The sequence below is a fragment of the Oxyura jamaicensis genome, chromosome 1 (genome assembly GCF_011077185.1).
Source record: "Oxyura jamaicensis isolate SHBP4307 breed ruddy duck chromosome 1, BPBGC_Ojam_1.0, whole genome shotgun sequence".
Lineage (NCBI taxonomy): Eukaryota > Metazoa > Chordata > Aves > Anseriformes > Anatidae > Oxyura > Oxyura jamaicensis.
The window spans coordinates 10,715,618-10,787,706 of record NC_048893.1 but is presented as its reverse complement, the minus strand read 5'-3'; the positions used below and the strand labels follow the sequence as shown (position 1 = coordinate 10,787,706).

Here is a 72,089-nt window from a genome sequence, read left to right as displayed (position 1 = left end):
AAAAAAAAAAGTGCCTGTATCCTGTTGTCCTTTGTGTAGCTGCCTGGGAGACAAAGCTATTTGAGGGGGCTTGGACCTCCACTTGCCCTCTTTGAGCATAGTGCTGTAACACATAGTGCTGATGTGCAAGCGCTGTTTGCAGCAGTCTCTGTCTGTCACAAGAAGCTAACAAGGGTCAAAACAATAATTACTGAGTTGAAGGGAAATGTGTGGGGAGTTCAGGTACCTATCTTGTACTAAACTTGCATGTGTCCAAATTGGAATCACAATAGGGCTCTCTAGGTAACAGCTGTCTTCCACAAACCATTTCCTGTGCAATTTGGGATAAGCAGGGGAGCATCTAATAAGCTCAGTTGCATACAGCAAGAAATGATTGTCATGCAGCCTGGAGTTGAGAGTTGAGATCTATCACAGCATATTTCTTTGCCATTCATGAATACCACATGATATGAAAGACCTATTAATCCACATGATATGAGATATGAAAGACCTATTAATATCCTTAATATCCTTTTTTTTTTTTTTTTTTTTTTTTTTAACCTAAAATAAACTTTCCAATTGTGATCAAAGAACCCCCACTCTTGCATAAATATCCATCCAAACGGAATATGCATCTCAAGGGAATTGAGCTGATTCCCCAGATACCTGTAGGTTCCTACAGCAACTACTGTTTAGTTGTGCTTGTCATAAACAATCCATTCAATGATGCCTGAAACAGCTATTAATAAGAATTATAACATTTTCTGTTACGTTAATTTAAATCTTAACTCTTTCTGACTAAGGCTAGGATCACATTAGGTGGACTATTACCAGACTGTTGCCTTGCTCAGGTGCATTTAAAAGACCATATCTGTTTGTAGCAAGAACGATGACAGCTCTCTCTAATAGGATTTGGCAATTTATAATTGCTATGTTCTGTTTGAAGACCTTCTGTCACATTCATATAATGTCTATTAGAGATCTCCAAACAAATCATAAAAAACAATAATTAATTGGAGGAAAGCCAGAGATCTAAAACAAACACTACCATTAAGCATCTCCAGCAAGCCCAAAATAGTCTCCAGAGATGCCAGTGTCACAATGAAAAAGCTTTCAAAACAGTATGAAGATGTATTCTACATGTAAATAGAATGATTCTGCACAGTCTAAGACCTTGAGATCTATATTTAGATTTTTTTTTTTTTTTTTAAACTAAGCTGACTACTTTATCCCTGATATCTGTTTAAAAGCTGTCTCTAATTTAAGGACCAGGTCATGTAACATCTTGTTTGTCCAAAGTGCAAAGTGAACCCAAAATGTCATCTTTCCCACCTGAGAGCTCCATCCTAAGAGGTCAACATGAAGGAAGGAGACTTCACTTGACCACCGTTTGCCGTCATCTCTATGTATGTGGGAAGTGTGAAGAGCATGAAAATTCAGTACCCAATGTAGCAGCTAATTTGGGTGTGCAAGCCTTAGGGTAGACTGTAAAACCTACAATCAACCCTACCATATTTTCTTTTGTCTGAATTCTGGGAAAGGGCGTGTGCTTCAGATAAATACATAAACATGTTACTAGAATTAATTCAGAAAAAAAAAGTATTAGATCAACCAACAGAATATTTCATAGGAAAAAACAACAACACAGTTAAACAGCACAGAGAAACGACACAGAGGGTGCCATACAAAGCTTCTTTAATTGAATTAATCATGCTTCATTGGTGACTTTTCCAATTAAAAATTATACAGAAAAATACATACTTCTAATATAATGGCCTGATTTTTTACTTCATCAGCAAAAACCGTAAGCAGTAAGTTATGGTTTACTGGTTCTTTGCCCAACATTGGCTTGCGAGCTGGTTACAGCACCCTAGATATTGCTCTTAAGTGCATCTGCTGGCCAGAGTCCCTACTGAAAAACTTAGAGCTGTGGGTTAGCAAAGTGCACATAACCACATTTTTTCTCTGCTCTTCCTTGTGCCTGACAATGACCCTTCCATTAACTGAGAGAGAAGGAGAGGGTAAAAATTAGCTTAATAAGTTAAATTAATATAATATCGGCTTACTTGTAAGCTCTTTAGGTTAGGACACTTTTGGTCTTTTTTTATAGCATATTTAATTGATTTGGATACATTAATGATTTTGTAATAGAAATAATGAGAAAACTGATTCTGTGGGTAAGAAGGAAAGAAAGCTTTATGTGCCTTTACCTCTATTATAAAGTAGATACCAACCATACTGTTCAGTGCCAGCAGCCAGTGAACTAGAGTATTTAGGTTTATCTCCTCAGTTTTGGAGGCCTGCAGTGTACCTGACTGAAGGCTAGCATTGACACTTATTTTTACACTTTCTGTCAATTCAGGGAGTCCTTCAGCTCTGAGTTTTGGAAGGCTGAGAGGCCTCTGGATGCATGTGCTCTGCTCAAGGTCATATGAGGTTCTGTGTTTTTATCAAAAATGTACTTTATGCAGGTTTTGTAAAGAGGTGCTTTCATGTCTTTTTTATTTTTCTTTTTCTTTCTTCTTTTCTGAAAACATTAACAATATTGGATATATTGAATAAAGGGAGATGAAAAGAGAAAAAAGCTTCATTTGGAGGGTGCATACTGCTTGATGGAAATCTGAATTAATTGGATACATTCTGCTCAGTAAGATTGAACCTGAAATTCTTCCCAAACTCTAAATATGCCTAAAGGAATTTAAGATACATTTAAGCTACTGACAGAAAATATATAATGTCTGTAAGGTTTTCTTATACACATACACACACAAAACAAAACAAAACAAAACTTCAAACCAACTTCAAAAACTTCAACTTCTGCGGTAGATCTGCATAAAGGTATGTAACTTCATACAGCATGACAGAGAAAAAAAAATGCATATAATTTAGGGGCTGAAGGGAAAAGATGGGAGATTATGGGAAAACTGTGAAGTGAAACATCCTGTCCTCATTGAATTAAAAATCTACAAGTCTTTGTTGACCTATAGATGTGAACATTTCTCTTGAATGCAAGTGGAAGCCCTTGCAGCAATCAAGGGTAATCCTACAGGAGATTGAGGAGAAATGCCTATTATTACCATTGTTAGGAAATGTAATGAAGCACTACCCCTTCTCATTAAAATGGCATGCTAGCTTGAAATGTAAGCATGTTAACCATCAAGAAGTCAGATTAGCTAGAAGGATGAATTTGTGGATGAGTCATGCTGATTAGCAGGCTTATAAACAAAGGTTCTTTTAAAGGTCTATTTTGCCTCTCTGCTACCATCAAGTTCTCATGCAGAAATAAAAGGAATTGAGTGAAAATCAAAGGGGATTTAAAAATATCTAAAATGAGTGTTTCATCTACTTCTGTGCAGCTTTCAAGATAAATTGGTTTGATAATGTAGGTAACAAAAGCAACACAACTTACTTCAATCAGCTACTCCAAGGGAAGAGCTACTGATTCTGCATTCACTTTCTCTGCATGTACTAATTCACCTCCTCATGCTCAGCTTCCTTGTTTTCCCTTAGTCACTTCTTCCTATCAGTTCTCTTGATTGTACCTGCATGCAATAACACTAACCCCCTTCAGAAAAGCAGTTGCTTCCCTTTCAAGCACAATGAGTATGAATAATTCACATACTGTGACCCAACCCTTTCTAATCCAAAAGAAAAAGACTTCAGGGTACATAGGTGGACAACATTCCTTCAGCAGCCTGACGAGCTAACCTTGATGAACTTGACGATTTCTATCAAAGTTTGCTGGCCCCATCTGTCCTGGTCTCTAGCTTCTTCAAAGGAATCCTACTACATCCTCCTCATTTGGTGGGAGCAAAAAACACAAGGAGAAGACTGATTTCTCACGTTCATTCTTAGCCATTGATGTGCTTGCTTCTTTTTAGTAAATGAAAAGTTGATAAAATCACTGCTTGTTTCTATAAGTGCTTAACTTTTACGTTTCAAAAATTAGAAGGAAATATATCTAATTTATCTGCTGCATTTTTTCTGGATAATACTGCCTTTTGTACTTCGATCTCCTTTGGAAATCACAGAATTAGTAATAATGCTGTGTCTAGTGCTGAGTCTAGTGCTGTGTCTCTAATGCATTGCCATTGGAGCTGCCTTCCAATAAACACCAGAGCTGGGAGATGATTATGTGAAACTTCTTTCATTTTTAGGAAAATTTGGATGCTTCTTTATATCTCAACACTCAAAGAGGTCTCTGAGAGGGAACTGAGAATGAGTATCTTTCTGTCCATGGAGTGCACAATATTGCTGAGAAATGCAGTGGAATGTGGAGGTGTCTATGAATTGAGTATTATTTTCCACTAGCACCAAAAATGAACCATCTGTGATGTATATTATAGTGCTCTTTGACATCTTCATTTACTTGTTTTGCTTTGGAAGGAACCTTCTGAATGGCTGCCTTGTGGCTGCACTGATACCTCTTGCAACAGTGAAAGACCCTCTTGTGTCTGAAAAGATTTACCTTTTCCAGTGAGAAATTGTGCTGAAATGGAAATGTTACAAGATATCTGCTGATCTCATCTTGCTTTGCTCCAGATGATTTTGTTTAGGCGATGCAAATATTTAGACTGTGACCTTTCCCCTCTCTAGTATTTGTTGATGTTTTTGATTTTAATCTGCTAAGAACAAAAAGTCCCAATAAGTTTGTAAGGATAAGGGAATTAAGATACAGTTCAAACTTTTATTTTGCCAATAGAAATAAAAGACAGTGAGAATCATTCTCATCTCTAGTTGGCCACTTTGCATTTTGCCTGGAGCAAAATGAAATAATCAGAATCTTATGGCATCTTATTCCCAAGGTGAAACAGATAAAGAATGATAAAGCATCTCCTGCCCTGAGAGAGGAACTTAGGCACTTCAGATGGCCTTTTACTGCTTTGGTTTACCTTATTCCTAATAGCTCATATACCACAGCTTGAAATTCTGGAAGAGACTGAAGACTACGTATTCATGAACCTTTGATAAGAATTCTCACACAGGTCCTGCAATTGATATGTCAAAGAGTTAAAATGACATACCAGGAACTATTTAATCAAAGTAACTCTTCAATGATTAGGAGAAAATGTTAAATACATTGTGTAAAAACACATCTGGAAGGAAGATAACAGTAAGTCAGATTCATGAAAGCCTTTTTTCAATCAAAGAATATAATATAGATTAGGATTCTAAGTGAATGTCACTAGAACTATGGTCTCTGTCCCCTGTGGCACCATTCATGTCATTGCAGATACCTGAGTGAAGTGTGTGCTTCATTTTTCCTTTCTTTTCATCTACAAAGGGGAAAAAAGCACTAACTAAAAAGCTCAGTTCCATCAATGTGAATTAAAGCATGCAAGCCCTTATACTCTGATATCCAAATGTATCAGATAGCAAAGCGAATTCACCTTTGGAAATCCAATTAAAATTTAAATTGAGGTCATGTGTTATCATTTTATTATGCAAGATTATGCATTGTTTTCAATCAGCATCTACTAATTACTCTGTGAAGAGTTTAAACAGGAGTTTCCAAATAAAACTGTCTACAAAAGAGAGAAAGCTTTTCTGCAGTGGTGCGTACCAAGAGTAATTGCCAGCAGAAACCACTTTGGAATTTAGCTGTATATCCAGCTGTAAATCCAGCTTATCTGTATATATATGTAGTCTTTCTTAGATTTTAGATTTTTGCTACAGTATTTTGGATGTCATAGAAAATATGAATATGAAAAAATTCCATTATAATGTACTTTACAATCAAGTCAAAAGAGATAAGAGCACTGGATTCTGGGAAATATACTATGAAAGAAAGCAAACTCTATAACACTATGGTTTACCTTATAAAACTACAGAAAGCAAATGAATGTGTATGAAAATATATTTTCCGTCTTCTCAGACAAAGTAATCAGTGATTAATGTATACATATTTATACATATGAAAAAGTTTAATGTGCACATAATTATGTAAAAGGTCATGAAAATGTGATGGTCATAGCCATCTGGACAAACATGGTAGGTATTATCTTGCATTAGGCTTTGCTCCTACTGTGTTTTGACTTGCTGTTAGTTCAACTCCACTGCCAGGAACATCGTGTCTCCTATCAGTAAGAAGGGGAATAGCATGACCTGAACAGCATCAACTTTAATCAGTTGAGGTTTCACTAGCACTAGTGAAACTAGTTCACTAGTGTAAGAACCTCAGGGATGGAATTTTTTAGAACCTGAGGCCAAAGCCTCATTCATTGATTTTTGGCCTATAGAAAAGAAAGTGGAGCTACTGATTCCTGTGGGGTACCTGGTTTATAGAGTGTTGAACTTAACTGGACTCTTTCCATTAACTCTACCGGGCTTCAAATTGGAAATAGAATGTCTATTCTGCATCAGGCCAGGCCCTATCTAAACAAGAAACCTCTCTCCAATATTGTGAATTTAATCTTGAGATAAGCTCAAAACACTTCTACAGAGGCTTTCTTCCAAATTTTCATATCTGGAGATGGAGTTCTCCCTTAACGAAGGAGATCAGCAATAGCAAATTTGAGCTCTGGAAGCTGTGTTCATTTGCTGATGAGTTCATTTGCTTAATTAGCCATGCAAAGGAGAATTTTATCAGCTGAGGAATTAAGTATATTTTCACAGTCCAGAATACAGATTACCCACTTCTACCTTTCACCTGCTCCACCAAAGCACAGGGATGTTTGCTGTGTGACTTTAGATCTCTGAAACACTCTGTATGTCTTCACATCTTTTGCATCATTTCAGCATTCCACCTTTTATTTTCAAGTAATTCCTTGCTAGCTTTGAGGGTGTTCCTGAGTACTGAATGTTTTTCACTTCTTCTGATAAGACAGGTGGAGCAGAAGTTTTTGCTTTGCCAGAGGTGACCTGTACTTTTCTGGATGACTGTGTTTTCACTTATACTTCGGAGGTCACAGAAAAGACGAATGTGGAAAAAAAAAAAATCCATTATGATATACTTTCTTTTATTCATCATGTTCCTTAGGTAGCCAATATCCCTTTCTTTACACACAAGTTATTTTGGAAAAAAATAGTTTCCAAGAATTCTGACAGAATTACAGCACTTTTGTGTGCTAAGGATAACAACAATCACCTAACAGAGGGTTTATTTTTTAAGTGTACTGAACTAAAGTAAGGCTAGAGTATTTATTGTTGTTGTTTTATTTTGTTTCCTTTGTTATTTTTCATTCTCAAGTTTCAAATAGATTTAAACAAAACAAACTAAAAATTCCTTCACCCACAAAAAGCTTTCAAATTTATTGAGAAAAGTAGGGAATCATTTACAGAAAGCCCTTGATGCCTACAAAAACATACAGGCCTTTGGGACTTCAGATGACTGAAACTGTGATAGCTGAAATGGAAAGACAGAGGTCAGACCTTGAGATTTGCAGAAGCTTGGAAGGAATTTGGTTGCTAGGAAGCAGTATATTTTTTAAATTTAATTTATAAAAATGTTTTTAAAAGGTTTAAAAGAACTTGATATAAAATATTTTTTTAATTTGCACAGTTATTTTTATCATATGCCCTGCTTTTATTGATTTGAAATGATAGCATGTAGCATCAGCTGCTTTCTATCTTGAAAATGCAAAGTTATGCAGTTTAACCTCTGTGTTACTATGGTGCAAACACATAAGACATTATTCCTGCAAATGCCTATTCATTCAACTTTGTATGTGTGGGACATCCCATTAAAATCAATTAGAAAATTCCTGAATATATGAAGCTTGCCACCTGCCTGAATTTTCTTCCAAAATCTACTTGCTTTGCTATTTTTTATGCCAGAGGCCATGGAGAACACCCTGACATCAGGAAATTCAGTGTTGATCCAAAACATATCTCCTAAATGCACTGGAATCATCTGGGATTTACACCATGGTGTACAGGCAGTTTACTGATGCCTGGGGCTGGAGCAACCCACAACCTACGAAGAGCACTGGAAAATTAGGAACCAGTGGGACAGCTGGCTGGGGTCTGGTCTATGCCCACAGCACAATGCTGGGGCCAGTCAGGGTGAGAAAAGGCAGCAGGCTGTGCACGCAATATCTTCCACTTAAGGAAAATACAGCAACAGCAAAATCCCTATTAAAGTGTATAAAAATAAAATTACAAATAGCTTGAAATATTCTGATGCAAGATTGATTTCACATTTTTCTTTCTGCAGTCTGGCTGTAAAATGACATCAGTAATCAACTCAGACTTTGTAGCTGTATATTTGTCACCATGCCCAGAATACTCTTCCAATGCATTATACAAACAACATCCTCAAGGTATGAGGGATGGTTATCCATCCACCTTCCCAAGGCTCCTTGTCAGTGATTCATATCATATGGTTATGTTCTTGTGGCTGAGCAGAGGAAAAACAGTATCACATCCTAAAAACTTGTGCCCTGAGAAAGAGTCCAGCAACCCTGCCAAAGTAACAGAAAGAAAAATTTGCAGTGACCTAATATTCTTATTATGTTATGATTATCTGCAGAGCTCTGGCTCTGCAGTCTTTCTCTTTCTCTTGCTTTAATCTATGTAGGCATTTCTATTATACCTGTCACCATAGCATCTGAATGTCTTCCAAGCAAGAGGAAATACTACCTCGTTTTTTCCTCCATCAGCAAAATATGGACTTTATCTTAGCTAGGATGGAGTCTCCTAAAAATGTCAGTAAGCCAAGAAGGAGAGCATGGAGATTTATTATAGACACATCACCTTATTCTCCAGCCTGTTTTCTGTTCTGTTTGTGTATTGTATTGGGTCTCTTTGTGACAAGGTGATGACTGTGGTATTAATAGGGTGTTTGTATAATGAATATTTCTTTAAGTACAGTGACAAGTTTAAGTATGATACAGCAACTCAAGAAGTACTTTTGATAAACTGGGTAGCTCCTCCCAGAAGATCATCCATCATCTGCTTCATTTACATTACAAGGGTACTTAAATGTAAGATACTATTTGCACTACTGGTCTGTCTTCTACGTGGTTTTGTCATACACAGTCTCTGTAGAGAGACAGAGACCTTCTATAAGTCATAAAATAATCGCAAGTCACTTTGTGATAGATGCTTTAGTCATGGTTTACATGATTTAAATCTCATGAAAAGGTGTTCTCATTGTAAGTTATGCTGTCTTGACAGGACTTTAATTAAAGTTTCAAATCAGTCAGCTCCTGTTCCACTGCTGACCAGGGAAGCAGACTAGAGTCCTCTCACCTCCATTCATGTTGCAAAATGAATGAACCTACTGACAATGCTTTGTTTGCATTTTCACTGAATAGGGGGAGAGACAGAGAGGTAATATGTAAAGGTCCTTAGAATTTTAAGAATATTTATTTTACCTTCATTCTTCAAATTAGTAATTCAAACTGTCATACAGTATACTTCTAGAATGAAAAAAGAAGCTTGTTCGCTTTTCTTTTTTTTTTTTTTCTTTTTCCTTTTCTTGTTCCTTTCAGAACAGTCCTTTGAAACCTTACTTGCATTGAAAACACTTATTGAAAAGCAGAGTCTCATGTCAGGGTTTCTGTTCTACTCAGAGGATGTAATTTTGCTTTGTAAATTGGTCTCTCATCTTGAATGAACAAATAAGCATCCTGGTGGATGCCAATTAGATGAACTTTTGTATCCCAAGTAGAACCACTGAGAACAATTTTAATAGACTGATTTTGCATTTGAATATGCTTTCAACTGGATCTAAAATACATTTTAAAATCAGATTGACCTCTCCAGAGTTTTTCCAAAGAAAAACATTCCAGTTACGTTTAGACATTTTATTTGGACAGTTTCAGAGCAAGACATTTTGACTCTAGTTCCTGTCTTTTTTTTTTTTTTTTTTTTTTTCTCAACACTTAAACATAATATCTTAAAAAGTGAATGTGAAAGTATTTCAATTTTGCTAAAAGTAAACATTGAGAATAACTACATCTTTGTTGTTTGTCTGCTTTTGAGACATCTTCAAGGAAAAATCTGGAACACTGATTCCTACCAGAATCAAGTCAACTATTGTAAGCCTGACATTCTTTTGAAATGTAACTTCTGTTCTCGCAGCTCATCTGCAGAAAGAAATGCATTGGTTGCTTAAAATGTCTCCAGCTGCAATAGTCTAAATCAGGAATTTGAAAACATTTTTGATAGACACTGCCTTTGGTAATGGCAGTTCTGGGTATAATCAGCAACAGGAATAGCACTGATTACTGGTATCAGTCAAAAGCACTTCCATCTCAGACTGTCTGTCTATCATTTACAGCCAGCTTCCATACCCTTAATGGTATATGTGGTACCTCAAGAACTGCTGGGATTTGTACCAGGGTTTCCAATGTACTATACTGTGTACTAACCTAGTCTTTCACTGCTTCCTCATATCTGAGACTGTTTTTAATAGAATTCTGAGTATGTTCAAAGAAAATGATTTTTGAGAGGTGTCAGTCACCACTAGCATGCAGGATAAACCAGTCTTTTGCTGCAATAATATGGTTTTCAGCTCCACAGAGCTACAGACTGATGCTATTGATGTTCGGCTGCAATTCTTGTTCACCTGTATTCACACACATAATACCAATTCTTTTTGGAGTCAGCTGGCAAGGAGTATGAAAGGTGCTGAACTTCCTATAAAACCACTCATGAATTATGAATTCTGGTTGGACTTGGTGGTGGGCACTGCAACACAAGGGCAGGAACTACCGGTGCTCTGTGACACAGGATCATCTCAAATGGCTGCGCAGAGGTTATGAGATTACCCAAGAAATCACTCTCATCTAGTTCCTGAAGTCCAAACTAAAATCCTATATCAGTGAGAGGCATTGGCTTCAGTGCTGTGGTTTAAAATCACTAAAGCAAAGTCAGCTCAGTGAACTTTTAGACAGTCTCCTATTCTTTAAAGTAGTAATGGTAAATGTACTGTGCTTCCCTGAAATGGTGAGAGAGTGAGCAGCAGACACTGCTTTACCTTCTTTTATCTGCACGTTACTCTACATCAAGGACATTTTTCTAAGGATTTCCCAGCATGGCTCAGCTTATCAAACTAGAAATGATGGGAGCCTTGATGAAGACATTTGGCAGCTCCTGTTTTATATAAACCTGATCAGAACAAATATAACTAAATGAGTTATTTAAAGTTAGCAGCAAATGGCCAGCTGAAGGAGCCATCCTCACCCTTGGGGAGAACGAGGGAAGACATCTCCTATGGCCACCTGTACGGAGCAGATGACATAAGGCTTTGCAACCCAGTCTCCTGAGGATGATGCCCTTCTCAGATGGCCTCCATGATTCACATAGGCTTCTTTCCCAGCCACAGCATGTGTTCCCTGATGGAGTCCATTCTCTTTGTCCTTTCTCTTTAAGGGAGCTATTTTTTCATCACCATCTCTACAATTGTCCCCATGCTTCTGTGTGGTGCGCCTTTTCTCTGTAGCTGAAAGGAATTTACCAGATGATGTCACCAAGTCTATGTTGTGATGAATGTTTTTGTGGACATTCAATGTAAGAAAGATAATAACAGGGAACTGGAAATGAAGAAGGAGGGAGAACTGTGTCATCTTGATGTCTCAAATGGCTACTGGTTTCCCAGACTAAAGATAGTACCTATCCTTTCTACACCCTCCCAGCCATTAGATCTTATCTCCCACAGGCTGCTGGGCTGCAGTACTCTGTGCAAAACAACCCCCCATTTTTAGCACTCTCTATACAAATATCTGATGCAGACAAATCCAAGCCCATGTTTGTAATGGCAGCTAGACAAACTCATAAACAATGCATCTCATAATAACCCAAGTTCATATGAAATCCTAGTCTTTAGGGAGCTGTTCTTCAAAAATGCTGAAGACCAGAGCCTTAAATAGAAAGTTCTGAAGCAAATGATGGCTTTGACTCTTCTACTGCCTGCCCCACAATTTGGGGGCATGGCATTTGACTCTCTATTATAGGTTACTAGAAGCACAAGAAACACTTAGCTAAAGTTACGAAAACCTTCAAATCATTATGAGTTTCAGGTTTTTCATGTTGCTGAGTTAGCTCCCTAACTGTTCTCTAATTTCTGTAGCTGCAGAAGATGGTATGTTGCAGTTCAGAACTGTTTAGGAGAAAATATCTATTGCATACAGATGGAGGGGTTGGGACTATTTAACTCCAGGAGGCCTCTGTCAAATGGAAAATATCAAAAGCAACCCATAAACCTTTCATATTTTCAAATAAAGATGCTTGCGTGTATGCACACATGCACATTTTGGCACACCACTTCATTCTGACTTATGTCAGGTGGCTGTGCTCTTCTCTTGGGCCAAGTTTGCTTTAGCCATTTTTCTTCCTGACAGAGCTGGCCAAATATCTTCACCTCCCTTCTATTCAGATAGTCTTCAGAGAGGTCAAAGTTAGCAGCATAGTTTCCAGAGACTTTCTGCGCAATCAATGCCAAGGTTTAATCACCTTCAGCAAGATTATCCAGGTCATCTTGACTCTAGGAAATTCGGAAAATGGCAAAAGAAATAATAATCCTTTCCAGAAGGTTCAAAAGCATTTGAATTGCCTGTCACAAGGTGTGGAAATAAAAATTAAAAATAATAATAATAAAAAAATAATAATAATAATAAAAAACACAAACAAACCACAACCACCACCAACAAAGAAACCAACCAGCCTAATGCTCTTTTTGAGCTTCTTTGTGTTGGTGGGCAGCTGGTTTTGCTTACCTAGACCCCTCCTCAGGTGACATAAAGGGTTACCTGATCAGTGCTTGTCTAGTGCTTTGAAAACAAGAAATGGAGATTCAAACCAGTCCCACTGAAGGTGGCAAGCCTGTCCAGGAGAAATTGAAGGCAAGATCTTCCCTCATTACATTGCATTCTTTTCCCTTTATCAAAAGGCAGAATATTTCACTGGAAATTACTTTATTCAGAAGAAGAAAGTGAAGCTAATTAACCTGGGAAAGGAAAACTCAGTGTTAGCAATACAGCATCTTTCCTATTCATGAGAAATCCTCTGTTTCAGTCTGCCAGATTGAACAGTCATTATTAATCTAATTTCACAGCACCGATTATATTAACGCTATTCTTTTGTATTGTACGACATTATCACTGAAACCTTGAGGAGACAGAAGCTAAACAGTGAGGTTAAGAAGAAAAATCAACTGCTGCATAAGCTTAATAAATAAATAAATTAAAAAATAAAAAAATAAAGATGACCTGTGTGGCTGCTGCAGCTTGAGCAGGAAAGATCCACTTCCTAATAAACTATTCAGAGAGAGGCAGAAAGACAGAGAGAACAGGCTGAACCTTTCACAAGATGCTAAGTGCAAGCTTTTTCTTGGCTAACACTTTCTGTCATGACAGCTCTCAGTCAATTCCAGATGAAAGCAGCTGCTTTCCTAGAATGGGCCACAGCTTTCCTGACTTCTCTGTCTTGGTCTCACTTCTGTCAGAATTTGATATACAACGTTTTACTAAAAAGCATATGTAAGCCCTTATTTATTTAATTATGTTGGTTATGGAAATATTCTTTCTATGATCTCTAAAACAACCACTTGTTCCATCACTTCAGAAACACATTCCATATAATACCTACTCGATATTCTCTACTTGGGGTGCAGATTTTTGACTTATTTTGATTGTATATGTAAATTATGTGACACACTGCTGTTCTCTATCGTTAGGTGGATGTTATTTGATTTTGGCATTCAGTTACTACTAAGAAAATGGAAACACTGAGGCACATTCAAATTTTTGGCACTTTTGATGATTTTCACAAATCCTAAATCTTTTACACTGCTCTTTTTGCAGAGCCCATTTACAAAGTAAATTACATTTGAGGGCCAGTTCTGTCAAATGCTGATCACTTCTAGCGAAGTGCTTAAGTCCATCTTCATAACGGGACATAGGCAGCAAGATCAGGCTTTTGGATCTTAGAACTTCCTTCGGAAAGGTATGTGGATTCTCACTTATGTCTAGAAAAGACAATATCTCTAAAATCTCTCTAGCGAAACCTTCTCTACAGCATTTCCTATGGACTACACTGGGCACCTTCTATAACATATTGGCTCTTGTAATCTCACACTGATTTGCTGAAGTCTTCCCTCTTACTTTCTAGGGACTCTCACTGCTCTACTTAGGGGAGTGAACTGTATCTAAATATCTGTTTGCCCTGTGGTGGAGCAAAAGCTTTTCCCAGCACCAGGTCTGGATGTCAGTGTGAGCTACCTGACTATGCTGCAATGAGAGCAACCACCTAATTTTTGGTGCTTAACACAAAATTTTGGTGTTAAATTTAGGTGCCACCACCTAATTTTGGGTGCTGAGAAATCTAAAATTGGAGGCAATCTTTGAATACGTCATACTTTAAAAGCAGTGAGTCTGTTTGCATTTTGCTTTCTGCCTCCTACTCCTTCACAATCCATCTGCTGGATCTGTACCAGCAGCCAGAACCACATGACTCGCACTACAGGATTAAATGACTTTAAATGGCAACGTGGCTCTAGCACAGCATTAACATCTCAGCAGCAGACAGGGTGAGATTAATGTCACAGTTAGCAAGTGGATGTTTGATATCTTAAGCTCAAGGATTCATTGCACTTGTAAATCTGTGGGGGCTCAGTTGGGTGCTCTGTTGTTACAGATCACAGAGATAATGTAAACAGGCATTTGCTGAGGCCTGGTGGAACCAGGAGGTTTCTGTTTGCATAAACAGTCTTTTTAAAAGGTGTAAATCTTGCTATAATGTAAACACAAAGGTATATGTATATAAACACTGTTTTATGGAAGAAAAATCAAATAAACCTAAATTCAGTAAACAAAAGTTAAAAGCAACTCTACATTAAATATTGAAATGGGAAAGCAGCGTCTCCTTCCTACTTGTGAACTCAAGGATGATAATTCAAAGCAAATATTGTGAGCTGAATTCCTCAGTGTTCCTGGCAACCTAGAGAAAAACATAACTGAAGACAGCAAAATATCGAGCACTATTGCCTGTGCAGATCCTGAGATGTGAGGGCTAGGATGAAGCACGCAGACCTGATCTTGAAGCGCTTTCTGGATGCCACTTGTGAGTCAGGGTGCCCTGCAGGCCCCATCATGTACCAAAACTGAACAAAAACTGAGATTTTGCAGGGTATAACCCTTGATTGATGGGGGTACTACTGCTCTCTGCTGGTACAAAGTCACAGTCGGTAAAACATTTCTGAATGTCTCCTACTGATGCAAACCAACTCAGAGAATACTTATACTCTTTATTTAACTATTTTTTTTTCTTTTTTCCTCCAATGGAAGAAACTCAATTTTTTTCCTTTCTTTCTTACTGTTCCCTATTCTGAACACTGAGTTGAAGCCCAGTACATTAAACAACTAAGCACATTATTTAATGGGATCATTACTGATTCCATGTAAATAAACATAGGCATTGACACACACATATACTAAAAATTCAATGGAAGCTCTCAAAGAGCCAGCATACACACTAACTCCTAATTACTGTTCTATTACTAATACAATAGTGAATATCAGTTTTAAGCAGAACTAAATGCAGTTTGTATTGGCTTTCCAATAATAGCACAATAAGGGAGAAGAAAATTATCAGATCAGACTAAGCATGAGGAAAAAATTCCCCCATAGCATGTCACGTTACTGATGTCAAACGGAACAATTCACTAACTTTAAATTCGTAGTGAGCTCTAGCATTAAGGATTTCTCTTTACAAGTCTCTTCTTATAATAGGAACGAACATGGTTTCCCCTTAGGCTGCAGCTCTTTAGCACAGCTACAACACATGCAAACTGTAAAAGTATTCTCAGCTCTACTATGTTCTTTCCATGTGCAACCCAAGTAGGATATCAGTTCCCCTCTTTCCTTTTCAACAACACATCCTGCTACCATGAAACCAGCCACTGAACAGTTTTGCTAGGTAGCAAATTGTTGTTTTGTATCTTTTGAGTAAAATCCCCTAAGAATGCTTCTCCTGGCTAGATAATCTCATTTTATAGATTTTTGCTCCTGTATGAAAGAATTTGCACCCCTGAGAAAACCTAGGTAGAGGTTTTGCTCATTGCATGTCCAGTATGTAAGCACCCTTGGGTCTTTGGTCTCAGATGATCATCCTATGTGCTTCTTCAGAATTTATGATTTGTTTTTAATGGACTGTACCAAGGCTAAGAAGCTTTCACAGTGCTCATAATCAATCTCACTATCCTATGATTTATATGCCATTCCTATGCTTTTAAAATGTTATAGAAAGGGGATGTATTTATGGCACTTTTTCTACAATGTTTTAGAAGTGGTTTCAGGACATGTAATGTACGTTATAGATTATACATTATATGGATGGTATATTATCTTCTCTGAGAGTCTTCCAACCTCCATTGACACTAATAAGATTTACATGTCCTAGTGGACTAAAAAATGGACTGCAAAGTCTTTAATTCAATTTATTAGAATGAGTGGCTGACTCAGAGTTGAGAAGGATCATAACCTTTTGACATCGATCATTTGCTCCTAAGGCCAACACAGAAAAACCCCTTGTAATCCCCAGGGAGAAGAATATTCTTTGAGTATTTCTTGAGTGGCCTCTTTGGCCATTTTGGCCCCAGTACTGCAGCTCTACAGCACAACAGTTTCATTTGCTTAAGTGGTTCTTTAGATATTCTTAGTGACTGATGATTTTGCTGAATCAGGGCCCTAGGAAGTGTTTCATCTTCAAAGATAAAGCAGTGCAAAAGTAAGTACACCACAGGGTGATTTGTTTCCTTCTCTAAGACTGTGTCTATTGACAGTTCTCAAGGGAAGAAATGAGATTATTTTTTTCCTCTCTGATGATAACAGGGGCCACTTTTCGTTTCTTCATCTCTCTGGATGTTTCCTGGGATTAGATGGAGGAAATCAGAAGATGTAGTTAAAGAGAAAAGAAAAAAGGCTGATGGAAACCTAGGCAAAGGAAATCAAGAATACATGTTGCTATTTCTTGTCACTGAAGAAGTCCAGGTCACAGCTGAGACATCGTAAAATGGTCCTTACAGACTCGTGATTTCTGTATTTCAGAAAAGGTTTAAGTAGTCAAGATCTAACCTATTTCTTGAAATTGTAGGGCCAATAATTATTACTTAATCAGAGATAAAAAATAAAACCCTTGCCAATATAGAAGAACTCCAAGCAGTTTTTAAGGCTGATGCCTAATGCTTTATACCCCTTATGTAACAGAGGGACACAATGTCAGTGCAAGTTGACAAAAATCATGAACAAAATGATCTCACATAGTCCTTTGAGCTGGATTTGTAATTCTGCAGAAAGCAAAGCTGTCCTTTGTATATATTTCCTGATACAAAAGATTGTGAGGTTTTGGATGCCAGTTTCAAATTAAAGTGTATCACTCAAAAAATAGTTATGGATTATCAAGGCCAAATGTACACTATTGTAATAATAGTACCCCAACTGAAAACAATGTAATAGCAATGCACTGAAGTCCATGAGATTTGGAGCGTTCCTTCAGTATGTTATGTTGTCCATTAAGAAGTCTTGCAAAGTAAGCACAAGCTATAAATGTTCTTTGCAATAAATCCTTTCTTTTCCCTTTTATCACCTGGAAGAATCCACATCCACAACAGATGTTGAAGAAACTTAGGAACTTGAATTACACAGAATCAGAACTGTGGTTCCTGAAATAAGAAATTCATTGAAAGTTATGAAGAGGTGTGATATCAAATGCAATGAATTTCTTGTAATTTGATTCAGTTGGAAGGTATACATTGCTAGACATCATCTAAAATACATGGGTAGGGGTGACATAACCAGTCATACCACTGCTATCCGAGAGTATTTGTGCATGCCACATACATGGTGCTTAAAATATTGTTATGGGCAAAGAGAAGACAACACCTTACACCTGAGATCAAGATTTTATTGTTAATCTCATACAAAGATTTGACTATATAATCTAAATACAGAAAACAGTTAATGTTATTAGTCTAAATAAAGTTAAAAATTTACAGGTAAAAATATATATCTCATCAACAGCACCAAAGTTAGAAGTTATACTACTAATAATAATCATAATAAAAACTTCCTGGTATCTAGTGCTTGTTCTTTGGTGCTACATTTACCTCTTCACTACTTGATTTGCTAGGTTTACCTCCCCGTCTACTAATGTTGATGGATTTTGCCTGGGGTAAGAGGTGTGAAAGAAAGTTGTCAACCTAAGATGCTTGTTGGGAGGAGTATGATTTTCATGTTAGGGGATTTTTCCTCTTCTTTGCTAGTAAAAACATGATGTTGGTGCTGATAGCTGCTTCCTCCTCACTTGTAGAGGCCACCTGAGTACATTTTTATTTTTATTTGTATTTATCATATCTACACCCTGATTTTTCTTCTTTGGTTTGCAATTCTTATGTTACATCTAACTTTACCATATGTGATGGAGTTTATACATGAGACACTTGTCTTTTCTCTTATCCCTTAAACTGTTGTTGCCCAGCTCCTAGGTTTGCAGTACCTTTGATGGTGATTTGATGGTGATGATGATACCCTAGGGCCCCTGGTATCATCCTATGTCAAAACCTTTACAGCCACTTTTATCACTTTGCAGCTTTACTTCCTTATGCTTCATCGTTAATCTAGGGTCATAAATCATTTTACACAGCATAATTACTTGCTATTCCTATTTATATAAAAACTTTTAGCAACAGGTATTACACCAATTATATAAAACTAAGCACAATGAAAACAGATAAGGGATGAGACACCTGGTCATTAGACAATTGTTGTTAGAGATAAACACGCTGAAACAAAGCACCAAGCTAGCTGAGACTAGTACAGGCAAAACCTGACAAGCCCTCAGGACTGTTTTAAAATAATACAAAGCCCATGGCTTGTTATCAGCAACAGCGACATTGTATTTACAGTTACATGGGGCTACACAGGGCCCAATAAGATGGAGAAGAGATTCCAAAGGATCCAGTTCTCCAGTTTGATTTATATATATATATATATATAATTAGGTAATGATAGTAATGATAGCATCTTTTCATCTCTGAAATGTACAGTACTGAAGATAAGATAGTAGATGTACAGCAGTGAAGACAGGATTAGACTTTGGACATGAAAAATTTTGAGAAATCTAAATTCTCAATGTATCAATAACTCAGGAAAATTAAAAGAGGTTAACGCAGTTCAAAGTGCTGTTTTACCTTTTGTCATTCACATCTCAAAGACTGGACCTGATTTCTAGCAAGGATAGTTAAAACTAGGAATAGGGCTAGAATTTGGAAAAGTACAGACTGAGGATCCCAGTTTCCTACTATGTCTTGGAGGTCCCTTGGAGCAGGGAAGAGGATTTGTGTCATTTTTTATCAAAACTGTTTTTCTCAACACTTTGTTGGTTCCTGTCTCATGCCCACCTTTACATTTTGAAATGATGTAGAACCAAGACCAGAGTTTCATCTAGGGTTTTGGAAAGTATGGGCTCATGAACCCAAGTTCTATCTAAGCGAAGAACTGAAGTTAGGGTTGGGGCTTGGGAACATTGTTTTCTATTTAGTGTCTTTTCTATGGAAAGAGAAAACTCACAGGAAGGATCTTCTGGATCCCCTTGTCTATATTTTTTTTTTCCCATGGAAGCCATGTTTTGTGATTCTATCTGGTCCCCAAAATTTATTCTCTTATACATAATAACTATTTTGAACAAAAATGGGTGAGTAATTCCTCTCTGTCATACCCCATAGCCCTGTAATAAGGTCAGTTTGCACAGTTTTTGTTTGCTTGTTTATTTTTCTTTTGGGGTGTGGTTGTAGATTAAAACATCTTTCATCTAGGAAGAGCCTAGAAATGGGGGTGCCACCGTGTGAATAATCAGAATGCTAATCTGCTAAAATGCAAAAAACATATGGTAGGTAGCAGTATTTCCTCTTCCTCCTCCGCTCAAAATACAGCTTGTTTATTGTAGCCCTCACTTATTGGTCTGCCCTGGGTTCAGAGTTCAGGTCCCCCATGGGCTGACAGCCATGTTAGGCATCAGTGCTAAATGTTTTTCATGGCAGATCTGGCCCTGCTAACCACAAGTCGGTGCCTGAATTTAGATGCTCAGTGACTCCAAGGTAAATTTGGAGATAGTTAATGGACTCAGGCACTTAGGGGATGAGCCAGCCTTGACCAGTGAGAAACACAGCTCTGCTGGAATGACCCAGCCCCAGAGGACACCAGTGAACTGGCCTGCACCCCACTGAGAACTGTGACTCTCAAACACGCCATGCTCCCTTCCTCACCCACACCTCTGGGGCGGCTTTTAGTTAACAAGCCTTCCCATAAAAATGAAAATAAACACGAACACTTTGTCAGCAGCACACAGAGCTCCCGCTCTCTGCCCTTTCCCTGACTGCCTGAGCCACGAGAGCTCTGTCTGCATTTGGAGGAAGAGAGAAAAAGCGGTGCTGGGCGAGCTACAAACACCACGTGGGCCGGCCCGGGCCTTCTCGGCCTGCCAGGCACCAGCCCTTGAGCAGCGGTACTATGGCTCCCCCTGGCGGCTCCCTCTGGAGCCGCTCACGGCTGAAGGAGCCCCCAGGCCCCGCGCTTCCTCCCCCGGCCCCGGCCTCTCCCCGCTTGCTCAGCTCATATAATCGCTAATATCCACCTTTAACTCCTTTTTCGTTTGTTTGTTTGTTTGTTTGTTTGTTTTGTCTAAATTCGCCTATGAGCAGATGCAGGCATCCTGATGAGCTTGTGTAGACTGGGTGACACTCAGCGTTCCCCAAGTGTCAGTTGCAATCGCCTCTTGGGCGAAGTGCAAATCAGTATGTCACAGCATAAATTATGCCCCTTAAAAGTGAGACAGAAGTAATTATTGGGGATTTAGCCACCTCTTTTGATAGGCCTGACCCCAGCATGCGGAGCATGATACTTGCTCCCAGCCACCAGTGCTCCCCAGCTATGCCACGTATGGGAATGCTGGTTTCACTGGGAGACCCGTGGGCCTGTGGCTGGTTGGGCTTAAAATCAGCCTATTGAAATCTGGGCTGTCTGGGCTTAAAATCAGCCTCAGGTAACATATACACAATCATGAACTTGCATGGGAGGCAGGGCAAGGTGGGACATGTTTGTTCCTTTTTCACTCGAAGAACTCTGTTGCTCTGTGGCTAAGCGTACAAGGATTTGTGGGAAAGAACACCTTTTCACTGCAGGGAGACTTGTGGTCCTGCCACCAGCTGGGACCTTGGTTGTGGTAGTGTAGGCTCTGCCTCTCCCACCATCCACAGACTTCAGATTCCAGGTTCTTCTCAGCATTTTTGCTATCGGATTTTTTGCATGATGGCATTTGAACAGCCACTGCATTTCTCTGCAGAACAGGGCACTCAAGTCATAGGGCACTCACTGTGTGCCCTATGCTGTCCTCCAGCCTTTTCAGCACAGGAATTGTAGTGACACTACCCACAGTCAGTTTTCTTGGAGGGTCACAAAGTGTAGTGCTCATCTGTCACTTACTTGCTAGAAACTCAATAAATAAATAATAATAATAATAATAAAAATACAGTTCACACCAGTGTGTCTAAGTATTTTATTTCTACCAGTGGTCAGCCTATTGTGATGTAGGATACCTAATCTAATACAGTTTTACATATATTAACTTTCAAGCTACAGTATAAAGTCTATCTGAATTCTAAGGCATTTACTTGAAAAAAAATGTTTCAGAGATGTGTTTGTTTATGGATTTGTTTCTTGAAGATCTTGCACTTTACTAAGCCATAAAGACATCCAGAAATTAATGTTGATGCCACCACAGTTCAAATTATTCATTTTAAATGAGATTTATTCCTGGAAATGAATACAGACACTTATCACTGGAAATCCATTATATTCAATACAAACCAGGAATTAATCAAGTGAGGCATTACAGATCAGGCAGTAATAGAAATCCAGCTAGTACAAATAGTGTTTTAGCCAACTTGTTGGTTCAGGACAGCTCTCTGCACAACTCTAGCTAAAGTTTTGTGTACACACTTTTCAAAATCAAGTGGTCAGAGACAGTCCTTTAGTCTGGCAAGTGTTATTCAAGGTGCTACTCCATGAATCAGGGCCTAATAATGCCTTCTGTTACTTTTGTCTTATTTAAACTCTATTTTTTTCACATTTTCTTTACTTACATATCTGCATATAGTTCACATACAATTTTATAAATAGCAACATAAATTGCTTTTGCCTATGCTCAACTGCTAAATATGTTCCTGGCAGAATGCAGTAAACTTTTCCACCATTAGCTGTTTAGTTGGGATTCAGTTAAGACTACATCTCCCAGTCCCTGGTATTCACCTGGGGACTTCCATGACTTCACACCATCAAAATTATTCTCATTACTGTCAAGACTGAATCAAAAGTGTTTGTTTTTTAAACAGCAGATTTCCAGATGGACAGTGACAGGAAGACTAGTCACACTGGGAGTCTGTTCACGGAAGGAGGTAGTAGTAACGGTTTTTGAGTCTTAAAATTCAGTGAGGCACTGGTCTACAATTTCCAATGTTGTTGTCATTACATGATTTCACAGTGGGGCTTTACCTCCAGATTTGTGCTGTTTGTAGCATTTAGCACAAAGTTCAAGTTGTGCTTGGAGACCTGGACAGACTGATAGCCTTGATTAAGTTGAGTGCTTGCAGGATTCTGTTGTTCAGTGCCCAAGTTGCCTGTCCGAGTGTTTTTTATAATTAGATTAACCAGAGTATAACAAGATTATGATGAAAATGAGATCAAAATATATTTAATGAAAACTAAACTAAGAAAAAAAAAAAAAAGCAAAATTAATTTATCAGATTTCAAAAGTGAGTGTTTATGAAAGACCAAATTTTAAAATTCAGTTTAATATATTTAGAACTCCCATTTTGTTTACCATAGCTAAATGTTTTCTGTTGTTGTAGTCACAGTAAATCAGGTGGAGCTAGATGGGAGCAGTTCTTCATTAGCAAATTATATGTATAGAGAATGGTTTTCTTCACAAAACTCCCAAGAACATGCTTTTGCCTCAAGGACAGGGGGGTCACATATGCTCTGCACTGGTGGAGATGACTACTGCAATCACAGGGTACTAAAGAAGGTGATCAGCAGTAGGATAATTAATAATCATAAAAAGTCAAGTATTTAATTGTTAAAAATATTTCACCTTACCATAGTAGCATATGCAAAAACTGACAGTTACTGTAATATTTTTTTGTCCCTCGGGGATTACAAAAACTTACCTACCATCTGCCTCCATCCTACTGTTGTGGGATTTTTAACTGTTGTTGTTATTTGTTTGTTTATTTTTGTTTTCTCTAAATTGGTTAGCAGTATTTATGAATTTTGTGTATGTGCAGTTTTTATATGTGTGTTCCTCAGCTCTCCTATCAAAACAGTGTAATTAGACATTCAGATTTGCACTGCTCTTTGTCATATGACAGCAAAGTCTGTGTGTTTGCTTCTGTTAAATTTACGGAATGACATTTTTTATTGTCAATGTAACATGAAAACACAACAGTAATGAATGGAAATTATCTACTGATAACTGCTTTTTTTTTGGTGTTATAGCTTTTTTAAGGCTTTAGATATGTCAGTTATCTCATCTGTTTTGTATTATCATTTTAACATCCCTACAGGGAAGGGTTATAAGATACTGAGGTACCCCCAGTTTTCTGAGAAGTGCTGATTACTTTCATGTCATATTGAGTAAAATAGGATTTTCCCTTTGATTCCAGTAGGATTTGTCAGTGGCTACTGTCTCTCTGAAGAAGGTATGTTTTTTGGTCTTCTTATGATACACAGAAAGTCAGTATTGTTTTGCAGTGCTCATGCTATACCCAAGGCTTCAATAGACAGCTAACAAAACACTGAAGGATATTGTTTCTTCCCTACTGATTTTTATCTCTATCAGCAAGCAAGATGTACAGAAATGAAACCAGGCTACAAGTCAGGAAATGAATGGCTAAAAAAGCCCACAGTCTTTCAGATTTTCTTTGATTATTATGTCTGTGACCGCATCAAAAACAAACTTGACATTCTGGGTGTCTGTGGCGCATGTCAAGTGAGAATATATCTCCTTGTCTTCTTTCCTTATGTTCAAGTCTAGGAATTGTTGCTTGATGTAATTTCCAGCATCTTCAAATGTATTTAGTCCTAGTGGAGAAGATGACAGTAAGAGGCAAAAAGACACGTAACAACTTGTACTCTTGTACTTCCTCACAGCTGCTAAGAAACTACTTCTTTTTCTTGCTTGTTTTTCTTTCTTCTTTTTTTTTTGGGGGGGGGGGGGCACAGAAGGAGGGGATTATTTTCAGGCATTAGGTGTGAAAAGTTTGTATCTAATCTGTCCATTCAAATTCAAATTTCTATTCCTAACCAAAAGTCCTAATTTCTGAAGAGAAATGCTCACAAGTGGGTAAGACACTGTGAAACTGTTAAGGCCCTTAGAAAGAGAGCAGAAAATGAGTGAAATGGGATTAAAAAAAAGGAGGGACCATAAATTCTGAGGGAATAGCTACAAAATAGACAAAATTGGTGGGAATTACAGAAATGAAGAGATAAAGAAATGAAGAAGGAAGAAGGGCAAAAATCAGATGCTTATATGTTCATTTATAATTTCTTTACACAGTTTCTCTGCCTTTTGATAGTATTTTGATAGAGCAACAGTGTTAGAGTAAGCCCTGGTACTGGCACTCAGAGTAGTCCAGAGAACAATGGGACATCTGCCAGGCTGCTGCTTAGAGGCCCTTCTGGTTCCCATATGTCTCTGAAGGTAAAGTCGCATTGCTCCACAGAGTCTAGCACATAACATTTGATTATCCCAGTGAAGCTCAGAACAATATTGGGTCCCTGTCTTGATGTGTTCTCCAAAAAGGAGTGAATGAGCTGGTTGTCAGGAAGTACACAAAACCTATCTTCTAATAATGAAACTTCTTAAAGTATGTTTAATTTCAGATACTTGCTATAAAAAATACATGTGCTTAGTCCTAAAATACAGGTAGCTTTTGTTTTTTATCTGGCATATTCTGGCATATCTTCATATATTTTCTTGTATCAGCTTGGAACAGCTGTCATTCTCTATTTTCAGTAGATACCTCTATGACATATAAAAAGAGACAGACTTTCTTTATGGTAATAGTTTTTGAAATGGGAGCAAAAAGACCGGGATTAAGTTATGGTGTATATGAGTGAGTACTACTCTACTGAAATGTGGCACGTTTTATCACACCAGACTTCATCCATCTAAAATTTCTAGTCTCAAATTCATCTACTTACAGCAGAAAGAAATAAGCATCTCCAGAGAGAGCGGACCCCAACTTACAAGCTGTAAATAGGTGAGATGAATCAAATTCTGGCAATGTCTGCCCCTTTCTGTTCTTTTGAGAGAAAGGCTAGATGTTTAAACATGATGCTTGGTATTTAAATGGTTACATATATGTGACCTGAAAAAAAATCTTGATCTTTAATATATGGCCTACTCTAATCATTTGGATGTATTTTCTTCTGGGAAAAAAAAAAAAAAAAAAAAGAGAAACAACAAACAAACAAACAAATAAATAAAAGCCTTACCATTGTACTCAGGAAAGCAGATATTCAGATGAACTTTTGTTATTTTCTCTTTAAAGAGGTCTTTTTTGTTTAGAAACAGCACAATGGAAGTGGTTGCAAAGCACTTGTGGTTGCAGATGCTGTTGAAGAGCTGAAGGCTTTCATGCATTCTGTTCTGTTTTGATGCAAAAGGTGAACATAAGAGACTGACATATATCATGCCCCATATGTCATTTTTACTGTAATATTCTCCACTGCCAGGAACCCATAGAGCATAATAGCCTTTAAATGGTTATCAGGGAACAGGGATAGTTCTGATATGCCATCAGAGAGTACATTCAACTATAGCAGCAAAAAGTATTGTTTGTTTCTTCTGACTCACCACTTCTTTATCTTCCACCAGAACCATGTCATAGGCACTGAGTGCAGCACAGAATATGATGCAAGTAACTCCCTCAAAGCAATGAATCCACTTTTTTCTCTCTGATCGCTGTCCACCCACATCAAACATCCTTTGCAGAAAAAGATAACATATGTACAATGTAAAGTACTAACTAATAAGGATGTAGTCATGCTGTTAATGTGCAGACTGCAACTAGAGAGGAATGACAACCAAACATGCAGCTTTTCCAATTATTGGTCTATTTCCTTGACCCATCAGGTCAAGGAGAACTATATATTACTTAAAGCTTTATAGTGAACATAGAATGAAATGTAAAGGCTTAAATATCTGCATAAAGGAGATATTTTCCGTGTTTTCAGGTGGCACTTCCTTTTGAGCAAGCTCTTCACAAGACCTGAGGGCAAGACTTAGTCCTGCAGGTGATCTTTTGGAAGACAGAATTCATATATGAAACATTGAAAAAAGCTCCTCACAACCATAATTATGTGTTACTTTATAGTATTGCTTGTGGTGAAATGATGCATTCATCAATAAGGCATATGTTTGGAAGCCAGTCCAATTTGATCTATTCTATTTGATCCACCACTTGTGTTTGACTGGCTGGTGTCATATTTAGTATATATTCACTGTAGTATTTAGTAATCTATTGATTGTTGTTGTATGATCATTTAACTAGCTATATAACTAGCAACTTGTGTTTGTGTGGGGGGTTCTCTGCCCTATCTGTCTAATTTAGTTGCTGTTTAAGCAGTAATTCCTGGGGGACGTAAATCTATTCATTTGTAGAGAGGAAAATGCAGGGCTATCATTCTCTACATTATTTTCTTTCAGCTTGTGGCAGAAATTACTGCCTTTAGGTAGAGACATAAGAACTTTTTATGGACTTTTTATAAGGGGTCCAAAGCCAACTGAGCATAACTCATTTGGACCTTCAATACAATACAGTTTAGTGCCTAATACAGATGGACCTTTTGTCAAAATTACTATTGTTCTGAGGACTAGGTTTTAAAATTCCCAATTATACTTGCAGTTTTACAACAATAATGGACAGGTCTTTCTTTTCCCTATTTTTCTGATATAAAATGTACAAAATATTGCAGCATCTGAAAATTAAGCACAATTCTTTTTATTTTTTATTTTTTATTTTTTAATAATGAAAATATTGAGAGTCAATTATGATAAAATCAAGTCAGTAGTAAACTGAGCGAAATTTATTACTGAAACATCATTTTTGCAATATATAGATCCGATGTTCTTCATCACCAGCAGTGAGGTTGGTTGAAACAATTTATTGTTTAACATTTTTCATCCTGCTTAGAAGAAATGAAACCTTTTCTAATGCTTGTGGTGAACCAATTCATTTGCTGAGGCACAATAAGAGAAAATGATATTTTTACATTTCATCTCTTTGTCTGATCTTTGGGTGCCTATAAATATGAACTATTAGGAAACCAAGAAGCTGTTGTGAAATAAGATTTTCTTAACAGTAATGGTATTATTCCAAGAATATCTTCCTTGGGTTCAGTAGGCTTACTGAAGAGAGAGGTCAGTATCAACAAACCATTTTGACTTTTGGCTGTGGTTAGTGCCCCAAAGTCACCTGACACTACGTGTCTTCTTTGATTTGCAGTATATAGCTCCAAAATCAGACATGAGAAAAAAGAAAGCTTCAGAATGTAGTCTGTATTTCACAAACATACATAATCATATAAACCTGTATTAATTTCCTGCACTTTTTAACATATGGCCCTGTGAATATTCATGAGAAGGAGGTTAAAATAGGACAAGATCAAGGCCAGCAATGCTTATGGGCAGTTTTTGTTGTACTAAGCTTGTCTCGCTTAGCTCTTCTCTTGTCAGCCCAGAACTTAACATCTGTGTATGCAAAGCTGAAGTCATGCTGTGATTAATGTGTTTCAGATGTTATCTTTTTCTTTTACAAAGAGAGGAAAAGTTAGTCTTCAAATATGTATTTTCCCAGAATTACTCTTGGAAAATCTAGCCACGAGTAGGGGGAAAGTTTTGTATTCATTTGTCCTAATGATACATATAGTGAGACCTGAAGGCTGAAATGAAGCTTGCCTGATTTCAGTCAGGCTCTTCCTAGCTCTTCAGTGCAGGAGAGGATCAAAGGATTGGACCTCTTTTTTAAAAAATATATTCCAGTATGTTCTTATTTTTGGAAATCAAAATCAATTAGTGAAATAAACTGAAGAGCACAAGAAAGTTAGTTTATGTCAAAACAGCAAAGTCAGGACTAAGAAGATAGCAAATGACAACACTTGTTGCCCATGGAACTGCAGTTAATTTCCCTGGAGCAGTACTGAAATATTCAGACTTTTACTTCACAGATACAAAATGTTTTTTTTTTTTTTTGCCTCATTCAGTTCAGAAGAGGGAGAAGTGTTTAGTGAATGAAGCATCTGTTCACGATTTCTTTTTATCTGCATTTGGTTTGTGACCCCAAGCCTCACTTAAGCATATGAACCAAAACTCACTCTGAATGTGGAAGCATTCCTCTCTTTATAGATGTTTCTATGGCTCTTATCAAACTAAATGCAGAGTCATCAGCATTCCCCAGCTGTTCTGCATTGCTCTGGCAATGCAAAGTGCTGTAACTGGCTGGTTAAGATGGATTTATTGCTGCTTTGCATCCCTATAACAGTTCAAAACTCTCAGACTGTTTTGTAGTGACTTTACCTCATATTACTTAAGTGCCTAAAACCACTAATAAATTTACTCACATAACAAACACTACCGTGATGCATAGTAGAGAGGCTAAACACAGTCTTTTTGTGTGTCTTTTCTATGTCATTAGGATCCTCTCTCTTGCTTACAGACACTCTGATAGGTAACTTTATTTTCAGTTAGGCTGTGTTTCATTCAGACCTACACACAACTCTAATATTTTAATATTACAACTGGTACCATTCATACTTAAGAGGGTTTGCACTGTGATAATTTTCTTCTCCATCCTGTCTTAGTTTTTATATCTTTCATAAACTATGGTTGTAATTGTAAAGGTGCTCAGATTTCCAGTGTACAAAGCTATCTGAAATATGTTAATCAGAGAAAAAGAACAGTATGTGTATGGCATTGCACTATAGCATTTGTGGATATGTGCTGAATTAGGAAAAGGTTCTTCACTGAGAGGGTGGTCAGGCACTAGAACAGGGAAGTGGTAATGGCACCAAGCCTGGCAGAGTTCAAGAAGCATATGGACTGCGCTGTCAGACATAGGGTTTGACTTTTGGATAGTTCTGTATGGAGCCAGGAGTTGAACTCGATGATCCTTGTGGGTCCCTTCCAACTGGGAATATTCTATGGTTCTATCACTCTAATTTTCAGGAGTGATCAGGATATTTGTAGGTGATAATATCTTTGTTGGGCATCTATTTCAGAATCTTATTTGTATATATAATCTCAGTTGCATTAGAACATCTGTGTGGTAAAATGTGTAATATATAAAAATATATTTGTGTGGTATAAAAATATATCTGTGTAGTAATATGTGTAATATATAAAAATGTTTATATTGTAATCCTAATGCTTCCTAAATCGATCTCTATGTTTTTTTTTCGTGTTTTTGTTTTTTTTGTCCAGACTACATTCCTCAATATGAACTGCAGCCTTAAATTAAAATTTAAATGGAATTCAATCAATAGAGAAAAATGGTGTTATAGAACACTGAAATGATCATAATTAATTCAAATAAATTTTAATGCAGAATTACGATTCCAGTTTGTTCACCAAGCATAACCAAATTTCGAGTATATGAAAGCATCAATTATTTTCAGTCAAATTTCTTAGGGACATTATTTTCAAGACTTTTTTTCTGAACATTTTGCTTTTCATCTTAAATGAGCATGAAGGCATGCATGTTAATACTCTATTTTCCCATGGGACACATTTTTTTTTTCAACAGTAACAAATTCCAATGTTAACAGCAGTTATTTCTGTTCCCAAAGGAAGAGAGTTAAAGGTTGAGAGTGCATACAAATTAGTAGTCATCAAATGTTTTGCATGTTGTTAAGAACATTTAGGTAGGCAAATTTCAGAAATGTCACAAACAATTATTCAAATAGCAGCATACAAATAGTGCTTTTTAGACACTTACATATGTAAAACATCCTTTTAGAACCTGATATTCTGAGATCTCTTTATAACAGTTCATTATATACTTACAGTTGGAGCACTGATACTAAAATGTCTTGCTTTTTGACTCTTATGAATTATTAAATCAGAATGGATTCAATAATATCACAATGGGATTAGCAATATTATAATAGATCGATGCCTTTGAAAATAAAATACTTTAAAAAGCTGAAACTACACAAATCTGTCAAATACATCTTTCTTACCTGAAGTTCAAATCCTTGAAGGAAAACTGAGTCTCAATAATCCCAGTTGTTTTCACTCGGGAGTGCAAAACATCTTGCTCACTGGGTACGTAGTCAGGCATTGCTAACCTATCCAAATCATTCAGGTAACTACAGAGAATAAAAAGAAATGCTGACTGATGAATTCAAAAGGTGAGCTGAACCTGATGTAGTCACTAATCCATTACTATTGAGCCACTTTCAAATATTCTCTGTAAATTGCACACTTAAAATTGGGTTTTATATAATCTAGATCCAAAATCTAGATCATTTCCTTCCTTCCTTCCTTCCTTCCTTCCTTCCTTCCTTCCTTCCTTCCTTCCTTCCTTGCCTCCTTCCTTCCTTCCTGTCCTCACTCCCCCCCATTTCTCTTGTATATGGAAATGTAATTAATTTAGTTATATATTGTAAACATCTTTCTCGGAATTGAGTTCAGGAAAATCCATATTTTCCTCATAGAGGTTAAGAAACAACAATATCAGTAACTGTTTTTGTCAGTAACTGCTTTGACTTCAGTAAATGGAAATTATCACCACAAGGGAAGAACCCCTGAATCTTCAAAACAGATTGAGTAGAAATTATTGCAGCATATCAGACTATTCTGCTGTAAAGATATCTTGTTTTCCACGTGAAAGAGAGGGCATGAGGTTTTGGGGGATTTCACATTCAAGGCTGTTTTCCATTCAAATTTATAAGTTTACAAGAGGATGGTACATGATATTAAAAAAAAATAATGCATATTTTGTAATAAAAAACAGAAGCTTCAACCTAGCTGAGGACCCACTAAGCTATTATTCTCACAACCCTGGAAAAGAGTGGGTTACCTGGTTTTGTGTCCAGCATACAGAGACAAAATCTCCATGAAATGAGAATCTGAACCAGATCTTTGAAGATGGTCCTTGGCCTACCACCAACCTTTCTCCTTTCTCTTACAGGGGCAAGAAGCTTTCTAGAAATGATGGAGCAGAACCCTATGAACCCTGGAAGCAATGTAAATTGGTTCTAATTTGACAAATGGAAAAGAAGAGGTGATGTGTGAGCAACTTTCTGTTGTTTAACTGCTGATATTCAAATAATAAACTAAATTAAAGGCAAGAAACCACATATAATAGCTGAAGCATCCTTTTTGGTGTCTTAGTCGGTACCTTTTCATTTGTAGTATGTCTCTTGTCTCTGACACAGAAAACACAGACTCCAATGCTCCAATGTTTAATAGGCTTCTTTTTTTTTTTTAAAAAAAAAACAAAAAAAAAAAAAAAACACTATTTTTTCCTTCTCCAACACAAACTGCCCAGCATGAAGTTTTGCAGTTCAGTTTAATCAGGAAACTATCAAAACAGACCTCACAGCTCATCATCCTTGTCTGCAATATTTAAAATATCTGTAAGTAAAAAAACAACCAACCAACCAAAAAACCACCTAAAATACCTAAACCTATATAAAATTCTGGTGGTGCATGGTCACAAAGACCTACATTCAATTCAACTGATCCAAGTGTAACTGCATAAAAATTAGACCAAGTTAATTACCTAGCTAATGGATCAAGAGAGACGTCTTCAGATTCTTCCCATGGCTGTAGACAGCCCCAGTGGGACACTCTGAGACAGCTCTCCATTGGCAAGAGAGAACACAACCTAGTAGATTAGTCTAAATGCCTGACCTTTTCTTGTCTTAAATTAGGTGACATGAATCCTATCCTGAGAGGCAAGTGCCTGAGAAAGCAAAAACCACCATGTAGTTTTTCAATGACATCTAAGGTCATGATTTATGGTTCCGATTTTGCCCCCATCATTCCTTCTTAAAACAAGATCAATTCCATATAAGTCTATAGAAGAATCTCCAGCCAAATTTGATATAAAGGTGATTTTCTGTTATTCAGAAGCTCTCTCTCCCTCTCTCTCTCTCTTTCCAATTAAAACACACAGAAAAGACAGTGATCAAACTTCATCAACATAAATTAATAATGAAAGGACTCAGAGAAGATAACCTCATAAAGTCAGAGTTTACACGGTACTAATCAATATTCTGTGTAGGTACTGATTTACAAGGGCTGAGAAACAGGCTTTTTTTAAAAAAAAAAAAAAACAAATTAAAATGTAGTCTTAGATGGTTGATTAAATTGATCATTAGAAGCCTAACATCAAGGACTAAACTTAAATTGATTTTAATAGTTCAGAGCCAAAGGCTGGATTTTCAAAAACATATCTGAAGGTTTTAGGTACCTTTAGGTACCTAAAAAATGAAGATAAAGGAGCTGAAGGATTTTCAGAAGTGTCCAAGCAGAGGCAAAACATATCACTTTGTTGTTTTTAAAGTAACTCTATCAATAAATAATTACTGGCACCTTTACAATATATACTGGGTCCCTTAAAGCTCATGTCTCTCACAGGTTAAAAGCAATACAATCAACTGCACTGTTAGGGAATTTCTTTAGACTACCCTATCTTATTTTTAGGCAACACAACCTAATTACCAGACACAGTGCACACACTACAAGAATAGTAAACAGAGAATAAGTTTCCTTTTCTGTATTTGTTTATTTCTTTCATATTATTATTATTATTATTTCAAGAATTGTTTTTCCTTTTACTGACTTGGTATGGACTTTTAGTGCTGTCAATTGCAGTGCGACCTATCAGAAGAATATGAAAAGAAACAGAATATTGTTCTGTACTTCCATCAGTTATTCCAATCAAAATAAAATGCTGCTATAAAATGGTGACAAATCAGGCACAAACCACAGACAATATTTTCTGTGTTTAGGTATCTTGCTGAAAGTGTCTGAAGACATGACGAGCTGAAAAAAAAAATCATGGTATGTCCCTTCTACTATCTAAAATTGGTAAGTTAGTATTAAGTTCAGTTTGCCTAGCTCCTGGCCCTTCATCACGCTTTTATCTGCTGGATGGCAATGGCACCGTACAGCTTGTGCGGCTTCCTTGTGCATGTAACCTTAACCAGTAGGAGGAGCTGCAGCAGCAGCAAAGGCTCAAACTGCAGCTCTTGGAAGAGGGCGATCTTCCAAGGTAAATGGACATGAGCTGGAAAAACCCTCTTCCCCAGGTTCTGGGTCAGACTTGTGGACTCCAGGAAAACTCAGACCCAGATGACACTTCACTTCTGGGTCTTGTTTGTCCTTAGGGGGAAAATGGCATAACAGGACCACTCAGGGCCTGTGGTGGCCTGCAAGAACATCTGTAGAAACTATGAAAACAGAGACTGTAGAAAAATCTAAGCCAACTGACTACATCTAAAGTGTAATCATCTGACTACATAAGGGATTACTGACTCCATCCTCATCAGGATCCTGGCCCTTCGTGAAGTCAGAATTGAGCAGCACTAGTCTCCTCTTATGTGTCAGCCACCTCTCAGGCCATAGAAAAAGAACTGGGGCCATCAGGCTGGAGAGCATCTGCAGTACCACTGACTAAGATGGATGCTGAGATGGTAACGGCCATCTAACACGAATGCATGCAGCCTGGTAAGTTTAGAGGAAACTTTTTATAGTTTTCACTTGAAACTAGATTTTAGCAACTTGAAATCTACACATTCAAAGTACAACTTTAGGTAAAACCCAGTTGTTTCGATTCACTTTCCCCCCTCATTTTGCCAATTTTAGAATTACCTAGAGGTGATAGTTTTTTTTTTTTAAAAAAAAAAAAATAAATTGTTATTTGTTTTTGTTTGATTTCCTCCATTAAGTATTTCTGATATATTATTAACAGATTAACAAAAGGTCTTGTCCATTTTCAGGCTGATGAGCAATTTTCATAGATTGCTCTACATGTGAGGAAGAGTTCTTGTTACCAGGCTTCCTATGCTGTCTGTTACTAGCCATCAGTTCTATACCATCAGTTTATATCACTTACTAGGCTGCCGAGTCATTGAGCTGGTACTCTGATGCTCTTGCAAAACATGCCTGGATCCCACCGTCATTCCACAGTTGTTTGATGAGTTCTACCAGTTCAGAAGTCATGTCACCATCCTCCAGATTTGTTGCCATGGCACATAGTTTCTTTTCATCTTCCTAAAGAGAAATTTCAGTAAATGCGAAGCAGACACACTGTACCCCAGCTTGAAGATGTTCTTGGTTTACAATGAATTGCAATACCAGAGAAGTTTCTTATTTTCACAATATTTTCCATGTAGATGTACTCACCTGTGCATGTAAGCATCCTTTTACATGCTCACTTTAAGTTAGTTAGTGCCAACGTTAGTCTTAAATTGGACATGGACGTTCTTCTGTCTTTTATTTTTTCCACTTGTTCATACAAGGGCTCATTCAGTTTCATCTTACCTTAGGTATTCACACAAATTCCTGCTCTGAAGGAAGACTTGTATTGTAAGAGAAAGAATAGCAAATTACAAAAACCTAAATTAACAAGAATAAACAAATTATGACTAAATTAATGTAGAAATACATAGCTAAATAAGACTGAATATTTTGGAAGAAGAATTTTCTAGCTCTAGAGCACAGTGAGCAAAGTGAATATAAGCAGTGCATGTATTTCTTGTCTTTTTTTTCTTTCCCATAGGTAAGAAGAAATGTGTAGTTAAAAAAAAATCTCAAATATTTTTTATGTATTATTTTCTAATTTATTCATTTTTTTCAAAAGACTTCAAGTAATTTATTTCATTAAAAATATTTGTTTTCAGTGGTTAATGGCTTAGGAATGCACTGTAAATAAAGTGCATGTTTAAAATAGGGTCATTTGATACACTGTCACGGCAGTGGGTAATTATAGAGTATAATTCCTTCCTAACCATATAAGTAGACTTGGAGTCAATAGTTACAAAAGAAGAAATTAATTCTAACAGACCCTGTTTGGCAGGGAATATGTTTTATTCAAAAGTATAAGACATCTTCACAATATTTTGTAACAAATTATTTTAGAAATGTTGTATATCTTTATGTTTCATTAGAAATTGCAGTTTCTGGAAAATTTGTGCAAGTCAGAGACTGATCAAAAGTAAAACACTGCAGGTTTTCTAAAATATTTGTGGAATTAAGTTAGAGTGAAGAGAAAAATGCGGAAAAATAGAGGCTTACATTTGTTTAAAGGAGAACAGAGAGCAGTGCAATTGTCTTTGTACATTAAAACCAATCAACCAACCAACCAACAAAAAACCAATATATGTATGGCACTGCTGTGTTCAGCAGACCTGACTCACAATTTTTCGTGTATGCCCATCATTAGACTCCAGGGCACACATTTGTTCAGCTTCAAGATAAGGGTTAGAAAGTACTCTCCTTGACAATATCACATATCATTTAATGATTATAGCTGTTCTTCTACAGTGCTGTATTCGTTGGTTGAGTAGTGTATAATGAGAAGCCTTAAACTCAGAGCCTCCCAGTAAATGTTTGTTGGTAATTATGGGCTATTATGCAAAAGGTGCAACTGTAGATATTGTTCCTTATGTAAAAATGGATGATAGCAGAGTTTATCATAGCGCTGGTTTAGATAAAGTTTTGTTTGTCTCTGATATTTAGACATTATGATTTTCATGCTAAAAACAGATTGCAATGGCATGTTGAGGAAAACAAAACAAAACAAACAAAAACAGAAACAATGAAACCTCTCTCCTCATATCAGGTGCTGTTCAAAACTGCATGCTTAGGCACTTTTAGAATCACTGAGTGGTACTTATAAACAATCATGGAACATGGATAAGCTCTCTGATTTCAAGGACCAAGATAAGCCCAGTCAATGCCTAATTGACTTTAGGCAGCTAATTCTGGACAAGAACTCAGCAAAAGCAAAGTCCAGATGACGTCAAGCTTCATATCAAAGCAACTCAAACTTATGTATGGCTCATGATTTTACAGAAAATGTAAACTAACTTTGTTTTTGGAAGAAGGTGCAATGTTTAGCAAATGCAATTGAAATTAGCAGATTCTTTAAAACGCACATCCAGGTTGCTCTTCTGTGATCACTGGGGGGGAAAGAAGGTAGGCACTACAAATATTTTATACAGGTGTGGTTGATTGTATTCCTAGAGGCCTATTCTTCCAATGTCAGTGAGAGTAAGTGTGGTCTTCCTGTGCTATCTGTATTAAACTTAACATACCTGCAGTTTTCTGCATTTGATTGTATATGATGCTAAGAAATAGAAAGTGCTACTTAACAAAAGATTTCAATTCCTGGTTCCCCAAGCTGTGAAATTACTTGAACAAAATTTCTATGAAACTGGCATAGATTTTTGGAAGAAGTTTTATAACCTGCTTGCAGTGTTCCTTCTTTTCTTTTTTTTTTTTTTTATTTTAATTTTGTTAAAGTAAATGCATGTAAAGGAGAAAAGTAAAATATATCACTTTTTCATGTTGGTAATCCACACATGGATATTTATCAAACTAGCAACTATGATTTTTTTTTTTTTTTCTTATGGGCTTCCAATCATGCTGTAGTTTTCTTGTTGAAAATTTAATCTTCATATTAATTTAATTTTCAACAGCAATCTTCATAATGTTGCTTACAATGTGGATTACAGCAGTCATCCTTTAGGAGTGGTCAATATTTGGTATACGTTATTTCTGAGAAGCTGCTTCATGGTCTACTCCTGAAACAATGGCCTCTCCATGCAAGAACAGGAAATTCCATGGAGTTCTCAGCTTGGACGCTGGATAAGAAGTTTTATCGGTTAATAATAAATAGCTAATATTAATCTCTGTAACTATTTATTTGTTCTGAGTTAAAAAAAAAAAAAAAAAAAAAGAAAAGAAAATGGTAAAAAGAGGTTGAAGAAAGACCTGGATGACTCTAAGGACTCTGATCAAGCACTTATCTCATATGAAACCAAAGAAGTTCTCTTTCTTTTACTGTCATGAGCCAAATATCATTTTAGACACAGTGGTTCGAAACAGCTAGCGTGGATTTACCAAGGGCAAATTTCACACAACTATCTTGATTGCCTTCTACAGTGAGATTTAGTTTGTGAAAAAGAGGGGAAATAGAGGATGGTATATATCTTGGCTTTAGCAAGGCCTTTGACATCTTTGCCCACAATACTTTTATAAGCACATTGGACTGAATAAGTGGGCAATAACATTGGTGGAAAATTCATTAGATCTTGGGGCTCAAAGGATGGTTATCAGCAGTACTGAGTCCAACTTGTAGCAGTTTAGTAGTGGCATGCCTCAGGAGCTGATACTTGGGCCCTTCCTTTGTTTAGGACCTGGATGGTGAGTTGGAATTCACTCTCAGAAAATTTGTGGAAAATACAAAATTGGAGGCAGTGGACATACAGGAGAGGGAAGCAGGCAGGCAGGAAATATGAACACAGAGGAACCTTATGAAATTCAGTGAAGCATTTCAAACACTGGAGCAGGGGCCCAGAGAGTCTGTCATGTGAAGAAATCTTCATCCTTTGAGATATTGAAATTTGACTGGAACAACCCTGAATAACATCTATTTGGTCCTGATTTTATCAGGAGGATGGAGCAGAGTGACTTCAGGAGATCCCTTCCAAACTATTTTTCAAAGATTTTATGATGCCTGTGGCTAAATAAATTAAGTTGCTATGCTTGTATTCCCTACTTTTGTATTTTGTGAGTCTACCCCTTGGAAGAATGATGAGTGAATATATTTAAACTTAGAAAGTTTGGTAAAGCTGGGAAAATAAGCTGAACTACTGGGACATGGGCAGAACATATCTCAAGTATAAGTGGAAAAGAGAGTCTGGACCTGGCAGTAGATACTGAAGGGTGAGCCAGAACTAGCTGGCTAAGTTCTGCAAGGTTCAGCTGTCTTAGGCTGTGCAGAATGGGGCATGGATCCTTATGCAGTATGTGTGCCTACTGCAACTGAGATGGCCAAGCTGCAGCATATTCATATGGGCCTGTTTTTTGTGTAGTGTTTTTGGGCACTTTTACATTTGTTTGCATGATTAGTGGACATGGACTCTTAAAAGAATGCAGGAAGAAACATTTAGTTTTTATTTCATCAGCTGACTGTGTGTCCTTTAGTAACCTCTGAAGCATTTGTTTATTGTTTTTTAGATCAAAGTATTGCATATCAATGTAATGAGATATAGTCTTCTGTAAGAAGGAGATCTGATTCCCTCTAAGCTATAATTCCCTCTAAGATGAACCCCTAGGGAATATGGAGAATTTGCCAAAACTGGAACCAATTGATATTCTAATGGGCCTTTGAGAATTTCTCAGCAAGATCTGAATTACAAGCAAATCATCACACTGAGAAGAAAGGTATGTGTTTTCCCTTTAATTATTTCCCTGAAAATTCTGCATGATTACCAGAAGATTGCAGGTCTTCTTACTGTAAATGAGCAGGCACTGTCAGTTTACCTGTCGAATGAAGCCAAAAGTTTCCTGATTTGGAACATATATACTGAAAAGTATGGCATCCCTCAAATGTGCCTTTGCTCTTGAGCACAAAAGAAGGACTGAGTTTCCTCAATTATTTGGTCTTCCTGATTAAACTTCTGATAAAAAACTACTCTCTGATGACTGCATTAATCTTATTTCATGGAATCATAAAATCATGGGATAATCTGAGTTGGAAGGGAGCCTCAAGAATCATAGAGTACAACTCCTGGCTCCACATAGCATCACCCCAAAATCAGACCATGTGTCTGACTGCAGTGTCCAAACACTCCATGAACTATGGCAGGCTCAGTGCTGTTACTAATGCCCTGGGGAGCCTGTTCCAGTGCCCAACCACCTCTTGATGCAGAACCTTTCCCTGTTACCCAGCCTGATCCTCCCCTGTTCCAGTTCCATGCTGTTCCCTCGGGTCCCTTTGCTGTCCCCAAGAGCAGAGCTCAGCACCTGCCCTGCCGCTCCCCTCATGAGGAAGCTGTAGGCTGCCATGCGGCCTCCCCTCAGCCTCCTCTTCTCTTCTCTAGCCTCTTGGTAAAGTCTGCAAGGTGCTGGAATCAGTGTTATGAGCTGCTTAAAGAAGTTGTAGAAAGAGAAGTGCTGCTCTTCACGCTTGTGTATAGGACAGTTAACTATGCCAGGAAGGTCAAACTTTACTTCTCTGCGGTACTCCTTCTGTACAATGAGATCTCTCCCCCAGGAGCACTGAAATATACTGAACACATCTATATGACCCTTCCTTACATGGCTGAGCCCCAATTTTATTCTTAAAAGGGAAATTTTTATCACATTTCTAATACCATTGAATAAATGACTAAGCAGCCAAGATGTTTTTTTTTTCATTTCATTTTTTTGACATAAGATTTGAACATTTCTTTTGTAGTAGTGTAAATGACAGCTTATGCAAAGTTGAGACCTCAGGCATCAATCTTCAGAAAATGAAAATAAGGATATCTTATCACATCTTTAACCCAAACAGTACTTTGTTTTTACTATCATAAAGCAAATACTGAACTTTCTTACTTGTTCTATTAGTCTCTGCTACTACATATATATATATGAATATATATATATGTATATATAATTGCCTATTTCAAGAGAAAGAACATCATACTCACAATTCTAGCTGGGTTTTCATAACTGATCCCTAACTTAGTCATTGCTTTCACGATAGACAGGATAGACTGCACTGCGTTACTGTAAATGACAGGTCTGAACTCCATGCGTTCCTGGTATGTGAAGCCATCTTTATGGATGATCCTGGTGCAAAAACAGAAAAATAAAAGAAATTGTTTGGGATGCATTAAGAAGAGAAATAATAAAAGTTAAACCAGATACTTTTGTGCTCTGCATGAAAAAGAATTGAATCTGTCTGGCCCTTGGAAAAGCATTTATCAATACTTGATCTGCCTGTTCTGGTGGAATGGGATACAAGCAGTTTCTGTGACAATAAAAAGCTACTTGGGGACAATTTTTCTGCAAGGGGAGAAGTCAGTCTTGTCAGAAAATAGTTCACTTGCACACACACAAGCTAGATCATAAATGAATGCTCAAGAATCATAACGTCTGACTTATGGATAACACAGAATTCAAAAGTTCTGTACTTGCATCTGTAGCATTGTAAGAGAAAACAGTTCCCTTAGGTGTTTTCATAACCATTTTTTGAAAAGGCAAATCTATAAACTCCATTTCAAAGATTTTTTTTTTTTTTTTTTTTTTTTATACTGATTTCAGCACTAATCTGCAAGATTCAAAGGAATCCTGCTAAACTTGTAAGAAAAATAAAGAGAAGCTGTGTTATGCAGGCTGGCATACTGGTGGACATTTTTCTACCTGCACCTGAGGTATCTGTGTATCCTTATGTCAACATGGTGATTTAAATGAAATAGTAAGACTTATTGAGAGGAGAGATGTATTTACTCGGATCACCTAGAGCACATTGCACAGGATGGCGTCCAGGCAGGTTTTGAATATCTCCAGAGAAGGAGAGTCCACAACCTCTCTGGGCAACCTGTTCCAGTGCTCGGTCACCCTCACTGCACAGAACAGCCCTTTCATATTCAGCCAGAACTTCTTGTATAGCAAACCATGAGAAGATGTGATGTACTTGAATAGAAGGACAGTATGGTTACCCCATGAAGAACATGAGCTTTGTTTGACTACTTTGAGTGTCTTACAGCAGTGTCCAAAACAGGATATGTGGAGAAGATAGGTTTTTTGCCTGTGGCTGGAAAATCTGGGATAAGGGTAAAGATAAAGCCTTAATGTAGTCCCCAGATGACTATTGTATATGTTGTTTTCACGTTTTCCCTTTGACGAACAAAGAGAGGAAGAACGTATAAGATCCTGAAATAAAACTAGATTCTGTAATTACAGAACAAAACTCGGTTTTGCTTAAGGCCTTTTTGCACACACACAAGCAACCTTTTAAATATATGTATATATTTACATCTTCTGGCAGAAGAGATGCTAGCCAGCCTGTTAAATCAGTAGTGAATTTTGCTACATTTATTAAACATTGGTCATTCTTAAGAAAGGATTGTAAAACACGCTAACATCTTGAGTGGTTAGAAGGAGCTTTCTATCAAATGGAAAATTTAGTTCTCTAACACTCCTTGGAAAACAAAACAAACAAACAAACAAATCCAACCTGTAAATAAATGGAGGATGCTAAAGCTGTGAGTTGTTTTACCAGTCATAATATCTAGAATATATTTTTATTTGAGGAAACAGTTCAGGCAGGAAGCTTTAATTTAGTCTCAACTGGCTTGATGAGTTACCAAATATTTAGTTTCCTGCTTTTTATTTCCCGAACTTCTACAATTCTGAGTGTTATAAGGTAGGTTTATACTTCTAATTCAAGGCATAGACGAGAAATACTCAGCTTGGATTTAAACAAGTTAGCTCACACATTGGAAATGAGATAGAAGCACAGAGCTCCAGAAACTTTTTTTTTTTTTTTTTTTTTTTTTTTGTTTTTTAATTGTCCCTCTTAAACATCCTTGCCTTTTCTTTTTAGGCCTTGCACCATATCTATATTTGGAGCATCACAAGACATTGTGCAAAGCTAAGTGGAAGGATTTAACTTTGATTGAAATCTTCAGTTTGGAAAGAATGAGATTTATGAATTAGAAAATTATAGCAATAGGAATAAAATAACCCTGATTTTAGTGTGAATTTGTATTTTCAGCAAAATGACTTATTTTGTTAGTAATTATCAGTCTTCTCTAGAAAATGTTATACTTCACTGAAAAAAATATATTTCTTTTTTACTGTATAATTTCCCTTTTTAGAAAAAAATGGTTATGACATAAAGTTGACATATTGTATGAAAAGTGATAATTTTCATCAACATTTTCCTGGGAAAATAATTCACATTTGTGCTCAGGTTGACAGCTCATGTATACACATGGCTTTAAAGATAACTCAGCTTTGCCACTTTCTGCTCCCTCCTTGAAGTTGTTTAGGGTTATCAGCTTTCTTAAAGTGTTTAATTCAGAGGAACATCTCTAATCTGCTCATACTTGTTGAAGCTTTCAGCAAAATACATTTCAATGGTTTACTGCATAGTGGATATCTTTTGACTGAAACTCAGAAATAAAGTTATCCACCACTGAACTGGAACAAAACAAAACAAAACAAAACAAAAAAAAACAAACCAAAAAAAAAGTGAAATATTTGATGGCTAGTACTGAATCTGTCTTGTTAGAAAATGAGCTGCCTATGTAGTAGAAAATTACTTTTATGATATAACAGTTTTTACTTAACTCTTTGAAATACATTGGTGAAGGTATAAAATATTTAGGAGAATTTAAATTAGAAATAATATTACTGATTTAGTAAAATACGTTTCTTTTTTTTTCACAGCAAGATATTAGTGCTTACAAAGTGGGATCATATATATTTTAAAGTTTTGCAGTTCCTTTTTTTTTTTTTTTTTTTTTTTTGTATTTTCCCAGGACCAACAATGATCTACAGATCTCAGTTTGAAGGAAAAAAAAGTCTTGACACTATGGTTACATAATGTGAATACTTCAGTATTTTCACTTGCAATACAGTGAAATTGAATGACGATGATATGGACAAAATTAAAATTGAACAAAGGGAGATGAGGGTGGTATTAGTTAACATTGGTTCAAAAGAGATTCAGGAGAAAACTGACATGAATTAACTGAGGGCTATTTACCATACTGATACCATCTCCATTTCTCTGGTTCCTGAGTCACAGATCACTAGATATTGGCAGGGTATTCAGTGAAAGTATTACAGTGTGTTTGCATGTGTGATATGATAATTTTTTAGAAACATCCTGCAGTAGCTACTTCAGGAGATGAGATACTAGGCTAGGTGGATGTGCTATGGCCTGTTATCTTATATGGTCTCACCACGGTACTGCAACTCCCACTGAAGCCAAAGAGGAAGCTTCAGTAAAGGGTTGGACAGGTGCATGATTTGATCAGACAGATCTGATTACCAATCCAGCTGTGTGTCTTAGTCATTTTGTATTTTTGTTTATGTGTCTGAATGAGGACTTGATTTTAATGATGTTTCTTTGCATTTTATTCAAATAACATAAATATTGCAATAAGATGTTAGATAGCTTATGCTACAAATACTATATTCAACAACTGATATGAATATTCATGTACTTACTTCATTTGCTTTACAATTGTGCTCTTTCCTGACTCTCCAGCACCTGCAGAGGGGGAATGTTCAGAAGATATGATAGATACATCAATAAGTAGCAAATATTAAAAATAACTCTCTGGAACAGAATTTGGTATTTATGAAGAGACATACAGATGTTTCAGATCCCCCTTTCACTAACTGTAAACCTCCCTACATTCAGACTTAAAAAGAATGAAATCTTGGTGAAAATATAAATTCTAAAAGAGGGAAGGGATATTCAAAAAGAAAGGAAAGTGCAGCCAACTAAGAAAAGTACAGCTTCTAATTATCAAAAAGATATTGGTCATATTTTGATTTCATCCCCATCAGCTGGGCAGATGGGTGAAAATACGTGAAAAAAATACAGCAGCTGACAGTGTGTTGTTCATTATATGATTGTAGCTGCTCATTTAATGTCTGTGTTGACTTTGTAAGCCAGACCACCTAGCATATTTAAACAAGTGGAAAAGCAGAATGTCTATGTGGTTTAGCTCATGAAGCAGAGGAAGCACGTGAGCAAATACTGGTATATTGCCTCTTCCTCTGCCCCATGGTGTTCCGCTGGAAGTGGGAAATCCACAGAGCCTTGCAGCAGATACAGCTTGGAAATGAATTTACAGTAAATCCCCATTGCTGTCAGGGAGATACAGGCATTTGGTTGTACAGGCAATTTGCAGAACTAGGTCTTAGTTTAGGTCAGATTATTCAGATTAATTTAGACTTCTTATCTCATGCAAAGTGAATAATCACAACACAAGATTTTCCATTGCAAATCAGAATGAGTTTAACCATTTTAACTTCTATCAGTGAGACTGGTGAGGAGCAGGGCTTGGCCACACCTGCCAAACATGAGCTAGAGTTTAAAAGAACCTGAAGAGAAGATTTAACTTCTGTGTGTGAATCCATGGGACAAGACTCATCGCTGCTCTGATTTTTGCAGATTATCATTTACCTTACTGGATACTTTTGGCGAAAGAGGAAACCTGAGGAATAACTATTCTAACTGATGGCCCCTCAGTGAATGGAGTAGATTACAGACTTTCAAAACAGATTTTGTAAAACTGATAACATTTAAATGACAGAGATTAATTTACTCAATTGAATCACAACAGACAGCAAACGATATGCAAAATATTTTCTGAAGCCCATAATGTGAATGGCAGAAAGTGCAAGAGGAAAAGATCAAGCCCATGCAAAATGAGCTGATGCTGCCATCTGCCACCGTTTGGACAAAATGCAAATTTGCTTTAGATCACTTTTTATCCCCTCAATTTCCTTCTGAAGTACTTGGTAAAGCCTTGCCAGGGAAGCAGCATTGCTAGACTTTTTTGTAGGGAAGAGAGCAAGCAGTTCTGGGAATTCCTACATCCACCTCATGGAAAAATGCCAGGAAGCATAATACAGAAATGAACCTCTCTTCCAGATTTGGAAGACAAGGTTAAAATAGAGTAGGAATCATAATTTATATGTTATGGGTATATTTCTCTACCTCTGCTCATCTCTAATTTATGACCCAGTAATGCCTTTATCTAAACAACAGATGACTCATAGACTTTGGCTCCACTCTGGAGTATTGTGTTAATCGTAGCAGCAGTTGTACCACAGGAAACAGGTCAGAAACAACTTACTTTGCACCTGCTTCCCTTCTTTCTTCCCCCTCCTGTTCAGCCTGCTCTTCTGGCCCGAGCCCTTATGACAGGGGACCAGGGCCACAGCTGCATTTCTACCCACAACAAAATTCATCTGCTCATGCAAATGACAGCAAAAGAACCATGGCAGCCCTTGCAAGGCTGCACAGGGAGCTGAGGGCAGCTTCACTTTAGGAGGCAGTGAAGAGGGAAATTATAATCTAGCCCAAGTTTTCTGCATAAAAGACTAGAGTAGGCCAAAGTCAGTCTTGTTCTAAAGCTTGGAAAGTTTAATTGGCTTTTAAACTATTCCCTGTCTCTGTGAAGATTTGTGTCTCTACCTGACAGGGACCTTATAAAACATGCTATAGCCTGTATTTTGCATTTCATATTCTTATGATCTAGTTTTTATTCAAATTTACCTTTGATTTCCATATCTCTATTTGTATGCCAAGTTTCCTTGAGATGGATAAAGGCATGGAAAGTAAAGGCACAGAAATCTCTGCTAGTGCCTGAAATTCTGGACCTTTTCCTGAGAGATGAAAGACATTTCACAGTGTACCAGGGTGTGCTACATCCACCTTCAACACTGTGCTGGACAAAGAGCACTCTGGCAGACAGTAAACTGCCTCTCATCTTGATTGGGGTAGTTTGAATTCGACTTCCCAACTTCCATGCCATTTCTGTTTCAGGACATATTGAGGCTTCAGAGAAGCCTTGAGAAGTGCAGTGAGGGTGGCATAGCTGCAGGCAAGGATCTGCAAAGGAGCCACACCCAGAGACATGACTTGAATCCCTCTGCTCTGGGATAGCCCAGTCTCTACAGTGCAGACTACAAAGGTGCATAGACAGAGCAGGAACAGAGAAAAAAAATGGAGGTACCTTGAAAGTCAGTGAGAACTGATTGAATTCAAAGGAGAGCAGAATGCAAGACCCCAGCTGTAACTTGACTCCACTACTTTCCTAAGCAGAATTTCACATAATCACAGCATGGCTGAGATTGAAAGAGTCATTTGGAAGCCATCTTGTCCCTGGTCAAGCAAGGCCACGCAGAACTACTTATCCAGGACCATATCCAAATGGATTTTGAAGATCTCCAAGGAGGGAGACCACACAACCTCTCTGGGCAACCTGTGCCAGTGCTCTGTCACTTAAACAGCGCTGAAGCGCTTCCTGATGTTCAGGAGGAACCTCTTGTGTTCTAGTCTGTGCCCATTGCCTCTTGTCCTGTCCCTGGGCACCACTGAAAAGAGCTTGTCTCTGTCCTCTTTGCACCCTCCCTTCAGGTATTTATCCACACTGATATGATCCCCTGAGCCTCCTCTTCTCCATGCTGAACAGTCCCAGCTCCCTCGGCCTTTCCTTAGAGGAGGGGTGTTCCAGTCCCTTCACCATCGTGGTGGCCCTATGTTGACCTCATTTCAGTATGCTCAGATCTCTTCTGTACTGGAGGGCCTAGAACTGGACGCAGTACTCCAGATGTGGCTATATCAGTGCTAAGTAGAGCAGAAGCATCACCTCCCTCAACCTGCTGCCAATACTCTGCCTAATGCAGTCCAGGATATGGTTAGCCTTTGCAGCAAGGGCTCATTACTGATTCATGTTCAATGTGGTGCCCACCAGGACCCCCAGGTCCTTTTCTGCTTTCCAGCTTGGTGACCTTCAACATGTACTTGAGCCTGGAGTTGTTCCTCGCCCAGTGCAGGATTCTGCATTTCTTCTTGAAGCTCATGAGGCTCCCATCAGACCATTTTTCCATCTGTCCAAGTCCCACTGGAATGTAGCACAACCCAGTGATATATCAGCCACTCACCTCAGTTTTTGTGTCATAAAAAAAAAAAAAAAAAAAAAAGCTGAGGGTATACTCTGTGTCATTGTCCAGATCATTAATGAAGACCTTAAGATTTGTTTGAATATTTGTGGATACAGGGGAGCGTACAAGTCCCGTTCACAATTAACATCTGTTGATTCATAAAAGCAGTTGTTTGTTTGTTTAATATATTGCATTGCTTTGTGTACCAGAAAAAACAGCTATTATCTCTTTACAGTTATTATTTATGTGATAATAAAGGTTTAACTTAGGAAATTTTCCAGAACAAAGGGTCAAAAAATATAAAATACTGCTGCCTGAATTTTTTTTTTTGAAACCTGCCACAACTGACTCTCATGTAATACTGGAAAAAAAACAAACACCCTAAGGTCAGAACAGGTTTCACACCTCGGCATGAGCCTTATTGATGGTGCTCATAGCTCTGGAAACTGTGAACTAGACTGGAAATCATATCTTTCCAGTCCTCTTACCAAACTGAACTTACTTTCTTCACAGGAGAGACAAATTAGAGGAAAAAAAATAATAAAAAAAAGCTTTATTAACTCTCTGCCGTCTTGAGAGAATAAGGTCCTTAAGTTTCTCCCCTACTCCTCCAGAAACAAACAAGCAAACAAAAAAAAAAAAAAAAACAAAAAACAAAAAACAAGCACTGCCTTTCAGTCAGAAGGGTTATTCCTCTGTCTTTGCTTTCAGTGAAGGTGTTAATAGCAATAATTTAAGCCTTGCCTCATAACTATGGCAATTGAACTGGATTTGACTCATTTAATGGATTTTTTTTCTCAATGTTCAGATTCACTATCAGGTACCCCTTATAGACAGTGGAGAAAAATATTTTCTTCTAAAACTAAACAACAACAACAACAACAACAACAACAAACCATATTGGTTCAATTTTGGTCACCCTGAAGTAAATGTTTACATTAAATTAGATATTCTAAAAATGAGTATTTCTCAGTGAGACAGGGGTGACCAGCTCTGATGCGGGTGAATTGTAACTTGCCACTGGAAACTGCATACAATGAGGTCATCAATTAATAAAGTTCAAATGATTATCTAAACTGAAGTTCTTATTTCTATGAAATGTCACTGTTCCTACAGTACTGTGATCATCAGCTGTTCTGGCAGTGTTTCAAATGTGCATTGTACTTTACCTTTAGGCTGGCCTCCTACAAAGTACATACAAGATGTGGCTGTATTTATCTCCTGATACAAAAGAAATAAAACTTTCACCTTGGAGTTTGTTCAAGACTCATAAAAAGATATGATTTTGGAAGTATAAATATTCAAGGACTAGATTTCTGGACAAGGATGACCTTGACAGCACAGGAGCACCTAGCACAAAGGTCTAACTTTCCAGGCTCTGGGGAAACTTCAGAAGAAAATCAGGAAGGGGCATTGTTTTCTTCCTCTCCTTGTGCATGTTCTATAAGCTACAAATTATCAGCTCTGTACCAAGAAAGTCTTTGCCTAGGTCATGGAACTTAATGTAAAGAAATGCGGTAATGTGGTGTCTTTAGTTTCTGCATATAATTTAATTTTTGTAAAGTGACCTGTTGGAGGACACAGAGAAAACAGACTAGATATTTAATACTCTTCTCAGGAAATGGTCAGAATGCTTTTTGTTTGTTTGTTTGTTTGTTTGTTTGTTTTCCTTCTTCGCATTTTAAAGATAAGAGCAATAGTGTTGACACTGAAAAACATATGAAATATATGTGCAATCTTTTTCTAAATATATATATATATTCACCAATCTGCCTACTTCAAAATAAACAATGGTGATACCTGGACCATAACACAGATGCAATGTGTGGTCAAAATGAACATAAATCTAGGGCTAGGTTAAGAATAGTCTTATCAGTTTGAATGGTGGTGCCCTTGAATTATGAAGTGCAAGAACTGAATCTTTTTCTGAGATCACCTTGGAGGTATGGAAAGATCAGAATAATCTAAAATCTGAAATAAAATAAAATAATCCAGCCTTGAACCCAGATCTGGATAGTGGATTTATTTTGTCCTACATGGCCATTTCACTGTTTGACCATAGAAAGCTCTATATGATGCCCCATATACACATTGCTTCAGCAGCTGTGATTCCAAATGTTGAACAGACACTTTCACTCTAGCTGTGTACTAAGTTCAAAACAGACTTAAGTTTTATTCACCTCTCTCTCTCTTTTTTTTTTTTTTTTAAAGAAAAAGTAAATTATTATTTTTTTCCCTGTAATGTTTTTTGTTTGGTTCCTTGTGATCCTATATCATAAGTACCCTAGGAGAAAAGCCTTCCAAAATACCACCCACTGACATAGCATGAATAAAAGTAGATAAAATAGAAATATATGCTATAGAGAAGAGTTCATCAAGTTTTGGTGATTGTCTTTCATGAAAAGAGAGTTTGAATAGTTGATGAGGCTGAAATATGCTAAAGTTAAACTAAATATTTTTCATGTAGTTTGCAATTCATCTCAAAATATTTTACTAAAAGTATCTTAAGACAGAGATATGAATAGTGTCAGAAAAAGGCTTATTTTATCTATTGGGAAACATTCTAAGTTAATGCTCTAAATACTAAATACATACATATTTTCTGGGAGGAGTAATTGTGTCCTGGTATAAGACTACCTGCAGTATGAGAGCTAGGACATGAAGGTTTGAAGCTAAAAGTATATAATCAAACTGCTTATCTTTTAAATTTCTTTTTATCCTCTAAATTCCTCTTAAAGGATTTCTTACATCTTCCTCATGGATCAGTTTTGGTCAGAGACAGGATTCTGTAAAGACGGACTCTGGTTCTAACTCAATCTGCCAATTTATTTTCTTAAGAATACACAGAAATTATTGAAACTTTATGAAAGTTTAAATGAAAATATTATTCTGTTTTTCACCAAATTAAGGTTGTCTCAGCAGGAGCAATAATTTCTATTAATGTAGCACAGAAAATCATCACATTCTCTACTGATTTCTAAAACTTTGTCAATTGCAATCTGAATACTGATGGTACTTAAACTGTGTCAAACTTATTTTGCTGTAATCATTTGAGAAACCCACATGTTGACCTTTTCCCTGTATTTACTATTTATAATGGACAGATTCTCAGAAAGCATAAATGGACATTTTGCATAAGATACAAAATAGAATTCATCTGATTTACTTTATGTGAGGGATCTAGCTCAGGCTGAATAAATCTCAGTTTAACAACATTTGTAAACCTTGTGGTTACAATGAAAAAAAAAATAGAAAAAAAATGAATGATAAGAGGCTATTTTTCTATTCGTTTGGTGCAACCAATGTAAGCTGTCATAGTATTATAGTAGAAGAATGGTATTAAAATACTAGCAGTGTTATTGTGCCCTTGGGTATTTCTAGCTGGCCAAGCAGTAACATGGGGAAAAAAATAAAAAAATAAAGCTGCATCAAGAAAAATATAATCTTTCATTTGCTATTACACACACTATCTGTGAATTAATTGTTCATAATGTGGATTAGAAGTAGTAGTCTGTGAGAATATTCATCTCTACTCATTTCACTACATTCTGTTCTTCTATTTATAGTACCATTTTTATACATAAAGACTATGAAAAAAATGCATATAGAATCATAAAAAAATATGTTCTACCTTCTGCATATATAAACATCAGAACAGTTATTCTAACAGTAGGTTCTCATTTCTCAAATCTTTCAATGCTCAAGGATTGATTAAATTTAAAATTGAATCCATTTAGTTACATAGCCATTTTCAGCTAATTCCACGTGTCTTAATGGCTTGCTTCATATGTGTCCACAACCAGAAAACACTTTATATATGTGCTGCAGGACTGTTTTCTTCCAGTAAAGTAATAAAGGCAGGGAAATCCACTGTTCTGAAATGTAATCATAGAGCAAAATAACACCTCATTGGAAAAATATTATCAACAATTTTTATTCTATTTACCCAACAGTAGTAGTTTGACTGTCCTGGCTTCCCTCTCTGCATCTTCCTGGAGCTTCTTTTCCAGCTCTCTGGATCTCCTGGCTGACTCCTTGCTCTCAGAACTGGCTCCACTGCCCATGTTGAGGTTGTCACAATCCTCTCTTTGTGCCAACTGATTTACTTCTATGTAGACTATTTGCTTTAAGTCAGGACAACAGCCTGTGTTTTGAGGAAATCTAAGAATCCTGAACACCTCTGTGTTCAGCCTTCAAATCAAATAGTCCCTTTTCACATGTCATATGATCTGGAGTTGCTACAGTCAAGGATTTACATAGCGACATGAAGTGTACTGTTATGATGTCAAAGAACTAAAATGATCTATTCAAAGGCAAAATCAAGGTCTAGATAATTCTTTATCCATGGCCAGACAGTGTCCAGCCTCACACATTTCAAAAAAGTATGAAGAATGTCTTGAAACAATAAAGATGGGAATAATTCAGCTAAAGGAAAAAAATATATATATATGTGTGAATAAGTGCTTATGTTTTGAAGCCAAAAAAAGGTTTATATGTCTTTGAAGCATTTGAATAATTTATTTTCAACTTTCTCAGTGGTAATAACCCTAAATATCAGTATTCTTTATTTAAAACTAACCTAATCTGGATTTGTATTGACATTTTATTTTGAATTATTAATTATCTTGCAGAATGTTTGATACATTTTCATATTATGGCAAGTTCATTTGTTTTCTTGTAATGACAATTATTACTTCACTGCAGTTTGTAACACCTTTGTTATACTTTTGCGTGGTCATTCCTTAATAACTGCCATAGTCCTTTTCCATTTCGTTATGATTTTATTATCAGTTTTGGCTGAAAGTACCACACTTTCTTTGTGTAAGACAGGAAAGAGGTCAGATTCTCCTTACTGATGTAATTATTTTGTCTTAGTTTCTTCACAATGCAATAGCAATATAGAAATATTTTTATGTAATGATGGGCACATTACTTGGTATGTGCTGCCAGAAGTATACTGAGAAAATATATTCTTTTGTAATCCACACCTGGTTGCAGTGGGTAAGGGTAGGATTACCATCAGGACTAAAAGGTTGAAAATGAGCGTTTGCAATACTATAAATAATTGTAACATTATACTTACTCACTTTGCACAGTATTTCAATTACATTAAATATAGAAACTTGTATAAAGTTGTATTACAATTTTACAATTATTGACTAGCAATAGTCAATAGTGCTCTGACTTTACAATGTGTAAGCTTTAGAAGGTTTAGCCCAGAAATAATGTTTAAGAGAGGTATAAGCTTACAAGGTCAATTTGAGTGATGTTAGATCAGAAGAAAAATGAGGAAGAGGACCTGAAGCAAAGTATTTCACTCATCCTTCCTATACAATAGAAACTTTCCCACAGCAGGACCCCAGATTTAACAAGAAGGCAACCAGCACTCGGTCACAAAGGTGGGAGGGAGAGGAATAAAGATGAGTAGCATTCTTAATGAGTTGTGCTCCATATGAGCAGGAGAGTGCTGTCTTCTGAGAAAAGACAGGCCCTTTGCTGTCCCAGTCCCATTTACTAGTGTCGTCTCGTAAAAAGACCACCTACTGCAGCAAAGATCTGAAGATGTGCTTGTTTGTCTTATTCTTATCAGTCAGTGGAGCAAGAAGCCCTATTTTCAGTCTCCTTGCATTGCTTTGACAGAAATGAATAACCAGTACTTATCAATAGCTGATTTTTTTTTTTTTAAATATACATCTGCAAAGGAAGAAAATGCTCTATTTTGTTAAGCTTATATTCCTACTTTTTTTTTTTTTTTTTTTTTTTTACTCGTTAATATAGACCATAATAAGATCTTTAGGCAGCCGTACTAACAACATTAAAACATTAAAATAAACAGCCCCAGAAAGTGTTCTATCTACACCAGATATCTGTTTACCAGAACCATAGGCAAGTACCATGCTCTTACGGATTTCAGTGGATGTGAAAAGTAATTATGTTTGAGCATTTCTGAACATTGCCAGAATTAAGAAATTAAATGCTACAGTCACAAAGCATGGAGAAGAATATCACCTCCAGATTAACAGCCCAATTCCCTACTCAGTTGTTCGAGGCATATACTGTTATATCTCTACTCATTTTGCATTAAATTTTTACAGTATCAAATTGGAATAGTACAATGGCAAACTAGCTCCTATTCATCTGCAGTGGAAAAAAAATGAATGTAAATAAATAATGGAGAAAGCTTTATATCATTTCCCCTTGGAAAGCAACGGAAAAACAAGTGTTATTCCTATAGCATAAATTTCCTACCATCCTTTGCTGTTATGCCTGCATACAGGAATTAACTTTATAAAATTAGGTGATGCAAACATGCTGCAAAGAGAATGTCAATAGAAATAAAGATAAAAACAGTTACTTCATAAACATGCATTAACAATTGCTTCAAAACTGCATAAAACATGCAATAACAATTTCTTCATAAACATGCAATAGCATGCAATTAACATCTTACCCATCTGATTTGCTTGGTTCTACCTTCCAACTCTTAACTAGTTTACTGAAAAACACAAAAGTCTGTACCTGTTTCTCAGGGAAATTAAAACAGATTTAGGAGAATGAAGAGGATTCTGATCTGCTTTGGATATCATAATTGTCATCATTACTATCACTACCTATATTTTGATTGAGGAACTTTCTACTCGTGATCAAGACAGAAGCAATAGACACTGACTTACAGAGTTCAGTTGAATCTAAAATATTTTGCAATAACTTTTCTTCACCTCTTCTAGTTGCAATAACAAAAATATTGCTTCCCTGTCTTTCTTCTATTGTGTAAACCAGGTATGGTTGAAATGGAACTCACTGAAAAAGAGTAAGTCTGGAAAGTGTTCATTTGAAATACAATCACACTTTGTAAAGATTATGTTACTGGTGTTATTTCTAGTGATGCACTCTAGGTGGTGCTGATATATAAAGTGTACATTACAAGCATTTTGTAGCTACTATGAGAAATTTTGAGACACTTTCTGAATGGATTTTTCAGATGATCTGTTCATGGATTTGGAATTCTGGATTTCAATTACAAATTTTGATTTTGCAACTTATATTAAAGGTGTACTGGTTTGGGATTTTTGTTTGGCATTTATATAGATTGTACTCTTTAAAGACTCTTTCAATGAACTTAGGTGTTATATTTTGTACAACAAAACAACAAAAACAACAAAACAACAACAACAAAAAAAAACACAACCTATAATCTTCCTATCTTCCTTCCAGTCAAAGAAAGAGGAATAGCTTAGAAAATTTGATTTTTTTTTCTTTCTTTCCTTTATATTATGTCTATGTCTTTGCATTCAGAAACTGACCAGCTAAGGAATCTAAAGGTACACAAGTCCATGGGACCTGATGAGACACATCTGCCATCCTGAGGGACCTAGCGGATGTTGTTGCTAAGCCACTGTCCATCATATTTGAGAAGTTGTGATAGTCTGGTGAAGTTCCCACTGGCTGTAAGAGGGGAAACAGAACGCCATTTTCAAGAAGGGAAAAAAGGAAGACCAGGGAACTACAGGCCAGTCAGTCTCACCTCTGCACCTAGCAAGATCACAGAGCAGACCCTCCTGGAAACTATGTGAAAGCACATGAAAAATAGGGGGGCAACTGGTGACAGCCAGCATAGCTTCACTAAGGGTAGATTGTGCTTGACAAATCTGGTGGCCTTCTACAATGGGATTGCAGTATTGGTGGACAGGGAAAGAGCAACTGATGTTATCTACCTGGACTTGTGTAAATTGACACTGCCCCCCATGATATCCTTGTCTCTAAATTGGAGAGACATGGTTCTGATGGATGAACCACTCCATCACAGGTAAGGAATTGCCTGCATGGTCACACTCAAAAAGTCAATGGCTCAATGGCCAGGTGATCAGTAACTAGTGGTGCTCCTCAGGGATCAGTATTGGGACTAACACTGCTTAACATCTTTGTTGGTGACATGGGCAATGGAACCAAGTGCATCCTCATCAGTTTTGCCAATGACACCAAGATGTGTGGTGTGGTCAACACACTGGAGAGAAGGGATGCCATCCAGAGGCAGGCCTGAGAGGGGGGCCTGTGCAGACCTCATGAAGTTCAACAAGGCCAAGTGCCAAGTCCTGCATCTGGGTTGGGGCAATCCCAAGCAGAAACACAGGCTGGGCAGAAAATGGTTTGAGAGCAGGGAAGGACCTAAGGCTGTTGGTTGATGAAAAGCTTGGCATGAGCCAGAAATGTGCACTTGCAGCCCAGAAAGCCAACTGTATATTTGGCTGCATCAAAAGCAGCATGGCCAGGCAATTTTCCCCCTCTGCTCTGCTCTTGTGAGACCCCACCTGGAGTACTGTGTTCAGCTCTTCCTGCTCCCCCCGCCCCCCCCCAGCATTAGAAGGACATGGATGTATTAAAAGAATACAGAGGGCCATGAAGATGATCAGAGGGCTGGAGCACCTCTCCTATGAAGACAGGCTGAGGGAATTGGGGCCTGGAGAAGAGAAGGCTCCACAGAGACCTTAGAGTACCTAAGAAGGGCCTACAGAAAAGCTGTGAAGGGACTATTTTTCAGGGAATGATGACAGGACAAGAGGGGGGATTTAGATTACAAATAAGGAAGAAATTCTTTACTCTGAGGGTGTTGATTCACTGGAACAGGTTGCCTAGAGAAGCCCCATCCCTGGAAGTCTTCATGGGGCTTTGAGCAACCTGGTCTGGTGGGAGGTGCCCCTGCCCATGGCAGGGGGTTGGAACTAGGTGATCTTTAAGGTCCCTTCCAACCCAAACCATTCTATGATCCTATGATTTTAAGTCTGTTCATATTTTTGACATTTCACTATAACTAATGTTTTCCCTTTCACCTGATAACATTTGGAGGAGTGACAGTGATGGAAAAGGAGGAAGTTTTACTAAGAATAGAATTCTCTAAATATAGAAACTTTCAATACATTTCCTCCAGTATACTGTTAAATAAAGGAAGCCTGAAAAATCTTCAATACAATGCCTGTTGCAATTACAGGAAGCCTTTCAGCTCTTTCAGTTGTTCTATTACTCTATTGCACATTGACCTTTTCAGTGGGGAAGAAAGTTTCCCTTACACCCAAAATGCTGGCAAGTCCATCTGGACTTTCATAACTACTCTTGTGCTGTACTTCATGAGAACCCCTGCTGAATGATAGATATTACAGATATAACAAAGGAAGTACAGAGTCTCCTTATATGCTCCCAGTCAGCACTGCTCTTAGTTTAGACCCATGGCAAGATGCATTAACATGACACAAAGCTAGATGTTTTGAAAACTGTTTTGAAATCTGTTAAGAATCAAAGTTTATTACCTTTGGCACTTAGCCACAGTCATGTAGCTTAAGTGTTTATGGATCTGAGGTACTTTCTCCACATAGGACTATGTTTCACTATGTGATGTTTACAGTTTGGATTGTCATCTTCATGTGCAGTGTAGACATATCCATATTGCTTGACTGTGACCAGACATCCCAGGGTATCTTTTCATCTCATAAACTTGCAAGAACAGGAATGTAAGACAGATCTGGAAGCAGTTATTAGGGTTAACTTCAAAACTGGCAATCCAGCCTAGCAGTAACAGGTAAGGGGGGAGAACCTTTGGGTAGTAGATTGGCTATGAAAGTCTTCTCAAGCTATCTCCCCTAGCCACTCTAATACCCTTCCAAGAGACTGTGACTTAGTCGTAAAAGCAAAACTGTTGAAGTTCAACTGTGATATGAAGCCCACATAAAACATCCAAATAAGCGCCTATGTCCTCTTAGGAATCATCTTCATACACCTCAAGACAAGTAGAAAATATATCAATTTCAAAACCAACTATACTATGGCACTGAAATATCTGACATAGAACAAGAAAATGTATCATTTAACTGGTGGCACCAGTCAGTTTCATAATCCTGTGTTTATGGAAATAGCATTATGAGACAGAATTACTTCTGTTATTCATCATTCTGTCTCCATGATAGAAGCAGACCTTTCAGAGTCTCTGGCATCAGGTTTTCTGATTTTCCCTAAAGCACTGTTGCCATTGATCCTGCCAGTGCACATACATGATGTATTTAATCGAGTTGATTTAAGTGCAGTCAGAGCTCGGACTTACTCAGTTTCCAACTGGGGAATCCAGAAATGCTTCTTTGGGTACGCTGTTATTATTACACACCCATACTCAATTTGCTGTCCAGCATCCAGGTCTTTTTTGCAAAGCCACTTTCAGCTTGGATTGCTGCATTCTGGTCCAGGTGCAGGAATTGTCATTTTCCCTTGAACTTCATGAGGTTCACACTGGTCCATTCCTCTAGCTCATTGATGTCTGTCCAAAAGGCAGCCTTACCCCGTAACATACCAATCGCTAATAAACACTGTTCAGTTAATGTTAAGTAAGTTAACCCAGAGCAGTATGCAGGAACACTTGAAATTCAGTGTTTGGACAACAGAACTATTTCCTACTGGAAAAAGTTAACAGGTTGCTTGAGTCTTTTCAAACATATTTTTCAGAAATACCTCTTAACACAACTGTTTTAGGAGCACCACATATGTAACAGGACATAACTGAACATAGTGTTCTAGGTATTGTCCTGGATGTTTTTGTGATGAGCTATCATCTGTATTTTCCATGCTATTAAAACAGCTGTAGTAAAGCAAGGTTAATTAATATCCTGATAACTGGTAAGAAATCATGGATCTGCTTAATCTCACTTGAGACTATTATATATCTATTTCTTGAAGCTTCTTTTTTTTTTCTTTTTTTTTTTTTTTTTTTACTACCTCCACATTTTTTAAAGTCAATATTTTGCAGATTTAATATCCACGTTTACTGCAGATACTTGGGAAAAGATATGATTGAAAGATCTTCAGCTCTGTGGATTCCCTTATAAGTGATATTAGTCTTAAACTACAAGTTCCTGAAACTTTCTAACTGGAAAACAAACAAACAAACAAAATAACAAAGAAAAAAATGCAAGTTTTTCATGATGAATAAAATATTGTTTCTGTGAAAAACATTTAAATGCAAAGAATACATTAATAGGTTAAGTTCCCAATTGAAAATTTTGTATTTTTTCCTTCAAAATATATTAAATAAAATACAGACCTTGTGTCCTTTTCTTTTTATTTGTTCTTCTCCTTCCTAATTTTTGTGTTTCCTTTTTTCTGCACTGAAATATATGCAAGATATAAATAAGTGAATGAAAACTATAATTTATTCTTTTTATTTTTTATTTTTTATTTTTTTTTCTGATTTGTTATCGCCTCTCTCTAGGAAGCATTATCAAATGGAAGGAAAAAAATAAAAAAAAAATAATAAAAAAAATTAGTCCCTTAGTTCTCTAACAGGATCACAGAAATGATACTGTATCACTTCCAAAGTCATTTTGTTACATAAAAAAGTAATGATATAGTCATTCATTTTTATTGATTACAGAGGAGAATATGAAAACGGAGTAAAAGAGAAAGAAAGAATATTAAAAATGTAAAAAAGAAAAAAAAACTGTTACAATTTTAATGCTGTCAGTTTTTTTTTTAATATATTGACATATTCAATAATTCTTCTACATTTTTCTGAAAATCTCAGGCTCACTGTGAGATACATGAAGTGTATTGAAGCTAGTTCAGTTTCTCTAAACTGAAAACTGAACTTCAGTACACTCATTATCCTCAGTTCTATATTTGCCACACATACTGATGCAATTGAATATGTGACATTGTGTGTGTAGAGATTATTGGAAGCTGGGTGGGGGCTAGCTGGCTGAGTATCAGTCCAGATAAGGCTCACATAATTCTGATGTGTTTACAAATACTTTAGCTGAACATAGGCTGTGTTCTTACTGAACCTATGTCAATTTTGTGACAGCAGACATGTGGCTAAGCTATTATGTTCAAGTAAAGAACAAGTCATTCCAAAAATTTTAAACTTGATGCATAATTTTGCCTTACTAGTAAAAAAGGAACATCTAGTGCAAAGTCATTAAAGAACCCAACTCTTCAGTTTCTCCTGAACAAATACTCCAGACCACACTTATGGAATGGATTTCTCTGATGTATTTGAACGAGCTATGAACTTCACTGAGCACTAGTGTTTTTCCCTGATTGAGGACAGCAAATATCTCAGGGTCTGACCCTTCTACAAATATTAGTAGATGATTTCCCTGTTATGGTACATTTATATTTTCTCCTGACTTATTGTTGGTTGACCTGAGAAAATCGAAAGGGACAGTCAGAAAGTAATGCACTGTAATGAATATGCTATTTTAGGTCTTTGAACTGATTCATATGTATTACCCACTGGAGTGTCTGACACTCTCCAGCCAGCTTCTTCAAGAGGTGCATCTTATATTTTCAGAAAAATGTTAGGGAATCTTAGCAAAAAAAGTGGGTGATGCCTGCAATTTCTGCAAAAAGGATTTCATTTCTAGTACAGGATGAACAGTCAACACAGTACATTAAAAAAATCTGAAAACAATGGGGAAATATTTGCCAACATCTCACTCTGAACATTTATAATTCCCAGAAGAGCCATATATTAGGATCTGCCAAGTCCCACAGTGCCTTGCACAGTCAGTAATGAAGAAAGAGTAAGAGCAAACGTGATTCTAATTTGACTCCTTGAGTAGCAAATATTTTAACCTTTCCTTTTGGAGTCAAAATGGCATGCAGGGGGAAATATTGAAAAGATAAAAAAACACCTTTTTTTGTTGTTTTTTGTTTTTTTTTTTTCCTGACATCATGGTATTCCTCCTCTTTTTTTGTTGTTGTCAGTGGTGTTTTTGTGGTTGTTGTTGTTCATGTGTGACTGCAGTCCCTTTGGAAAGCATGGGACCCCACATGAGCAGATCTGTACTGTAACATAGCTGAGTAGTCATTGGCAATGTTTAGCTTCTGAATACTGAAGACAGTATAAGTAGATAGTTTCAGAGCTTGGAAAAAAATTGCAGACATGAAAATAAATAAATAAATAAATAAACAAATAAAAAGCAGTTACAGGCTGCTAACTGAATCAAGCCTTGCTGCTTGAAGTATATCCACACTTTTTTTTTTTTTTTTTTTTTTTCTGTAAGAACTGTTGTCATATTTTCATACTCTCTATGGGAAAGACTGTAGAAGAAGTTATTCTGCTGCTGAATTAATGTACTGCATCTGAAGAGAGATGGTTTATTCTATATGGACTCTTATACTGTATTCTCATGGAAGTTGACTTCTGTGTCTTACTAGTTCTCTCATTCTGAATCCAGATCACAATATTACATAAATGAGATTCTTATGTTGGTAGGTTTTTAGAGAGGATGGTGGCCTAAGGGAACCATTTTTAAAGGTACATTTCACTGTAACTCTGTGTTAGACCTGATGAATTTAAAGAACAGAACATGGCAACAAACTATGGTAAGGCAAGAGAGAGAGAGTGATTTCCTGGGAAAGTAAGTCTACAACATTCATATTATTCTGTGAAAGCCTGTCTCCTGCTCAGTATAACTTCTGTAAGAAAAATTACTTCTCCAGGGCAGAAAAGCTGTTTCTAATTATCTTTGTGCCTTGAAACCATTTTAGCCTCTGATTGAGCCCTATACATTCTCTTTTACTTCTGTGGTCAGATCAATTTTACTTTCAAACATATTCAACTAAGATCTCTGAAGTAATTTCAGTTTTGATGGTATCCTGTAATAATGTGCAATAGTATTGTGATGTACCTCATGCTGACACATGTATCATGTAGAGGAAGTACTAAGATTTTTCACTCTGGGGATTGTAAGAATTATGTTTTATGTATTCTTCTATGCTGCTTGTAAAGTAGCATTATAGTTAATGCAGCTTGAGGTGACTTTTCCCCTAGAAAAATGTGTATTGTCCTGGGAAGAATTCAAGGGAAAATGGAAATTATCTCATTTTTCTCAGCTCCCACTTCCCTTAAAGAGGAACTTAAAAGCCGAGCATTTCTTCCTGACCTGGGCCTCCACCCCTGAAATGTTCTGTACTTAGAGAGGGAAGGGAAGGAAAAACAAAAACAAAATATTTTTACTACTCTCCTGAATGGCAGAAGTACAGCTCAACCTCCCTGGATATTTGGGAAAGAAGATCCTAAGCACATATGTTAAGAACTCTAGTCACATACAATAAGTTGATTGGAAAAAAATGTAAACCTCTGAATCCTCAGGTCTCATAATAAATGAGGTCAGAACTTAGGTGAAAAGGAAATGGAAGAGCCTACAAGACTAGCCAGACATTTTATAAATGCCAATAATGTCTAAGTGTTGTTCCATAACAGATCACAGCTGGGAGTGGGTCTCCATCCTCGATGGCGTCCAACTTCAAATGCTGAAAAGGAAGTGCAAAAATCATTTGGTAATTATAGAATAACTTGTTAAGATGGGGAACACCTATTTACTTTCAGGCAGCACATTAATTTATGCTTTCAGGAGTGATTGTTTTGTTATTCAAAACCACATGTTCATTTCCAAAATTAAATATCCTTCCATTTTTATTCTGAAAGTTGTAACTTTAAGTAGAATTGCTTCCTACTGTTCAGGGGACTTATTCTCTTGGCATCTCCAAATGTTTTGTGCAAAAGTCTTTATTCTCAGCATTTATCTTGTCTCAAGTTTATCTAAGTCTGTCTGTAACTGAACTGCAGTACAGAATCTGCAGACTCTTTTCTTCCAGAAGTCAGTGTAACACCCATACCTTATTTTAGAGTTAGCATTTTACAGCTGGCAAGCTGTATTACTGATATTTCACACAACTTTTTCAGGCTGCTTATTTATCTGCTTGCCCTCTGCTGCTGTAGAGTCACCCTGATGGAAAGTCATCTCTGGGTTGAAGTGTTGGCTGGATGCCTTGTGCTGCCCTTTGTGATTCTAGCTTCATGGAAGAGTGTGTGTGTGTGGGTGGGGAGGGGTGGGGGGGTGGAAGGGGGGGAGTCACAGTCCTGCTATCTGAGCAGTCACACCTCATGCTTCAGTGTGGTACTCTGCTTGGGTCTTAGATTTCATTTGTGCCTGCTCATTTTTTAAGTCCCTCTGACCTGCAGACACGCAGGCCTGGATTCCAACACTTGTGATCAGATTCCTCATACATATTCAGCCCCATATTCTGTTCTGATTTACACTTTGTAATTAAAGTACTCATTACATATGTAGATTGGCAATGCCACTAGCCTTTCCAGATTACCAGCTCTGCTGGGTTATTTTGTGAGATGCGACAGAAAGAAATAAGTCTTCCTAGTCAGTATTTGCCCCCTATGCTCAGTTATGATTTTAATTTATAGGCAGCAGCAATATTAGCGTATTCAAGAATGCCTGGCATTTATCCTGGAATGGAATTGTTAGAACCATCCTGTTGAAGAATGTAGAGTGTTCATGACTTTCCCTGGGCATGGCTTGACAATGAAAATTAGCATGACTAAAGAAAGATTATTCACAACCTGTCTGTTTTGAAGCCTTTGACTGTTTATTAACACAGACTTGAGATGGTCTGTGATATTTATTCTCAGTTACTGTAGGTGTAAGGATATGTTCTGAAGCTGATGATGTAATGGACAAGATGTGTCCAAGCTAGCTCATGGTCATCCTTTCCTTATTTTGGTTCTCAAAGCCTTATTCTGCATTACACCTTCCTGTGCTTCTTAAGTTAGAGTGTGAGAACAGGCTGAGATGGTTTCTATGCCCACAATATGCACAAATCTGTAACACCAGTGACAGGAGTTTTGCTTTCAGTGGGAAGAACCACTTAGATAACAGGTGCGATCCAGATTTTGGAGGATGTCTTTCCAGTACAAGTTATGTGATACTAACATAATATTATTGTATTGCCTAGCTCATTTATTTCATGATGTTGGCTGCCAGGATATTTTAGCTTCCTGGATTTTTTAACCTTTGATATAGTCAAAATCCCTAGAATTAGTAGTACTTTTAGCATAGCAATAAATTCAGAAAACAAAAGGGCAGTAGTTACATTATTTCACTTCTGGCTTCATTAATATCTTCAACCATTAGAGAGCAAATTAATCAATAAAAGGCAGACAAGATCTTTCAAGAATGCATTTCTCTTTAGATGATTGCAGAATCCTATTTATTTTACATCTAGTCTGCACTATGTATGGAAGCCAGTGCCTATGTCCCATAGGAGCACAAACACTGTTCAGCAATGTGGTCCTTTCAGTGCTATCTGTGGATTGTACAGACGCCTTCCACTTCTGCAGCTACCATAAGCACTATAAAGCAAGAAGCAGAGTAGCCTATTTTCCTAGTTTGCCCACCAGTTTCATTTCATAATATACCATAACATGTGGGGAATACTAGAAGTTAACTTCTTGAAAAGTAAGATCTGCCTTCAGATGTGAACAAGCGATGATATGCTTCAAGGTCTCTCCTTGTTCCCAGCTACTCTGTCAAAATTATTATTTTTTGTCTGATCATTGTATCAGTATCTATACCTAGCATTTTATTTTGCTCAATTAGCTGACTAGCATCTTGCTCAGCATCTTCCTGGAACATATAATCCTGTCACTTATTTCAGGAAGGGCAATGTTCCAGGAAGGGAATGTTCCTGGAATGTGCCAGGAAGGGCAATCCTGGAAATGTCTTGCCACTTCCAAGACCCGAGGCTGAAGAGAGTTTTTAGGAAAAGAATAAAAACCAGAAAAAGAAATCAGATGGTGCATCATTGTGAACAGAGACCTACTGTATGGCAGTTCTTTCATTTTCCTTTTTTCCTTTTTTTTTTTTTTTGGGGGGGGGGGGGGGGGGGGCCCCGCGTTATATTAGAGGAATCACAGTGGCCAAAGGTAAAGATGCAATTAGTTGTGTGAGAACTTTAAAAGTAGGAGGAAGAGTTATAACTTTTTAAAAATTCCCAAGAGGCATACCCAAAGACAGAAAAGGATATTTCTCTGACATGTGTGTACTTTGGGAAATGCTCATCTCATTCTCCAGAGACATTTCTAATTATGCAACACTATGCAAAAAAAAGAACTGAAAAATCCTTTTTATCACCATCTGATACCATGAGATGTTATTTTGAGCATCACATTTGTACAACTTTGTATCTATGAAAACAAAATAACAGTTTCATATTATATTATGTTGTTTTAAAAGAGCACATTTATGTAGAGGTATTCAACAATATTTTATGGTTCACTTCAATGTTGTGTATTCTTCATTAGTAATTCATCAGAATCATGAATGCTAGTAAAACTACATGCTTTCATTGCTATTAAAATGTTGAAATGTATTTGTTGATATTAGTTGCACCTGTCCTCAGATGCCTACAGTGTACAAGTCTAAATTTCAATGAATCACCTTCTATCTTTTTACAGGCAATGAAAAATAAAAGGCACTTTCAGATTTTAGTTTCCTCTCACACATACAGCAAATAGCATAGAGGCCTCATCTTCTGCTGCTAAAATCATCACCAAGAATGCTAAAATCTTTTTTATTTCTTCAGTACTTTCAGAACTTTAGTACTTCAGTGCTTTCACTGTCATTCTCACAAAGCTCTTCTGAACATGGTTCTCATCAGAAGCACATATTTTGCATCAGAAGCAAAATATCTATTATTATTTATTAATAATTATCATTTGTTATTGTTATTATTATTATTACCCACTGCTCCAAATTCAGCAGTTCTCCAAGGAAAATATAGATAGTGTCTCTCTCTCATGCAAGTATCTGGTGAAGGATTTCTTTACTACATAAGCTGAGGACAAACTGATTTTCTCAAAGTCATTGGATAAATGGTAATGTCATCAATGTCCAGAGAGACTCCAAGAGTTCCAAAGTTCATTTTTTCATTTAAGAAAACACTGTGTAAAGATCTTCATATTAGGAGCCTTTCCAGTCGCCAGTGAATAATACTTTTGACTTATTACTAGAGATTTGTTGCAGTGATTAGTGGAAATCATTCTGGAGACCTCCTGATACACTCCAAGATCTGATGAACCTGCTGGGAAAAAAAGTACACATGAATCTCATGAATGACTTAAAAAATTTTGGAAAAGAGACAAAAATTTGGAAAATGGCCAAAGCTACTAGCAATTCCCAATAAGTTGGAATGGGAGCAATGAGATGAAAGAGATTTATTGATAGAAACACATTTCGTTAAAAAAGTCCAGCCGTTGATCTATAACCACAAAATGAGGAAATAGTAATCAAGAACAATGGGAGACAGGGAGTGTCCCTGTGGGGACAGTCACACGCATCTTTGTGCTGAAAAATGCTCTTTTGTGTGTGTCTTTTTCTACTCTGCATTCAAGATAACACATTTATTTTCACTATAGTAGATTGTGTAGTCTTTTAGGACATCCATCCAGGTCTTACTTTTGAAAGAACATTTCTATGTCAAGAGTTTTTTTCTAATTAATAACTAAGACTTAAATCTGTCTCTGAAATAAATGCTACTTGCTTCATTGGCCTGTGGATTGACATTTAAATATTAGTTCAGAAAACATAGTTTTAAAAATGAAAACAAGCAAACAAAACAAAACAAGCAGCCAAAACAACAGAAACAAAGGAGAACTGTTTTCTCCAGCAGCAAAAGGACTACAAATAAACTTTATATGCAAACAAAACTGGCTACTGTGTGTCTGACTACACAGGCAGTCTATTATAGAAAAACATCTGTTTTACTATGGGCCAAGTTCTGTATTTTTTGAGTTCATGTGGTTATGCATGGAAATTACATGGAAAAAAAAAATGAAAAATGAAAAAAACCTCTGTTCATTTTTCCATGTAATTTCCATGCATATCCACATGAACTCAAAATCTCTGGAGGCAAGAAAACTGTATATACTCAGTTCTCCCTGTATACTAAAAGGAGGAAAGTGGACATGCAGCCATCTTCTAAATATGTTGCTTTTCTTAGAACAGATTTGTCACAACCGACATACCTGAAAGGAACCATAATATCCAAGTCAACATATTAAAGGGGAGTTCTTCACAGAGATAGCATTACACTGCTAAAATACAAGAGGAGCTTTTATATGAGATTACTTAGAGAAGCCTGTTATAGCCAGGTGTAGAAGCTCTTAATGGAATCAAAAGTGGAGAAATTACCTTCTTTCTTGCTGTTACACATTTTCTGATTGAAAATGTAAAGGATAGTCAAAAAAGGTTATATACATTCACCGTACCACTTTATAAGTAAACAACAGGTGATTATAACAGCAAGACAGTTCCACTAGGACCCATTTTTTACAAGAAATGTATCAGATATTGTGACATTATACTGATATATTTGTCTAATGTAATGCATGCAATCTGAAAGCATGACCATGAAAGCATGACCATGAAAATTTCTGTATTAGTTTTGATAAGGTAGATATGCTTTTCCATTATTAATTAATAATAATAATAATAATAATAAAGATTTCTTCTCAAGTTTAGAAAACAAATGAGATGTGAAAGTCCCCAAACATGCATTATGAGGATGCTAATGTCAGGAAATAAAAGACAGTCATAATATATAATGAAGGTTTCCATTAGGTCTTCTTAAAAAACTAACTATAATGGTAATTAAGCCCCAGGACAAGCTATAAATGAAAGTTATGGAAACCCCAACAAGTTGGATGAATTTCTACCAGGGACTCTGGTAGCATACTGTAATAGGTCTGTCTGGGATGTTAACTTTCCCTGCAGCAGGCCATACAGTGCTGCGCTCTGCACTTGTAGCTAGAACAACAGTGGTATCACACTGGTGTTGTGTCTGCTACTGAGCAGTGCTGGCACAGCATCAGGACTCTCTCTAACCCTCCTAGGGGGTGGGCAAAAAAGTGAGAAAGAAACATCACCAGGGCAGCTGACCTGAACCAACCAAAGGGATATTCCATACCATATGATGTCACAGCAATGAAAGGTTGAAAAAGGAAGAAGACGGGAGGGGTAGGCTCTCATTACAAAAACGTCTGTCCTCCTCCTGAACACTGGCTATGTGCGTTGAGGCCCTGCTTCAAGGACGTGGTCAAGCATCTCTCATGTGTAGGAAGTAGAGAGTAATCTCTTTCCTCTGCACTTCCGCATAGCCTTTACTTGTTTTGTGTTGTTATTCCCTTTCCCCTTCCCTCTTCCCCTTTCCCTTTTTTCCCTTTAGTTGAATTGTTTAATTAATATTTCCTTAATAATATTTTTTTTTTCTCTTTAATTAAATTATACTTATCTCAACCCATTATTTCTTTCCTTTACTTCTTCCCCTCCTCATCTGAGGAGGAGGAGTGAGAGAGCGGTTGTGGTGTTCATCTGCCTAGCACGGTAAAACTACCACACATACTAAATCCAGACACATATAATGCGGAGAGGCAGAATGGAATCCTTTTGATATCCCATGTAATACTACATTACTTTACCTGTAAGAATAAGGTACCTAAAAACAAATCTGAAGATTTTCTATTTGAACAACATGATTTCTCTACTCATTCACTTGGATCCTGCTGTGCCATTACATATATCTATCTTGCTCAATGACCTCTTGTTCTTCAGTTTTTTGGCTACTTGCAAAGCTCTTCACTTTCCCTTTACTTCCTGAAAGTTACAATGAAATGTTGTACCATATGCCTTGAATAATGTATGCCAGATCAAAACATAGACATCTATTTACTTTAAAGAAAATGAAAAGTGTTTCAAAAACCTTTTTTAGGTTCGGGATTTTTCCTACATCCTCCACTCATGTGGTAATCAATCACTTTCAAGAGGACTCCAAGGCTCAAAGAGGAGTCTAGACTGAACAAAGGAAGTATGAAAGAAAATTGTGCATGCAATTAATCCAGAAAACAAAACAAAACAAAACAAAAACACCAAACAAAACAGAATAGTGCCTAGTGTATATTGTTAATATACAATTGTTGATTCAAACCAGATTCAAAATGTAGACTCTGGTCACCTGAATTAGCCACCTTAGTGCTCGCCTGGCCCAAAGAGGGAAGTCACAGCAATGAAGTTGGCATGCCAAGGTTCCCAGAACAGTAAGAGGTTGTCACCTCTGTATAGAGATGCTGAGCTCTCCAAAGAGATGCTGAATAGAAACATGAATGTGAAATTTTGCTTAGACTCCTCTACCAGGAGCACAAAACGAGGAGATAATAAGGTAAAATGGCTCTGTAAACTACTGTACACAGTAGTAAAAAAGTCCTGAGGAAAATTTATTTATTTATTTAATATATATTATACATTTATCTTTATCCAACAGTAACCAATTCATAAAAACAGCAGAGGAAGGGCTTCCCCCCATCTTTTTGGAATGCAAAATCAGATTTCCAGGGATAACTTGTGATGAGATTCAGAAGGGAACTTTAGTGTCCACTCTGATAATTTGAAGGACAGTATGGCATAAAATACAAATATCTCTGGAATCTTGCTGTGTTCATGGTTACATCATGCTGGAGAGCAAATATTCAGATTATCTTTATTCAGCTCAGGCTTCTTAATTGCTCCTCAAGTTTATCAATGGCACAGAAGTAGGTGATCTGAATCTTACCCTGTGTGTTTTTCAAAATAGGAACAAATCAACTTGGGTAAGCCTTATTACCTACAGAATGGAATTTTACTTCAAAAATTCCTAGGATATTTTGCTTGTTAAGGATGTCTCTAAGATTTCAGAACAGCTATTAAGGTAAGGAAATTGTTTAGTTAGTTTCTGTCTATTTCCTTCTTTTGTTGAGCCGTTTATAAAAAATTAGATCATTGCTTAGATGGTGATATGAAACACAGGTGGTGGGAGAAAACCTCCTTCTATTTTATGGCGATGTACTCATTTTATAGTTCCTCATCTTCCCTCCCTCCCTTCTTTTAATCATTTATTTATGTACGACAATTTCTATAAGCCTGGAAAGTGAATTCTGTGAGAACAGAGCTATTCAAACTGGAAATAATGGAAATCCTACGTTTTCTGTTATGGAGAGAGTCAGGAAAGCTAATCGTAGTGCAACACTGGCTTTGTCACTTATGGTCTGTTTCTTATGGTATTTTTGCTCAACTGTAAACAGCAAAAGGCCCAATACTCTCCTGATGCCTTTAAGTGCTATGGTAACATCAGGCATATAATCCTCATTAGTGATGAATAATGGGGTAATGGGGTCTCTAAAAGTTCACAGAAATAGAATCTGGATCTTTATGTTTATGATATCTAATTGATTAGAAAGCTATTTATATGCATAATTATATGCTCTGCTTAAAAAAAAAAAAAAATGTTGACACAGTTTATGAATGATATTGCTGTATGTATATTCTACCCAGTTTCCTGTGCTGGTTTCATGAACCAGAATATTTTGTTGTTCTTGTTTCTTCACAAGTCTATAGATGTATTATAAATGCACATACAATCTTGTTGTTTTATATATTGCCTCATTTCCAATATATTTTTTATATATTTTTCTTTTAATTTCATGCCATTATACCCAGGAATTGAAGGGATCTGAGGCTTAGCCATGACTGGACAAAGGTTTCCTGGAGTGCAGACGCCAGACTTAAAATGAGGGGCATGTTGCTTCTGAGCATCCAGGAGACACTGTGTGTTGCAACTACTTTGCATGTAGTTCTCTCAGAACCTCTGATGTGGCCAAACAGCAGGGGAAAGGGGCAGAAGATGGAAAATTAATCAGGTTGGTCTCTCTGGGCTGTGACTCCCTCAGTAGCACTGCTTAAGTGGGATTCTTTTATTATGAAGGATCAACTGGAAATATAACAGTTTTGGCCTTCAGTACCCTCCTGTGGCTGACAGAGAGTGCTAACATCCTCTTATTTATCTGTTAGCCAAACTGCAGCAGTCCTACCTCAAATCAGTGTGGACTGTTAGTGGTGCCCATTTAAATGATTTTAATATTGAAGTAAGCAGCAAAAAACATGACAAATGGAAATGGAAAATTCCGAATCTTCTTCAAACTCAGTCTTGTCCTATGGATTTTATGTTTACCTGTGCCCAGCTAGCACAAATTAAAAATATGAGTAAAATAATTATGTGCTGGTTATCTCGAATGTCTAGTTTCTATCCCTGCAGAAACATAGCTGTCTTTGAACCTTATTTTTCTGCTGAATTTTGCTGTTGAGAGGTTCATTGGTGTTAGGCTAAATGCACAATAGACATTGAAATAGAGGGTGTTGTGGGATATGCCAGACTTTTCTGTATGTTATTTATCTTCACGTACTCAGAATGACAATCAAGCCCAATATTTCGGTGTGTTTTGTTAGATAGAATAATATATGCTCTTTAGGATTAGATGTCATTGATTCTGACATATTTTTTTGCCTGCAAAAAGGATTGGATAAATAGGTACCTTTTGTTATTTTGTTTCTTCATAAGTGTATAGATGTAGTAGAAATGCTTTGCACCTTTATTATTTTGCATATTACCTCTTTTCCTCAGCTCCTCTCTTAAGAAACATAATATAATATTGTTCTTGGCAGAAAGTAATTTAGCCCCGGTGCTTTTTCACTCCTTGGGAATGCCAGAATACAGTTGTGTTCTGGAAACTGAGAAACTGAGGTAAATGCATGAGCCTTCAGCTAAGAGGTTGCTCTGTAGCATGTATTCCACTAGAGAGCTCCAATGCAACAGCAGAATTTGGAATGCTATTGTCATCTTGGTTTTGGTCTCCCCGCATCCTCCTTGGTGGCTTACTCAGATGAACCCAGCATGGGGACCTCCCTGTTAGGGAAAATGATGAGGACAATGGCTATATATTACTAAAATCTTGGGAGGATATATTGTGCAGGTCCTCCTAAGACATCCCAAAGTTTATGTTCTAATAATATAAAGAGTGTATATGACTATGCCTGTACATCAAGCCCTACAAACCCTTTTTCTTTCCCTATTTTGCATCTGAGGCTCACAAAAAAAAAAAAAAAAAAAAAAAACGGGGGGGGGGGGGTTAAAAATTTAAAGGAAAAATTAAATATATCATTGATCTGAAATTAAAATAAAAATGTTAAACTGAAAATACATACTTCATAGTAAGAAAGAGAGATGGGGCAATTTCAGTATACAATCTGAGAAGGAGATTTTGAAGTCCCTAAGTCTAGTTGTTTTACTTGTTTGAAACAGTGAAAACAGAGTTAGGTACACAAGAATATCTATATTAAATACATTCACAAATAAAGTTTACTGTTATGGTGAGTTTTAGAAGTGGTGTTGAAAGGAACAGAAGAGCTCTGGTAGAAACATGAAATTAAGTGAAAAGTCTGAAGTTACACTTAGACAGGTAAGGATAGGGAAGATTTTAGAGAAATACAGATTATACTATATCACCACATTAAGCTATACTGCATTTTCCCTTTTACACATTAGGTATAATAACGTGTCACAGGAAGAGCTCTGACATTAAACCTCAAATCACAGGATTGATCTTTCTTTGTTCTGGACACACAAATATGTTACTTAAGGTTGTCTTACAGTGACCTCCTAGAACCTAGACTTACCTGGTACAGCAATTCCTCACTTTGAATATATGCAACAGAGACAGCTCAAGCCTTGGAGGAAACAACCAATTTGGTACTCCAAGAAATGGACCTGGGGGGTGGGGGAGGTTGGTTGGAGCTGAGCAACTCCCACTAAAAGGAGGGAAGAGGAAGCTGCTGGGAAAATGTTTGGAACTGAGCTTGCTGTTTCTGCTGCCTCCTAGGAGACATAGAAAGAAGAATGGTGCCCAGTGCCTGGGCGGAACTTCTCTTCCTCTTCTCCCCAGCCCTACATGCCAGCCCACTCACCACAGAAAGATAAACCATCTTTACCATCTTTACAAGGCTCCTGTGTCATAAGTAAGAGCTGTGGAAGAGTATATATATATATATATATATATGTATATATATATATATATATTTTTTTTTTCTATACCTGCTTTCCAGTGTAACTGCCTACATTGCCTAAGACTAAATCAATCATCTAAATCATCTATAGGAGTAAATTAATATTACTGTACACCTTGACTGTATTTGCTAAGTCTTTAAGTTAGAGAAAAGAACAAGGCAATCTAGTTTCTCAGAACTGCATTGACAGAAATGTCTGTGGGCAGCTACTCAAGCTATCATTTATTTATCTCAAGTATAATCAATTTCTGGCAAGGCAAAGCTCTGTGTGAGCTAACTTACCTTGCTCTAAATTGATAACACGTTTATTGGTATGAGTCCAATCTGATGAGAGTTTCCTTTTGGGAATCTCATCATGTGTTTCTCTAAAAACTGCAAACCATTGTGTTGCTTCATTTGGTACATTTAGTACTATGGAGTGCCTGTCTAGAACCTATTCCTGCTACATGTTTTTCAGTGACTGTCTCCAAAAATGTAAAGCCATCTCTCATTCCATTTTGGCTGTGCGAATGTTTTTCACCTTCTGGCTCTCAGGTTCAAACTCTGAGTTGAGATTTACATATATTATGAGAAAGAGGTGTAAGGGTTCACAGAGATGAAGTGTCCCTGGTGATGAGCAAACTCCAGTAAACTCCAGTTTCTTTT

The 72,089-nt window shown here is 37.0% G+C and overlaps 1 protein-coding gene across 2 annotated transcripts; it reads right to left on the bottom strand.

Annotated features, from left to right (window-relative positions):
- Window positions 1–21,460: 21,460 nt before the first annotated feature.
- On the bottom strand, window positions 21,461–57,392 carry GNAT3 (G protein subunit alpha transducin 3). Of its 2 annotated transcripts, none has more exons than XM_035315544.1 (8): window positions 56,931–57,392; window positions 43,225–43,267; window positions 39,690–39,831; window positions 34,103–34,260; window positions 30,216–30,344; window positions 25,834–25,963; window positions 25,473–25,626; window positions 21,461–24,056 (listed from the first exon to the last, which is right to left on the bottom strand). In XM_035315544.1, exons 1-8 carry the CDS (start codon window positions 56,959–56,961, stop codon window positions 23,866–23,868), a joined length of 978 nt encoding a protein of 325 aa, XP_035171435.1. In that variant the 5' UTR covers window positions 56,962–57,392; the 3' UTR covers window positions 21,461–23,865. The 2 variants fall into 2 exon arrangements, with proteins under 2 accessions (XP_035171435.1, XP_035171434.1); XM_035315543.1 differs by lacking the exon at window positions 56,931–57,392 and adding an exon at window positions 50,627–50,973.
- Window positions 57,393–72,089: the final 14,697 nt, after the last annotated feature.

What these genes read in the sequence shown, in the direction of transcription:
- GNAT3 (XM_035315543.1), bottom strand. Translation starts at nt 50,744, where the DNA reads ATGGGCAGTGGAGCCAGTTCTGAGAGCAAGGAGTCAGCCAGGAGATCC. An exon ending in ACAATTGTAAAGCAAATGAA is followed by an intron (nt 39,832 to 43,224) that starts GTAAGTACATGA and finishes TTTTTGCACCAG; the next exon opens with GATCATCCATAAAGATGGCT. An exon ending in TTCAAGGATTTGAACTTCAG is followed by an intron (nt 25,964 to 30,215) that starts GTAAGAAAGATG and finishes TTTTCTGCAAAG; the next exon opens with GATGTTTGATGTGGGTGGAC.